At 43.8% G+C, this 72,089-nt stretch overlaps 2 protein-coding genes across 2 annotated transcripts in view; one reads left to right on the top strand and one right to left on the bottom strand.

Annotated features, from left to right (window-relative positions):
* The window catches only part of LOC142391182 (NLR family CARD domain-containing protein 3-like), a 24,932-nt gene extending 13,321 nt beyond the window's left edge, over nt 1-11,611 (bottom strand). The window contains exons 1-5 of the mRNA XM_075476959.1: nt 11,533-11,611; nt 11,156-11,244; nt 7,903-8,034; nt 7,726-7,818; nt 7,462-7,644 (exon numbers count right to left, since the gene is read on the bottom strand). Coding sequence (XP_075333074.1) covers nt 7,462-7,644; nt 7,726-7,818; nt 7,903-7,970 — 344 coding nt within the window. The 5' untranslated portion in view covers nt 7,971-8,034; nt 11,156-11,244; nt 11,533-11,611. The remainder of the gene's footprint in view (nt 1-7,461; nt 7,645-7,725; nt 7,819-7,902; nt 8,035-11,155; nt 11,245-11,532) is intronic.
* Nucleotides 11,612-27,899: 16,288 nt separating this feature from the next.
* Nucleotides 27,900-71,585, top strand: LOC142391181 (NLR family CARD domain-containing protein 3-like). The gene is made up of 11 exons (XM_075476958.1): nt 27,900-27,967; nt 28,488-28,619; nt 36,391-36,469; nt 36,632-36,839; nt 36,987-38,775; nt 65,253-65,285; nt 65,862-66,035; nt 68,151-68,312; nt 70,537-70,583; nt 70,710-70,955; nt 71,572-71,585. The coding sequence occupies exons 1-11, from the start codon at nt 27,900-27,902 to the stop codon at nt 71,583-71,585; spliced, it is 2,952 nt and encodes a 983-aa protein (XP_075333073.1).
* Nucleotides 71,586-72,089: the final 504 nt, after the last annotated feature.

The raw sequence follows: 72,089 nt of genomic DNA, 5'->3' as shown, positions 1-72,089 counted from the left end.
GAGGATATCGGCACATAGCTACAAAGTGCCGCCTCCGTTTGACGAAAACAAGTCGGATTATGAAAGTTGGAAGAATGAAATCAAGATCTGGAAGCTAGTTACCGAGTTGGACCAGAAGAAACAGGCGCTAGCGGTAGCCCTATCGCTAACTGGACGAGCGAGGAGTATAGCACTGGAAATATCCGCGGATGACTTGAACAAAGATCAGGGATTAACAACGCTTTTGGAGAAATTGGACACGGTGTATTTGAAAGAGGAAAAAGACCGTCAGTACGATGCCTACACGGAGTTCGACAAAATCAAAAGAGAGAGCAATGTTACCATGTTGGATTACATCGTTGCATTCGAACGAGTATACAACAAAATGAGTAAGTTGAACATGAAACTACCTGATGCTGTTCTCGCATTTAAATTACTCGATACCGCTGGACTTTCAGTTAAAGACAAACAATTGGCTCTTACCGCTTGCTCCAATGTAACATTCAGTGCCATGAAATCAGCTTTGAAAAGGATATTTGGCGATAATTCACCGCTAGATGGTGCTAGTGCATCAAGTGATCCTGACTGTGCGTACTTCACCAGATTTACTGGAAAAAAGTCAAGTTCTCAAAGTCAAATTCCTGTGCCACCTGGGTCAAACCCATTAGACAAATATGGAAGAAGATCTCGTTGTGCTATCTGTCAGAGCACTTACCACTGGGCAAAGGACTGTCCTCACAAAAACAAACAGGCAAAATTAACAGAAAATGTTGAGAGCCACACAGAAAATACTGATGAGTGTCACATCACTTTGTTGTCAAAGGAAACGTTGTCTGAAACAGAGATATTTATGGTGGAGGCTTTAGGATCAGCTGTCATTGACACTGCCTGCACCAGAACGGTTTGTGGAGAAAAATGGCTTGACAACTATGTTGATGGACTGAAGCAGAGTGAGCTTGAGACCCGCACCAGTACCAAAGCATTCCGATTTGGAGATGGTACAGTTGTTCATTCCACAAAGCGTGTGACAATTCCCGCTGTGATCGGTCAGACTAAATGCCATATAGAAACAGAAGTTGTGCCAGTCGACATTCCCTTGCTTTTGAGCAAAACATCACTGAAAAGAGCAGGTGCAGTCCTGGACATTGAGAATGATAAAGCCACTATGTTCAAGCAGCCAGTGAAACTTGAGCTGACCTCCTCAGGTCACTATTGTGTTAACATAAAAGCAAACGATAATTCAGTAGACAATGACATCCAGAATGATGAAGAAGTTCTGACTGTAACTGAAAATATGACAAAACAGGAAAAACAGAAGGTTCTGTTAAAACTACATAAACAATTTGGACATGCCTCTGTAGAAAAGCTGAAAAAATTGCTGGACTGCGCAGGCAACCATGATGACGACTGCCTTGCAATTCTCAATGACATTGTAAGCAAATGTGACACATGCATACGATACAGAAAGCCAAAGCCAAAGCCAAAGCCTGCAGTGGGCCTACCCATGGCCTCAACCTACAATGAGACAGTGGCTGTGGACTTAAATGAGTTGGAACCAGGGGTATGGTATCTCCATGTCATTGATCACTTCACACGTTTCAGTGCAGGGAGTATTGTGACAACCAAGAAACCCAAAGACATCGTGAAGCATCTCATCCACTGCTGGATAAGTGTGCATGGACCCCCACATAAGCTGTTTAGTGACAACGGTGGTGAATTTAACAATGAAAAAAATGAGAGATATGGCTGAAAAATTCAACATTGAACTAAAAACCACTGCAGCCTATAGCCCATGGAGCAATGGCCTTTTGGAAAGGCATAACCACACCCTCACCGACATCCTGTTGAAGGTGAAAAAGGAAAATGAATGCAGCTGGTCAATGGCTCTAGACTGGGCCCTGATGGCAAAGAACTCATTGCACAATGTGCATGGCTACAGCCCACACCAACTGGTGTTTGGACAAAATCCCAACATGCCGTCAGTTCTAACTGATAAACCACCAGCACTTGAAAGTCCTACAATGAATACCTGGATGGCTCAGCATATTACAACTCTGCATGCAGCACGCCAAGCATTCACAGAAGCGGAGTGCTCTGAAAGGATCAAACGAGCCCTTCGCAAACAACTGAGAGCCAATGATAATCGATACGAAACTGGGGACAAAGTATACTACAAACGAGCTGACTTCCCACAGTGGAAAGGTCCAGGGGTGGTCATCGGCCAAGATGGTGTGGTAGTCTTTGTCAGGCACGGGGGCACCTATGTTCGTGTGCATCACACCAGACTGAGAAAGATTGATGCCCAACAAACAGTGCTAGAAGATATGGACATTCAGCAAAAGGTGACTGACAAACAAACATTGCCGGATTCTGGACTTAACCACGAGGATGACAATACTGACAGCGGAGAAGAGACCAATACTCATGATCCACCAGAATCAGAAAATCATGCTGAAGCAGTTCCACTTGCTCCTGAAAACAGACCGAATGCTGACACAGTACAGACTGACACACTCACAAAACATGGAGATGTGCGACTAAAAGCTGGACAAACAGTGACATATACAGATAGAGAAAGTGGACAAACATTAACAGGAACGATTCTAAGTCGTGCAGGAAAGGCCACTGGAAAACACAGAAACTGGTACAATGTACAGTTCAGTGGATCTGGGGACCTTGCTGGTTCCACAGGCTCAGTAAATCTGGGTGAAATGGACAATGTTCAAACAGTACCAGCAGAGCACACTGTCTTATGTGAGGAAAGCAGTATAGAGGACACTCTGATGGTCGATGACGGGATCTTTGATGCTGCAAAACAAGCAGAGTTATGCAACTGGAAGAAGAATGATATCTTTGAGGAAGTGAATGACGAAGGACAGAAATGCATCTCCACAAGGTGGGTGTGTACACTGAAGGAAACCGCTGATGGTGTCACACCATGAAGGACACCGTGAAGGACACAATGCAGCAGTTGGGAGCAGTCGTGTCACAAGTTGATCCAGCAGTCTTCTACTGGCTAGATGACTCATCCAATGTCATGGGAGTACTCGGCTGTCATGTGGATGATTTTATCTGGGGAGGTTCTGAAAGGTTCGCCACAAAAGTCATACCACAGTTAAAAACAGCTTTCCAAGTTGGACGGGAAGAGCACAACACCTTCAGCTATATTGGAATGGAGTTCTCTTCTCTGAATGACACAGTACAGGTACAGCAGAGCATGTACATCAAGAATCTCCAGCCCATTCCTGTGAACCCGGCTAGAGCTGCTGAGCGAGATGCTCCCCTAACAAATCAAGAAATTGACATGCTTAGATCAAAAATTGGCCCAATATTGTGGGTGGCAAGACAAACAAGGCCAGATGCAATGTGTGATGTGTCCATCTTAGCATCCAGTATGAAAGCTGCTACTGTTCAAACTCTGCACTCTATAAACAAACTGATCCAGAAACTCAAATCTGATGAAGTGACCTTGAAATTCCAGCACCTTGGCAAAGACAGTTCCCTAAAGCTTGTCGTGTTCAGTGATTCGTCAATGGGAAACCTTCCTGATGGTGGCACCCAGGGTGGTCATCTGATCATGCTCATGGGAGAGAATGGAAGATTCTCACCTATATGCTGGCAGTCAAAAAGAATAAGAAGAGTGGTGAGAAGTACTCTTGCAGGGGAGACACTGGCCCTTGCAGATGGCATTGATAATGCTATATTTCTGGCCACACTCTACTCAGAACTTACTGTAGGTGACTGCAAGCACAGAGGCTTACCCATAATATGTATAACTGACAATCACTCACTCCTGGATGCTGTAAAGTCTACCAAATCAGTCACAGAGAAGAGACTGCGGCTTGAAATTAGCAATGTCAAGGAGCTCATCCAGTCCGGAATCATTCGACACATCATGTGGTCAGCGACCAAAGACCAGCTTGCTGACTACTTGACAAAGAAAGGAGCGTCAGCTCTCCTCCTCCTAAAGGCCTTTAGCGAAGGTGTATGGCACCTCAAGGAATAAAAGAACAAGAAAAAATTTAATGGACTCAAAATATGAAGGCAGTATTTTTTTCTTTTTGTGCTTTGAACAGTACTATACTTGAGTTTATTTTCTGTAAAGAAAAAGGGGGAGTTTGTTAACTGTTAATGCGCATGTGCGCCCGGGGGGGGTAGTCGTTCCTACCGAGAGTTTGTAATGGTGGTTTTGTGAATATGGCTCAGTAAAGTTTGAAGTTCATTAAAAACGAGTGTCGTCTTTGTACACTAACACACACAGCTGGGCCCAGGTCCAGGTCCAGGTCCAGGTCCAGGTCCAGGTCCAGGTCCAGGTCTGAGTCTCTGATGGATCCTGACAGAAAAACACTTGTTTTCTTCAAAGGATCAAACGCGTCCGCACCGGAGTGTTCCTCCAGAACATATTTATTTCAACGAGTCAGTGCACTCCACACTGCCCGACAATTTAAAGTAAGCAGGCGTGTCATTTCCGCCGGAGACGGTGGGGACGCGTCCCCGGCACTTTGTCTGATGATTAAAATATTCATAAAAAAATGTATTTAAATTGTTTTCTGCAAAATCCACCAGATTCCTGTTCTACATGTCCCCAGCTACCTCTGTGGTGATCTTCAAGTTATTTCACTGCATCATTTTGTGATTATTTGATGCTGAAATCATCGGTGACATCCCCCCATCTCTTTATATCACTCTTCTTCTTTCCTTTTTCATAATGTGGTTTCATTTCACCATTTTTGCCTTTTACTTGCTTGATGTCCTTGTATGTGTATGAGTGTGTGACCATATTCCTTATTGGACATCCAGCCCTACCTGCACCAGCCCAAATCAACTGGTCATCTCTACCTGCACTATCTGCACCTCTCATCAGTGCACTACAGCCAAACAGGGAAGAGACAGAACCAAACTTAAATTATCACCACAACACCTCACAGTGAGCAGTTTAAAAAAATAAGCAAGCTAACTCAAAACTGTGTATGAAGGAGGCCCAGGCATGACCTGATTCTTGACTTAAAATGATGTGACGTTGTGGAGCTTTAGCACCATGGACTGGCAATTCCAGAGCTCAGAGCAACAGTGGATGTGACAAATATATATGCAGCATGTAATCTACAACACATCTCCAGATACTCCTATCCTGGCTTTCATGTTGCTTTACTGCTGCATATTCCTAAATATTGAGATTTCAAACACAAGGTTCACGGCTATATCTGACATAGCTTTTAATTTGGCTTTACTGCAGGAATTTCCTGTAAAGACATTTTGGAATTAAAAAATACACTGTTAAATAAACTAAACAAACAATTTGTCCTTTTTTTTCAGCTGTTGCCCAGATGTTCCTGTGTAATACCATGTATTTTATCGAGATGTGGTTTTATGGAGTTAAATATACCATATCTCTCCATTATTTATCTGCACTCCTCCATTTGTTTACTTATTTCCCTTTTTTAAGTTTCACATCTCCATGTTAAACTTAATTTTCCAGCTTTTTAGAAAAAGTTTGCATTCATATGACACAGCAAACAAACTATTTCTTGATAACAATTTTGTTTTACACAGCTAGATAGATCACCTATACCCATAAACCTATAGCCACACTATATCGACAGTTCAGTGTAGGCATTAGGATGGAAAATAAATTATAGTTTGAGTTGTGTAACGGCTTAACTGTAATGTCCTCATTATGTAATCTTCACTCATATATACTTCTGTTAAATCATTTTTTAATATGTTGATTTTTAAATATGTTAAATTTGATTGCTACATCAGATTTATCAATTTTAAGTTTCTTTGGGAATCTGAGAAGACACTTTATTAAAATTCTCAACAAAATCTTCCATGCAAGTGGCCACTATGATAGGTGTATTTTTTAAACTGCTCACTGTGAGGTGTTGTGGTGATAATTTAAGTTTGGTTCTGTCTCTTCCCTGTTTGGCTGTAGTGCACTGATGAGAGGTGCAGATGGTGCAGGTAGAGATGACCAGTTGATTTGGGATGGTGCAGGTAGGGCTGGATGTCCAATAAGAAATATGGTCACACACACATACACATACAAGGACATCAAGCAAGTAAAAGGCAAAAATGGTGAAATGAAACCACATTATGAAAAAGGAAAGAAGAAGAGTGATATAAAGAGATGGGGGGATGTCACCGATGATTTCAGCATCAAATAATCACAAAATGATGCAGTGAAATGACTTTAAAATCACCACAGAGGTAGCTGGGGACATGTAGAACAAGAATTTGGAGGAGTTTGCAGAAAAAAATTTAAATTAATTTTTTTAAGAATATTTTAATCTAGCCATATACATCATGTATTGGGTATGATTTCAGCATCAGATTATTAAACAATGATGCAGTGAAATAACTTGAAAATCACAACAAAGGTAGCTGGGGACATGTAGAACAAGAATCTGGTGGAGTTTGCAGAAAACAATTTGAATTTTTGTTTTTATGAATATTTCAATCTGGCCATATACATCGTGCATTGGGCTCAAACGCTTTACCGTACGACGCGATGTAGACGCGCACTCGATTTTCAAGTGTAGATCGCGCGACCGTGCCTCTCTGAAGCGCAGATGGCGTGACCGCAATGATGTTTCCGACGGCCTAAACAAGACCGCGCAGATGGCTTTTAACTTTTAATATGGGGACAATATCGCGTCAATACGCATCATCTAATGCAATGCCTATTATTTATCATGAAACCTCAATTCGGAAGTAATGGGCCTAGCTTGTACCCAGCACTTTTCAAACCTTACTCAGGTTTATGGTAATTGTCCCCAGCACTTCTGAAATCAAACTGACGCCCATGAAAGTAAGATGTCAATGGCATGCTTACTGCCGCTGCAACCCACCGAAAGCAGAGAGTCAAGCAACGTAGCTGTAATATAACATGCGGCGAAAACACCGCCGTTCAAAACAAATGAAGCCCGGTGAGCCGCCGGCTCTTATCATCTGCTCATAAATAAGCAACTTAACTCTCTGCAGTAATTCAGTACGAATCGTAACGACGAGATCTCCGCCGTTTGCCCGAAAGAACAGACACACTTAAAAGAATAAGCGGCTTGCCGCAGTCTCTGGTGGATGAATAGCCGAAGCACCAACCCTCAGGTTACGAGACGACCAGCAGTGAGCCAAATTTGACCTGCTATCCAATTGAGTTTTAGAGAAGATAGAAGGAACAGATTGCGTGACGACGTGGGGGTCTTATACTGGGGCGTGCACCCTACGTCATCACATGGTCACAAGTGACTTTGTTGGTATAACTCGACCTGCACATATATGAGATGGAGATATCCAGTGCTGAAAGCACCGCCCTCTGACGGTCAGTAAGAATGAAATAGAACATCCAACACACCGCTTCACATATGAACATAGAAATGGATGAAGCAGAGCTGAGCTCACATTAAACACATGTTGGAGTAAAAACTGATCAAACGGACTCTGCTGCATTTTACTCTGTTACAGCATTTACACTCAGCTCACCTCTGAGGGGATGGATGTTGGTCTGATTTGAAGTTAATATCATCAAGCATTGAATGGTCACTCTTCATGGACACACAGCTGGGTTCAGGCTCAGGTTCAGGTCTGAGTCTCTGATGGATCCTGACAGATTCAGGTTCTGGTTCTGGTTCAGGTTCAGGTTCTGGTTCAGGTCTCTGGTGGATCCTGATGGGGAAAAAATGCTTTTCAGCCTGCATGCATGATATACTTAATAACCTCTAAATCAATGACCTGATGTTAACTTACTCTGCTTTCGAGGCCTGTAAGCTGAAAAGTGGGAGATCCTTCTGCAGTTCGCTCTGTGAGGACCCACTCCTGGATCCAGGTCTCTGTCCCTTCCTGTGAATAAAGGTGGTTTGGTGATGTGAGCGCTGAGCTGGGACATGGAGAAGAGTCATGGACAGTTAGAGATGGTCACCTCACCTCTGAGCTTTGCTCTGGCTCTCATGTTCCCCACACAGAGAGGTTTCAGTGTCCTCACTCTGATCCATGCTGCTGAACTCACATCAGCTCACACACACTTTCTACCTTCTTCTGCAGAGGAGACACGGATACCTGCAGATTCTCAGAAGATGTGACGACAATGAATCATTATTCCTCTAAACACAGTTGTAGAGTCCAACCTGAGCTCCGTCACAGCGACCAGGACGTCTTTATGTTCCCGTTAGTGAAGGCCTAATCTGTTCAATAATCTAATAAATTACTCTTCTTATCAAGTATTTACTCTGCTCTTGTTTCCTGTTCAAATTTAACTTGAGAATCTGAATTATTTATCCTTAAATCTGTGGATGGATGACTCACAGAGCCAGGCTTCACACAGGAAAGGGCCTTTCTCATCAGCGACACACTGCTGCGAAGTATACACGAGCCTAAAGCCCCGTGTATACTCTCGCAGCAGTGTGTCGCAGTGAGCTTGTCGCAGACACGACGCAGTTATTTTTGATTTATGCCTACTTTTGAAACGCTGTCTGCGCTATGTTAATCCCACGCCACAACGCAAGAGGGACAATCACGCAGACATCCCAAGTCTCCCGGAACTTTCGGGAGTCTCCCTGATATTGATAGTTAATCACGGATGCCCGCGAGTCGGATAAAATATCCCGGATTTTAGACTATGCGAGGGAGTGTTTTTCTTTTTTTTCAATGCGAGTGAGAGCGTGCACCATGCGCGTTTCGACTGCGCAGGCAAGAGAGAGAGAGAGAGGGGTGTGGGCCGTGGGGAGAGGTTGCTTGTGAAACCTGTGCGTATCTGTCCAAAGCATGCTCTGCTCAGGGCGACTGCTTGTCAGAGGGCGCGCTGATTGGTTTAGTCAGCAAAATAAGCCAATAATGTTCAGTGTGGGAGGGCTTCAATTTACTCTCTGACAGTCACCTAAGTTACCACTCAAAACTGTGCATCCTGCCAAGTGGCAGAGGGTGAATCCTTGAGTAAAAAACGAAAATATATGACTCATTTTACAGCAGAATATACTAAAGTATATCCATGCCTAGTGAAGGTGAAGAATGATCACACCGTGCGAGGTGCACTGTGTGCAATAGTGACTTCAGTGTTGCCCACGGCGGACTTAATGACGGTAAAAACATGTGGAGGTAGGCTAAGTTGAACGCACCATCATCTGCATTTTATTTCTGTTGGTTAAATGCTGTTATAAAATAAAGCAAAACGTATCAAAGACTTATTTAAAGTATCAAACACATTTAGTTACTAAATTGTGTCTGATCACGAACAAGCTAGGATTGTGGGTGTTACGGTTACGGAGGTCATTCAACAACAATGGCGACTGGACGAATGCGCACTTTGATTGAGATGCAGCTGATCGATCTAGAAATAGAAGAAATATTGCTACTACTGGAGCTGGCAGAGAGGGAAAGAATCGTCACGGTTAGCACGGTTAGCGTCAGCCGGTTAGCAAACCGGAAATACGCATGGTGTAGAGCGGATGTAGAGTTGACCAATCAGAGGCCTCCTTTCTCTCCTCCCTGCGGCGATATCTGCGGCACTGTCTGCGGTGAGTTACAATTTTGGGGAGGTGCACCAGAGTGTCTGCGTAGTGTCTGCGTAAGGGGGGGGGGGCATGTCTGCGTTAACTGCGACACACACGCAGACGCCCTGGTTTCCGAGTATAAATCAGGCTTCACTCTTTTCGATATCAGTGTTGCCACCCCCCGTCTGTGTCCTGTTTTGTATGACGCTGAGTAAATCTGGTTATAGCCCTGTCTTTGAAGTTTGTCATGTTCAGTATCAGTTAAATGGGTTTCTTGCAGAAATATTATATCTACCTTGTCTTTTTTCATTTTGCCCAGAATTTTACTTCTTTTTACTGGGTTTAGTACACCCTTCACATTGTAAGAAGCCAACCTCAGTGGAACTTTTTGGCTTTCCATCTTAAATCAAGTGTCACCTTTAATCCCACTACCCCCTCTCCACTCGAACTCTATAACAACATAAATAGAAAAAAGAACATGAACAGAACAGTCCCAGAAAAACGTGGACTTAATCACAGGTTGAACTTCCTGTTTTGAGGTCTTGTTTGTGACCCTGAAAGAGCCGAGGTGTTTTGCCGGCTCGGAGGGAAAGCCTCCATGCGTCTCCAGCTGTGGAGGGCCCTCCTTTAAGTTTTCAAAGTGATCCATACTTTTAGCTTAGTCAGATCTTCCCCGATCTTATATTATATTATTAATGTCATTAACCTAACCCAAACGGGGGGGGGGGGGGGGGGCATGTCTGCGTTAACTGCGACACACACGCAGACGACCTGGTTTCCGACCATAAATCAGCCTTTAGTTCGCATGCTTTTCATAATAGATTGGGTGCTGTGTGAAAACCGCAATAGTCAAATCTGGATTCAATTATTCCAAAGAGGGTATAGATTCGGCCCTGTGAGTCAGTGCCATGTAACTGTCTCCGCAGGAGTCCTGCAGTGAAGATAAAGAGTCCCAGCTGCTCTCCAGCGGCTGTCCGGCTGCGCTCAGGCCGCATCCAGCGGCTCATTTCCGCCTCCTTCACAGACCGATTCAGCCATCATAAAATAGAGCTACACCTTAAAAACGACTGTGTGTTTAAGTGCTGATCACCAACTTAGTGTTAGCCCGATTCTTTCATTGGAAGCCCCAGAACAAGCCGGAGAAATGTTCAGTTGTTCAGACGAAGTGTTGGTTTGGGTCCCAGGTGAGGTAAAGTGGCAGCGCTGAGCTCAGAGTGCCGGAGCCCCGCAGGGCCTCCACCAGAACGGGCCCCGAGCTCTGGAAACACTTCAGATTTATCTTCTTCTCCTTCATCTCAGAGGTTGGACTGACACGCGACCGAGTATAACTGTTATTCCTTGGGTGTGATAAACAGCGTGCGCGTGCGTGTTGCTTTTCTGCGTGAATCTAAAGTAACAGACCTCTCTGACAAGATAGAGAAGCTTCATCTGACTCCGTTGTGCAGTCCAGTTAGACAGATAATTTAGAAACATCCAGAATATGAACACATAACGTCTAAGAACAGAACTCCAACATTAATCTGCCGCCTGTTCCACAGCTTCTGACACAAAATGGAGGATTTGGTGACCGCGAGCCTGTGCACGTTCGCTTTAAACTTGGAGTCTGTTAACAACTATAAAGCCGCAGACTTCTGCTGCTCTTGTAAGTGAGCTGCTGTCAACAGTGAGACATTAAAAACACTTTATGTTACCTGCACAGGGAGGTTCACGCGGAGAGAAACAGCCGCGCGACACAGAAAACCAACTGCGTCACAACCAGGAAAGTGAAAGTTAAACGGGTCTGTTGGGGGAAATGAGAAAAAAAGGGGGTTGGACTCAAGTTCAGGCTTCTTCTAACTCAAGCTGTTAAAATGTCAACAACGTGATCTTTTTTTTTTTTAATAGACTTTATTTAACTTCACAAAATCACAGTAACAGTAGTTATGAAAGAAATAGTGTACAGTAATGAACAAAGGACATAAAATGAAAGAAGAACATAGTTAAAAATACAACGATAGAAAACTGTTAGAACAGAAGAGAGAAAAAAAAAGAAAAAAGGAAAGAAAATAATTTAAAAATATATTTACACCTCAGACTGGATTCAGTGGACATAAAGGTGTCTTTAACAGAGGGAACGAGGCTGCTCTGCTCTCTGGATTCATCTCTGTGCTTCAGCCCGGCAGGAGCAGCCAATCAGGGGGCGGGGCTGTTCCAAACGCTCAGCTGCTCTCCCATTGGTAATTGCTTATGACGTCAGAGACGGACAGAGCTCCTACTGGCTCCTCAAGCCGGAGCAGCGGAAGTGTTTCTGGAGGAATGGCAGCAGAGCCGCTTGTAATGTTCACAGCTTCTGTTTGACACCTCAGAGTTTATAAAACTCATACAACACCATCAGAACACATGGTCACCACATGGACCTTTAGAAGTTCAGGCTTTCTAAACACACGCATCAGTTCAATCCAGATGTTGTTCACATCTTTTCACGGTTTCCTGCTTTGGCTTCATAACTCAGATGGAATCAGTCAGTGAGAAACACAGCAGGCTGTGAGAGAAAGTAAAGGTGTTCACCGAGGCTGAACCTGAGGGACGCATCACTGAAATGACTGAGTGTTACTCCCTTCAGTTGGAATCACCAACACAAGTCCTTCCTCTCATGCACGGGCATTTATTTGCACATGGCTGTGGTCAGTCATGCTGTGAGAACTAGAGAAATGAAAACAAACAAATCATAAACTGAACTTCACAGGATACAAAGCCTTTCCAAAGAGAATAAACATTAAAGAAACATCTCCAGCACAAACAGCTTCCATAATGCGCTCCATTTGCTTGCAATGTGCCGTGTTTGCATGAAGTGAAACAGGTGATGTGAAAGCGTCGGTGCAGCATCTTAAACACGTGGGAACATCATGTGAACACCACTCTGCAGACCTCATTGGCTGCGTTAACTCAAGGGCAGCAAGAAAGGAAACTTCAAGCGTTGGGTCTCATCCAAACCTCGGAAGCCTTATTCAGCAGCTTCATGACGTCATCTTCTGAGTAACACGCCAGCTGAGGAGCTCTGCTGCTCGTGGGCTGAGTGCGTCTGAATAACGCCCCGCCCCTCTACAACACAACAACACTCCTTCCACTATTGGAACATCTCTCCGGGACGTGGTTTACAACTCAAAAATATAAACTCAACCAGCAAATAACACAGATGTAACTTTTCTTTGTCCTCTGCTGCTTCTCCTGCTCTGGTAAAAAACCACAGGCCCCAGCCCAACCCATCCTGGTCCTATACCAGTCCCTGTGCTTATAGGAGATGGACCCACAGTTCTTCCTGTCTAACAAAGAAACAAAGAAACACAAAACAAACAATTATTAACTTACAAATAAACTCTGTCAATAACTCCCCAAAAATATAAAGTAAACTAAGAAAACATTTGAACAAAATTCAAAGTAATGAAGATCAGGAATAAATAGCTCCAACAGTATTTATATTTCCATGATTTATTTTACCCGACTCACAGCTCACAGCTCTCTCTCCCTCTCGGCTTTATTTTGAAGGAAGTGGGAGTTCCTTCATTCTGTGCATAATTATTTTATTCTAATGGTGCAGTGTTGAATGTTAGAATATTATTACTTTGCACTATAGTTCAGGTTATTTAAATGTTCTATTTGTGCACAGTTTAATACATTTTATTATAATTTTGCACTGTTTCGCACTGAATGTTTATTTATTGGCTGTTTGGGTTATTAGAATTTATTTAGAGAGAAAGAAAGAAAAATAAATGTTTGGCCTTGGAGACTTCTGGACTTTTAGCCTTTTTCACAATGATTTGGGACGTGGTTTGGAACTTGTTTGGACATTCCTGCGCACACTCTGGGTGACTGATTCAAGTGACTCGAGAACCCGATTCACTTTAGTGAGTGACTCGAGTCAGTAAAAGGAATCGAGTATCCCATCACTACATTGAAATGTGGGAAATCTTTATAAAATTAAGTTTTATGATGGAAGAGAGCAGTCATATTAATACTTTCACAACACTGTCATAGATAGATAGATCAGTTTCAAACAAAACTTCTCCTAAAGATTGTTGTACTTTGTCAGTTTGAATGTTTTACTGACAGCATTGTTGTCCCGTTGTGTCTGAAATGGAGGGAAATCTGTTCCAAAGTCATTTTGTTCATATGATGAAGGCAGCCAGCTGCAGTCTGCAGATTCAGTCTTTATGCTGTGAGCAGGGCGTTTCTGCCCTCTAGTGGCCACAGATGGTATCTACAGAAAAGGTCAAGCTGGAGATGTTACAACTGACTGACACTTCCGGTGGTACCTTTCACAATAAAATGCTATTAATGCTGTGCTGCACTTAACAGACGTAATATAAAGCTGTTTGATCTGTTAACAGCTGAAACTTGTTTTACTCAGGAGTGGCTGAATGTAAATAAGTTGGTGGCCTCTTTGTGCGAAAGGCGCAGGTTTCTTCTTCAAGTGTAAACTAAGCTACAGTTAACGCTAGCTAGTTAGCAGCCGTTAGCTAGCATCTTTGTTAGCTCAGGTTATATTTAGTTTATAAGTTAAGTAGAGAATGAGTGAATGTGGTGCTAAAACGTGGCTACTTCATGTGACAGTAAATTTAAACAGAGCAGACTTTATAGTTCTCGCTGTACCATGGTACTGCTGATCTGACTTCCGGTTAAATCATGAAGCATTGATTGATGTAGCTGTGCGGTTTAGCCGCTAGAGGGCAGTAATAACGGCCGTTTCATTTCCCAGCGCTTCTTCATGGCAGATATGAATGAATAAACACACACAATAAGGTCTGTGGAACACAAACATGATGCATGATGAACTTCTCGACTGTAACATGTGTTTAGGTAGAATTAAGACTCTTCTGAGGCTCCAACAACTTTCTGCTTTCAGCCTTTCTGCTGCACAGGATGCAGAAGCTGCAAACTCTCCTGAAAAACCTTGTTTTTAAAATGGAATTATGATTTTTCAGTGGTTTTGACAGTTCGGACTCTTTGATTATAAGGTCACTCAGACATATTGCATCATAATCAGACCTCTACGTGATGAAGGACACTGCTTGGCCACAGAGTTGGAAACATGGCTGCTGATGGAAACTGAAGTCTCAGCTTTTAACTCAACATGACACTTTTCTTTGGACACATTTCCCCTCCTGTGGGCTCCTTCACTCCTTCAGGCATTAAGCTGCTGCGCTGCCAACATCTGGACACAATACAGATGCAGATGACTCTGAGAGCGTGTCCGATGGCTCAAATGAAAAGTTGATCTGTATGGATGGGGAATATTTTGCTCAGTTTAACTGAACGCTCACATGTAAGGTAGAAACACACAGTCTCATGTGAGGGAAAGTAAATAAGTGTCCCAGTTAGAATTCATTTGGAAAAATAAAAATCATGGTATGAATGAATAACCACTAAAGGCGTTGATCTGATACGTGATTGATAACAGTCGAGACTGATGGACAATCCCTGCACTTACACACATCTCAAGTAGTTTGTAAAAGGGGAATAAAAGAACTTTAATACTTTTCAATTCTCATATTGTCATGTTTCCATGTTGTTGTAGTGGCTCAGGTTTCTAGCATCTAATAATTAAGCTTTTATTTAACTTTATTTCTCCCTGTCTCCAGCCTGTGATCTTGTATTTGGGCTCTTCCTTCATTTCTTACAAGACTCTTGGGCTTCCAACAGAAGAATGGGTCTAACGCTGCCGTGGCCGCCTGTGGTCAACAGGATGCTGAGCTGGATCAGTAACACCAGGAACTTTAACCACTCTGAAGCTGTGAAGGAGCCTTTCTTCTTTTCAGACACTGAGTTAGCGACTCCACCAGCTAAAGCTGACATTTTCAGCAGGTTGTTCAGTAAACAGAGGACCAAAGCAGAAGCCACTTTTTTATTAGAACAATCAGTGGTTACAGGTTATTAAAGATGGATGCCATCACAAAAGTCTGTAACAACAGTTAAAAACAGCCCCTTCCAGTGGTTATTGATGTATAAGTTCCCCCACTGGAGTTGGTCTGTACTCATAAACACTCTGTGGTCAAACTTTCTCTGCAGTTAGGTGAAAACAGAGATTAAATACACACACCAATAAATACAGAGTAAAAGAACTGAAGCAAAACAACCAGCTGACTGTCCCAGGAAGACACGATGAGGGGAGAAGAAGAAAAGCACGAGTTAGCAGCTGTTAGCTGCTGTTTATTTCTATAATGAATATTTTTCATTGAAAAAAACAAAACAACCAAAATCATGACTCAGCATATGTGAACAGGGAATATTTTCAAATACAGAAAATATCAAATTTCTGAAGAAAGATACATTATTATACACATAAATATAGGATGAAATGTACCTTCATTAATAGAAATGTAGAGTATTATGGTAATATATTCTGTTCCAGCACTTAGACTGATCCACTGGAGACGTTTACTCATATTAAAATAAAACTAAATCATTAAAAATGTATCTGATACTTTGGGAGTCTTTGCTTGTTTGTCTTGACAATTATTTCTTTGTGAAGCTTTTATTTTATGTCCTCACCGGAAGTGACATCTAACTGCGTCTCTGCTAACTTAACAACTTTCCATCCGTCTCTATCTCTCTCTTTTTTAATTTTATTTTGTATTTATTTAGTCATTTATTATTATGAGTTAGTAGTAGTATTTTTTATTTGAATTAGTATTATTATTGTTGTTGTTAATAAACAATAATTGTAAATATTAATAATTTTTTTAGCTACTTGACTAATTTGAATTTCCCCCCATTGGGGTAAAGTATTTTTCTATTCTATTTCTATTTCTTCTATGCATCCCTCTATAAGCTGTAACTACACCCTCAGTCAGGATGAACATTGAAATGTGGGAAATCTTTCTAAAATGAGGTTTTATGATGGGAGAGAGCAGTCATATTAATACTTTAACAACACTGTCATATTTAGCTAATGCTGGAGTTTTACCACAGCTCACATTTCTCATCATTACTCAGTGAAGATGGAAAGTAGGAGCAGTTTCAAACCTGCACAGTCACTGGTAAAAAGCTTTAAGGATGAAACTTCTCGTAAAGATTGTTGTACTTTGTCAGTTTGAATGTTTTACTGACAGCATTGTTGTCCCGTTGTGTCTGAAATGGAGGGAAATCTGTTCCAAAGTCATTTTGTTCATATTATGAGAATCAAGAATCAAGAATCTTTATTGTCACTATGCAGGCATAGTGAAATTTATTTCAGGAGCTCTTGGCTTTGGATACACAAAAGATATAAGGCACACAGTATAAAGATATCTAAATAATATACAAAAGAATACAAATAGTAAGCCAAGGCAAGGCAATTTTATTTGTAGAGCACAATTCATACACAAGGCAATTCAAAGTGCTTTACAGCTACATAAAATCACAAGAAGGCAATGAAATCATTAAAAAAACATAAAAAATAATCATTAATTAATTAATTTAAAAGTGAAGAGTGCAGATAAAATAATTTTCAGGTGTCGTAAAAGTTAAAGTAAAAAGTTACAGTGAAGGCAGCCAGCTGCAGTCTGCAGATTCAGTCTTTATGCTGTAAGCAGGGCGTTTCTGCCCTCTAGTGGCCACAGATGGTATCTACAGAAAAGGTCAAGCTGGAGATTTACAAATGACTGACACTTCCGGTGGTACCTTTCACAATAAAAAAACTATTAACAGACGTAATGTAAATCTGCTAACAGCGGAAACTTGTTTTACTTAGGAGTGGCTGAATGTAAATAAGTTGGTGGTGTATTTGGTGATCTAACTTCCGGTTAAATCACGAAGCATTGATTGATGTAGCTGTGCGGTTTAACCGCTAGAGGGCAGTAATAACGGCCATCTAATTTTCCAGCGCTTCTTCATGACGGATATGAATTAATAAACACACTGTAGCGAACCCAGCCTGACAATGGTGAAGCTTACTGATGTTTCCAGAAGAATTTATTGATGTTCAGCTGTTCGTTTCTTATTTTGCACAAATGCTTTCCTAACTGGAACACCGTAAGAGCTAAGGACAGACACATTAAACAAAATGAGCTCCTACAAACAAATAAACCATCTTAAATGACATGACTCCAAGGCTCATTTTAGCTTAACATCCCCATCCCCAGTCATTTGTAACTCCAGCTTTACCTTTTCTGTAGATACCACCTGTGGCCACTAGAGGGCAGAAACGCCCTGCTCACAGCATAAAGACTGAATCTGCAGACTGCAGCTGGCTGCCTTTATCATATGAACAAAATGACTTTGGAACAGATTTCCCTCCATTTCAGACACAACGGGACAACAATGCTGTTAGTAAAACATTCAAACTGACAAAGTACAACAATCTTTAGGAGAAGTTTTGTTTGAAACTGATCTATCTATCTATGACAGTGTTGTGAAAGTATTAATATGACTGCTCTCTTCCATCATAAAACTTAATTTTATAAAGATTTCCCACATTTCAATGTAGTGATGGGATACTCGATTCCTTTTACTGACTCGAGTCACTCACTAAAGTGAATCGGGTTCTCGAGTCACTGGAATCAGTCAGCCAGAGTGTGCACAGGAATGTACAAACAAGTTCCAAACCACGTCCCAAATCATTGTGAAAAAGGCTAAAAGTCCAGAAGTCTCCAAGGCCAAACATTTATTTTTCTTTCTTTCTCTCTAAATAAATTCTAATAACCCAAACAGCCAATAAATAAACATTCAGTGCGAAACAGTGCAAAATTATAATAAAATGTATGAAACTGTGCACAAATAGAACATTTAAATAAGCTGAACTATAGTGCAAAGTAATAATATTCTAACATTCAACACTGCACCATTAGAATAAAATAATTATGTACAGAATGAAGGAACTCCCGCTTCCTTCAAAATAAAGCCGAGAGGGAGAGAGAGCTGTGAGCTGTGAGTCGGGTAAAATAAATCATGGAAATATAAATACTGTTGGAGCTATTTATTCCTGATCTTCATTACTTTGAATTTTGTTCAAATGTATTCTTAGTTTACTTTATATTTTTGGGGAGTTATTGACAGAGTTTATTTGTAGGTTAATAATTGTTTGTTTTGTGTTTCTTTGTTTCTTTGTTAGACAGGAAGAACTGTGGGTCCATCTCCTATAAGCACAGGGACTGGTATAGGACCAGGATGGGTTGGGCTGGGGCCTGTGGTTTTTACCAGAGCAGGAGAAGCAGCAGAGGACAAAGAAAAGTTACATCTGTGTTATTTGCTTGTTGAGTTTATATTTTTGAGTTGTAAACCACGTCCCGGAGAGATGTTCCAATAGTGGAAGGAGTGTTGTTGTGTTGTAGAGGGGCGGGGCGTTATTCAGACGCACTCAGCCCACGAGCAGCAGAGCTCCTCAGCTGGCGTGTTACTCAGAAGATGACGTCATGAAGCTGCTGAATAAGGCTTCGGAGATTTGGATGAGACCCAACGCTGGAAGTTTCCTTTCTTGCTGCCCTTGAGTTAACGCGGCCAATGAGGTGTGCAGAGTGGTGTTCACATGATGTTCCCACGTGTTTAAGATGCTGCACCGACGCTTTCACATCACCTGTTTCACTGCATGCAAACACGGCACATTGCAAGCAAATGGAGCGCATTATGGAAGCTGTTTGTGCTCGAAATGTTTCTTTAATGTTTATTCTCTTTGGAAAGGCTTTGTATCCTGTGAAGTTCAGTTTATGATTTGTTTGTTTTCATTTCTCTAGTTCTCACAGCATGACTGACCACAGCCATGTGCAAATAAATGCCTGTGCACGAGAGGAAGGACTTGTGTTGGTGATTCCAACTGAAGGGAGTAACACTCAGTCATTTCAGTGATGCGTCCCTCAGGTTCAGCCTCGGTGAACACCTTTACTTTCTCTCACAGCCTGCTGTGTTTCTCACTGACTGATTCCATCTGAGTTATGAAGCCAAAGCAGGAAACCCTGAAAAGATGTGAAAAACATCTGGATTGCACTGATGTGTGTGTTTAGAAAGCCTGAACTTCTAAAGGTCCATGTGGTGACCATGTGTTCTGATGGTGTTGTATGAGTTTTATAAACTCTGAGGTGTCAAACAGAAGCTGTGAACATTACAAGCGGCTCTGCTGCCATTCCTCCAGAAACACTTCCGCTGCTCCGGCTTCAGGAGCCAGTAGGAGCTCTGTCCGTCTCTGACGTCATAAGCAATAACCAATGGGAGAGCAGCTGAGCGTTTGGAACAAGCCCCGCCCCCTGATTGGCTGCTCCTGCCGGGCTGAAGCACAGAGATGAACCCAGAGAGCAGAGCAGCCTCGTTCCCTCTGTTAAAGACACCTTTATGTCCACTGAATCCAGTCTGAGGAGAACTCTGAAATGTTCCAGCTAACAGGAAAGTTGTCCACAAGAACCAACACAAGAGGCTCCATGTTTTTAAGGGTTAACTGCCTACAGCAGAAAGTTTCAGAGCTTTGGAGGAGCAGACAGGAGTCCAGCAGCTGAGGAGTGAACCCCAAAAAACCCATTCAACAGGCCTAAAAGGCAACCTGCAGAAACTCAAGTGTCCGCTCCAACATCGTTGTGTCTCCTCTCTTTATGATGATCCACAGACATGTACGGGAGGCTGCGCAGCCAAGAGAAACGGTACAAAGAAGAGAGAATAGACTATTTGAAGTAGATTCATAAAATCCCCCCCTCCTCTCTCGTGCAGCGCCCCTATGCGCCGCATATAGTGCATCAAACAAAATAAACTACTCAGGTAAGGAAAACGTTTGTGTTATTAATATTGCGGATGTAGCTTGAGTTTTAGTTGTAACTTTTCTTTCTTGGTGCCGTCTTGTTGTGTGTGAGCACAAATTAACGCCGCTGCCGAGCTAAATTAACAAAGAGAAACACCTGCGGTTAAAGAGGACTTATTTTATAACAACATGTCAGAACTTGTATGTGAACAGGACTGCTATATGCCTACTGCTTTGTTCGAAAAACTGAGTTAATCATATTATGAAAGCTGCATTAGTAAAGGTGTTTGTGTTATATTTGCCAACATGATACTGAGTTGTATCTGGACGCTCAGATCTGCGCATGCTCCAGAAACAAAACAGCGACACGTCACAAAACTATTTTATTTAATGGCTGAACAGTTTGACTTTGTAAAACATACCTTCAAATTTTACTTTTCTGATAAAGCTTTGGGGAAAAAAGCCACTCTGGTCCAGTGAGATTGGGGACTGTTTTCTGGTTGTTTCTACTGTTTTCTCTCTTTGTTCTGTGATGTGTTATCATCCTGAAAAATTAGCTCAGCATCATCAAACCTCCTTTTGATCGATGGAATGAAAAAAGTGTCCAAAAAAGTGTTCCCTCGAGGGCCAGAGTTTGACATCCCTGGTTTAGGCGTCAGTGACGGTCCATGTTTGGCTTTTTCCAGCTGGTTTCTTACAGTTTGGTCACAAACATTGACTCCTGTTTCAGTGAATTTGTTTATTTCTTTTCTTTTGTTGTTAATTTTCTCCTTTCAGTCATGTTTCTTTTCGTTTTACTGTTGGCTGACTGAGAACAACCAACATCTTTTGTCAGACTCTGACTCTTGATACTTAATGTATCGATGTTACCACTAAATGCAAATAAACACAGAGAGACAGCTGTTAGATGACTTTCTTCTGCAGGTTTCCTTCTGATTTCTTTTTTTAAAAGCGGCAGGATGTTCATTCATCAATTAGCCCACTAATAATTTTGCATATTAAGAGCGACTCATTTATATTTATAAATGAATGTTTACATGTGTAACAAGGGTTAATTTGGCTTGTGTATAATTCCATAAAAGTATTGTTTTTAATTGTTTTTATGACATTTATAAGACTAGTCAGGTGGAACTTTTGTTTTCTTTTTCGGTTTCTGTACATTCTTTCATGGGGGGGGCAACATCTGTGACAAAAGACACGGTCCCGCCTAAAATAAGGAAAATAAACACCTTCGAAAGAGCAGCGGTGTGGTCTCCATTCGTTCTAACCTTAACACAACGCAGAGGTTTCATACCGGTTACACTTGTGCAGATGTGTGTGTGTGTCAATTATATGCCGAGCCCAGGATCAAGAGCCCCACGTACCCAAGGGTGTGCAACATGCTGTGTAATTTGACTGTGATAGCTAAAGTGCAGCTGAAATGGGGAGGAGGGGAGATGCAGCAGAGCTATCCCCACTGCTCGTACACCGCGGACGAGTGTTACTCTCCACAAACACAGTCATCATGAAATAAATAAGGCATGCTATGTGTGAAAGCAGTGTGGACTCAGAGAAACACAAGTATCAGAGGTGTCAGAACACTTTTAAAGCTTGAAACTTAAGAAGGAATTGTTATGGGAATGCTCAGCCAGGTCACCTGTTTCAGTCCTGCTCAGATGGAAAGAAAATGCTCTCTTTCTTTCCTACATCAGCGATATTAATGAGCATGTTCCCCCCTCCCTCTGATTGTTGCTTCAGAGTCAACATGACCAGTCTACCTGATACCAAAGCAGGATGCCTCCCAGTCCCAGACTGGCTGTTAGATGCTCAGTTACCATTTTGACCTCCATCGGGATCCCTCCCTAATATGAGATAACTCCTCAGTGAGGACATGATGGAGGAAATAAGCAGATGATGGCTGATAGGAGTCAGGAGTGAGAGTAAGACTGATGAAGTTTATTCATTTTAAAACAAATCCCAACCAGGTTACAAGCTGCTGTTAAACTCAGATGAAAATTAAATCTGATCCTGTCCTGCCCCCCCTCCTACCTGTCCTGCCCCTCCCTCCTACCTGTCCTGCCCCCCCTCCTACCTGTCCTGCCTCCCTCCTACATGTCCTGCCCCTCCCTACATGTCCTGCCCCCCCCTCCTACATGTCCTGCCCCTCCCTCCTACCTGTCCTGCCCCCCCTCCTACATGTCCTGCCCGTCCCTCCTACCTGTCCTGCCCCCCCCCCCTCCTACCTGTCCTGCCCCTCCCTCCTACCTATCCTGCCCCTCCCTCCTACCTGTCCTGCCCCTCCTCCTACCTGTCCTGCCCCCCCCCCCTCCTACCTGTCCTGCCCCTCCCTCCTACCTATCCTGCCCCTCCCTCCTACCTGTCCTGCCTCCCTCCTACATGTCCTGCCCCTCCCTACATGTCCTGCCCCCCCCTCCTACATGTCCTGCCCCTCCCTCCTACCTGTCCTGCCCCCCCTCCTACATGTCCTGCCCCCCCCTCCTACCTGTCCTGCCCCTCCCTCCTACCTATCCTGCCCCTCCCTCCTACCTGTCCTGCCCCTCCTCCTACCTGTCCTGCCCCCCCTCCCTCCTACCTGTCCTGCCCCTCCCTCCTACCTATCCTGCCCCTCCCTCCTACCTGTCCTGCCTCCCTCCTACATGTCCTGCCCCTCCCTACATGTCCTGCCCCCCCCTCCTACATGTCCTGCCCCTCCCTCCTACCTGTCCTGCCCCCCCTCCTACATGTCCTGCCCGTCCCTCCTACCTGTCCTGCCCCCCCCTCCTACCTGTCCTGCCCCTCCCTCCTACCTATCCTGCCCCTCCCTCCTACCTGTCCTGCCCCTCCTCCTACCTGTCCTGCCCCCCCCCTCCTACCTGTCCTGCCCCTCCCTCCTACCTGTCCTGCCCCTCCCTCCTACCTGTCCTGCCCCTCCCTCCTACCTATCCTGCCCGTCCTTCCTACCTGTCCTGCCTCCCTACCTGTCCTGCCCCCCCCTCCTACCTGTCCTGCCCCCCCTCCTACCTGTTCTGCCCCCCCCTCCTACCTGTCCTGCCCCCCCTCCTACCTGTCCTGCCCCCCCTCCTACCTGTCCTGCCTCCCTCCTACATGTCCTGCCCCTCCCTACATGTCCTGCCCCCCCCTCCTACATGTCCTGCCCCTCCCTCCTACCTGTCCTGCCCCCCCTCCTACCTGTCCTGCCCCCCCTCCTACCTGTGCTGCCCCCCCTCCTACATGTCCTGCCCCTCCCTACATGTCCTGCCCCCCCCTCCTACATGTCCTGCCCCTCCCTCCTACCTGTCCTGCCCCCCCTCCTACATGTCCTGCCCGTCCCTCCTACCTGTCCTGCCCGTCCCTCCTACCTGTCCTGCCCCTCCCTCCTACCTATCTTGCCCCTCCCTCCTACCTGTCCTGCCCCTCCCTCCTACCTGTCCTGCCCCTCCTCCTACCTGTCCTGCCCCCCCCTCCTACCTGTCCTGCCCCTCCCTCCTACCTATCCTGCCCCTCCCTCCTACCTGTCCTGCCCCTCCCTCCTACCTGTCCTGCCCCTCCCTCCTACCTATCCTGCCCCTCCCTCCTACCTGTCCTGCCCCTCCCTCCTACCTATCCTGCCCCTCCCTCCTACCTGTCCTGCCCCTCCCTCCTACCTATCCTGCCCCTCCCTCCTACCTATCCTGCCCCTCCCTCCTACCTGTCCTGCCTCCCTACCTGTCCTGCCTCCCCTCCTATCTGTCCTGCCTCCCTCCTACCTGTCCTACCTGTCCTCCTACCTGTCCTGCCCCCCCTCCCTCCTACCTGTCCTGCCCCCCCTCCTACCTGTCCTGCCCCTCCCTCCTACCTGTCCTGCCCCCCCTCCTACCTGTCCTGCCTCCCTCCTACATGTCCTGCCCCTCCCTACATGTCCTGCCCCCCCCTCCTACATGTCCTGCCCCTCCCTCCTACCTGTCCTGCCCCCCCTCCTACCTGTCCTGCCCCCCCTCCTACCTGTGCTGCCCCCCCTCCTACCTGTCCTGCCTCCCTCCTACATGTCCTGCCCCTCCCTACATGTCCTGCCCCCCCCTCCTACATGTCCTGCCCCTCCCTCCTACCTGTCCTGCCCCCCCTCCTACATGTCCTGCCCGTCCCTCCTACCTGTCCTGCCCGTCCCTCCTACCTGTCCTGCCCCTCCCTCCTACCTATCTTGCCCCTCCCTCCTACCTGTCCTGCCCCTCCCTCCTACCTGTCCTGCCCCTCCTCCTACCTGTCCTGCCCCCCCCTCCTACCTGTCCTGCCCCTCCCTCCTACCTATCCTGCCCCTCCCTCCTACCTGTCCTGCCCCTCCCTCCTACCTGTCCTGCCCCTCCCTCCTACCTGTCCTGCCCCTCCCTCCTACCTATCCTGCCCCTCCCTCCTACCTGTCCTGCCCCTCCCTCCTACCTATCCTGCCCCTCCCTCCTACCTATCCTGCCCCTCCCTCCTACCTGTCCTGCCTCCCTACCTGTCCTGCCTCCCCTCCTATCTGTCCTGCCTCCCTCCTACCTGTCCTACCTGTCCTCCTACCTGTCCTGCCCCCCCTCCCTCCTACCTGTCCTGCCCCCCCCTCCTACCTGTCCTGCCCCTCCCTCCTACCTGTCCTGCCCCTCCCTCCTACCTATCCTGCCCCTCCCTCCTACCTGTCCTGCCCCTCCCTCCTACCTATCCTGCCCCTCCCTCCTACCTGTCCTGCCCCCCCCTCCTACTTGTCCTGCCCCCCCCTCCTACCTGTCCTGCCCCTCCCTCCTACCTGTCCTGCCCCTCCCTCCTACCTGTCCTGCCCTCCCTCCTACCTGTCCTGCCGCCATCAGGGTTAGAGCTCTGACTGATTCCAGGAAGCAGCTCACCTGTGTCTGTGGAGCGGAGCGTCATCTTCCAACACTTGGTTTGAACAAACTGTGAGTTTGAACTTTGTCTTCAGTAACCTTCCTGTTTGTTTCTGCTCTGTAATGTTTGGGGAACATGTTCACTTCTTATTTCAGGTCCAGTTTGTCACTCGAAGAACTTTGAAGAAAAATCTGCATGATTATCATTTACATTGTTGTTGATTAGAAACATATTATTTATGGTTTTATTCACAAAATAAATCACATTGTGTTTTAATTTGTGGGGATAACTGCGGTTTCTTCCACTGAAGTCAGACACAGAAACTCTCTGCTGTTTATCTCTTAAAGACTAAAGGTAACACCCTGGATGGAGGTGTGGCTTTCTCGTTGTGTAACTTAGTGAGTCAGACAGGTTTTTCAAGGTTTTTAAATTCCATCACCTTGATCATAACCCACCTCCATGTTCCAGGATAGTCGGTACACGTCAGGCCAGTTTTTCCTTGTTTCTCTGTGTTCAGTTTCCTGTCTTCACTAAATAAAAATGTCTCTTTATCCCACAAACAAACTTAAATTCCAGCATGTTTTAAATCTGCTTTATTGTGTCGCTGAATTGGAGCTGCAACAACACGTCATTTATCTAGAGATTAGCTGAAAATTATTGTTTCTCTTGTTACCTTTTCAAGTATCTTAGAGAGTTTTCTTTATACTTTTGTTAGATCGATTCTTTCAATGGCAGCTCAACAACAAGCCGGAGGACTCTCAAGTTAAAAAAAGTGTTTATTGGTAGTCACATGTCAAAGCATATCAGCGCTGGGCTTTTGAAAATCTGTTGAAAACATCACCTGAAAAACAGGTTTTAGTGGCGTCTCTGATATAAGTTTCTCTATATGAAGAGTCAAATTACTGGAACTGGAGTTTTGAAAAGTTTTCTGGTTAATTTTGACGTTTTATTGCATGTATTCATTTAAAATATCTCTTTTATTCTATAGCATCACTTTGCTGAGAAACACATTTAATGACAATAATGATTCAACTGAAACTGGTGTGGGACAGAGAATCTGAGCCAATCAGAGGAGCAGCTGATCTTTTTACATAAATGATGGAGAGGAGGATGTGAGTTGATGTGCAGATGAATGATCTGTGTTTCCTCTGCAGAAGAAGGTAGAAAGTGTGTGTGAGCTGATGTGAGTTCAGCAGCATGGATCAGAGTGAGGACACTGAAACCTCTCTGTGTGGGGAACATGAGAGCCAGAGCAAAGCTCAGAGGTGAGGTGACCATCTCTAACTGTCCATGACTCTTCTCCATGTCCCAGCTCAGCGCTCACATCACCAAACCACCTTTATTCACAGGAAGGGACAGAGACCTGGATCCAGGAGGGGGTCCTCACAGAGCGAACTGCAGAAGGATCTCCCACTTTTCAGCTTACAGGCCTCGAAAGCAGAGTAAGTTAACATCAGGTCATTGATTTAGAGGTTATTAAGTATATCATGCATGCAGGCTGAAAAAGCATTTTTTTCCCATCAGGATCCACCAGAGACCTGAACCTGAACCTGAACCTGAACCTGAACCTGAACCAGAACCAGAACCAAAACCTGAACCAGAACCTGAACCTGAACCTGAACCTGAACCAGAACCAGAACCAAAACCTGAACCAGAACCTGAACCTGAACCTGGACCAGAACCCAGCTGTGTGTCCTTTAAGAGCGACCGGTCAAAGGAAGATTTGATTAATTTCAAAAGAATCTTTTCATCTGACAAAAAGTAAAATACATGATGAAGATATTTAACTTACAATTCATTCAGCTTTGACATCATTGAGCTGAAATGTTTTTCTATCAGGATCCATCAGACACTGAAACCAGAACCAGAACCCAGCTGTGTGTCCTTTAAGAGCGACCGGTCGAAGGATTTCTTCATTGATTTCCATCATGATGTTCCATCAGCCCAGCAGTGAGTAGCTGTCAGTATTCAGTGGAGGCTGCATCATGTTTCAGATGATAACCAGTTTCCAGCTGAATTACTTGAGACTTGTTGATGTCTCTGATGAACTAATGAGCTGCATCATGTGTGTGATGTGATGTTTTAGTTCAGTCCTGCAGCTCTTTATTAAAACAAAGGGAGAATATTACTGAATATCTGTCCACTGATGTGGCTTTTTTACAACATGCTGATTATGCAGTGAACAGGGCGGCTGATGCAGAAATATTATGTTCTCACACGTTGTGTTTAATGACGTCATTTTTTAATCTGACTCTTTATATTCCAGAGAAATGAAATCTTCCAGAGTCAGTGTTTTCCCGTGTGGTGCAGCTGTAGTTTGTCTCTGAAAGAGCAGAATGAATCTGATCACACAAACAGTAAAGACTGAGTTAGAGAAGCAGACTGAAAGCTCAGAGCTGAAGTCTTCCTGTTTTCTCTCAGGTGAAATTACATCCAGCTTCCAGTTTCACACACCTGCTGACGTCTGCCTGCAGAGTGGCAGAGCTGCCACAAGGGGAGCTCTAACATTCCTGTTCATGCTGTGTGTTACAGAGCAGTCAGTCTCCTCTGAAGTCCACAGGTACAGAGTCTTTCAGCTGGGCTTTAGTTGCTCTGGCTGGTACCAGTGTGAAGAATCTGTTTTCCAACAGGACGTCACATGTGCAGCCACTTCTATACAGCAGGAAGCTGTGCAGGAAGCAGCTGAGGGTCGCTGGTGATTGGTCTGAATCTGAGGGTTAAAAGCTTCAGAGTGTGTGTGTTAATCAGCATTGAGCTCAGTAAGATCACAGAGCTGCCACCAGGGGGAGCTGTAACATTGTTCCACAGCAGCCACACTGACTCTCTGACAGGCCGTCTCACTGCAGACTCAAACACTATCACTGATACTTTAGTTTGAAGAAAACAAGTGTTTTTCTGTCAGGATCCTCAGACCTGGACCTGGACCTGGACCCAGCTGTGTGTCCATGAAGAGTGACCAGTCGATGTATCTTCCTATTACCTTCAAATCAGACCAACATCCGTCCCCTCAGAGGTGAGCTGAGTGTAAATGTTGTAACAGAGTAAAATGCAGCAGAGTCAGTTTGAACAGTTTTTACTCCAACATGTGTTTAATGTGAGCTCAGCTCTGCTTCATCCATTTCTATGTTCATATGTGAAGCGGTGTGTGTTGGATGTTCTATTTCATTCTTCCTGACAGCCAGAGGGCGGTGCTTTCAGCACTGGATATCTCCATCTCATATATGTGCAGGTCGAGTTATTATACCAACAAAGTCACTTGTGACCATGTGATGACGTAGGGTGCACGCCCCAGTATAAGACCCCCACGTTATCACGCAATCTGTTCGTTCTATCTTCTCTAAAACTCAACTGGATAGCAGGTCAAATTTGGCTCGCCGCTGGTAGTCTCGTAACCTGAGGGTTGGTGCTTCGGCTATTCGTCCACCAGAGACTGCGGCAAGCCGCTTATTCTTTTAAGTGTGTCTCTGTTCACTGCAGACTCAAACACTATCACTGATACTTTAGTTTGAATGAAACAAGTGTTTCTCTGTCAGGATCCATCAGAGACGCAGACCTGGACCTGGAGCTGGACCTGGACCAGAACCCAGCTGTGTGTCCTTTAAGAGTGACCGGTCGATGGGTCGTCCTGTTAACTTCAAATCAGACCAACATCCATCCCCTCAGAGGTGAGCTGAGTGTAAATGCTGTAACAGAGTAAAATGCAGCAGAGTCAGTTTGAACAGTTTTTACTCCAACATGTGTTTAATGTGAGCTCAGCTCTGCTTCACATCCATTTCTATGTTCATATGTGAAGCGGTGTGTGTTGGATGTTTTCCACCAACACAGCAGTCAGAGAGGAAAGAATGATGTTGGAGGTGTTTCTGAGTGTCTGCAGAACAGCAGCTGGTCCAGCAGGGGGCGCCTTTGTGCTTTGGCTCTAACACAGTGGAGGCAGGAGCTTCCACTCAGGGGGCCGGTGCTGCTGGATGGAGGAGGACAGACAGATTTATTTAGAATTAAAAAGCTGAACGTCTGAACCACATGGAGCTGATGGAGGTGTGATGTGTTCCAGGTTCAGCAGAGGAACAGTCAGCAGGGTGCTGGTTAGCTGCTTAAAGCTTTGACAAGTTCAGATTAGTGAGCAACAGAACTAAAGTTTGTCCTGAGAGGCTGAAATGAAACTGGGTAAACAGACAGGAACTCTGCTTCTTCCAGTTAACTGAACACAGCTTTGGAAGCTGCAATGAAAGTTTGCCTCCCGTCTTTGGGAAACCATCATCAGATGATGTTGAACAGTCATGGTCTGAGTACTTCACACTGGGAGCTGCCCAGTACAACCAGTCTGATCCCAGCACACACTGGCTCTGACTAGGGGTGGGCGATATTGGCAAAAAAAAATATCTCGATATTTTTTAGGATTTTCACGATAACAATATTTTGACGATATATTTAAACAAATAATTAAAAATTAAAACTTGCATTAAGATCACAATAAAATTACTAAAAGAATAATTGCAGTGACACAAGTATTTAAGGAAAGGACATTTATTCTCTTAAAGTGATAGTTCGGAGTAGATTCACCCTGGGGTCATTTGAACCGTGACATCCAGCCAAGTAGCCCACCCGAAGTTTTTTCGATATTGGCTGAACATCAGCTGAGTTACTGAGTTATCCCGAATAGCTTCGTACAAGCGCTAACGGACCTTGGCAGTATCTCCAAAATTACCACACTAAAATCACATGCCATGAGACCAAACTTCTACAGTAGTACAAATATGGTCTGTACTCACAAAACGATGCATTTGGAAGTTTGTACATAGTCCAGGAGTTTATTATTATCAACACAAGCCTGATAGCTTCTCTGCTGCTAAAGCTGCGTCGACGTCACTTCTTGATCTGGGAGCTTCAAAGTAAGATGAGGGTTGATCTACTACTGTAGACAACAAAGTATATGCTATATTCTACATTCATTTTTATGAATTTTTATGTTGTAGAGTTGTGAATTTATTTTATCAATGGAGAAATTGAGCAGCCTTGCTTTGTTGTCTACAGTAGTAGATCAACCCTCATCTTACTTTGAAGCTCCCAGATCAAGGAAGTGACGTCGACGCAGCTTTAGCAGCAGACAAGCTATCAGGCTTGTGTTGATAATAATAAACTCCTGGACTATGTACAAACTTCCAAATGCATCGTTTTGTGAGTACATACCATATTTGTACTGCTGTAGAAGTTTGGTGTCATGGCATGGGATTTTAGTGTGGTAATTTAAGTTACTGCCAGGTTCCATTAGCGCTTGTACTAAGCTATTCGGGATAACTCAGTAACTCAGCTGATGTTCAGCCAAGATCGGAAAAACTTGGCTGGATGTCACGGTTCAAATGACCCTAGGGTGAATCTACTCCGAACTATCACTTTAAACAACTTCAACAAAAATAAATAAAATTATTGTAAACATGAATCCACACATCTAAAAGAAACATATTAAGTGATGCCGGCTGGGCACAGTGTAGCGTGGCTCTAGGACGTCCACTAGCTCTTTGAAGCTATCGGACTCCACCAACTGTATCGGAAGCATCTCTCGTGCAATGAATTTGGTCACCGCATCGATTATGTCCTGCCATAGCTTACTCTTCCTCTCATACGGTACCCTTTTGCCGAATGATTCTGCCAGCGTTTGTTGGGAACCTTGTGGTTTAGGCCTACTGGTAATTGTTTTTTGTTGAGAGTCTCTGAGTTTTTCAAATTCTTCATATTCCTTACTGTGGTTGTAGCGCAGGTGGTGGAAGAGATTCGTTGTTGAGCTTTGTTTGACTGTAACGGATTTTCGGCATATTTTGCAGATTACATTGTCCTGAACAACGTCTTTTTTTTTTTTTTTAGAACCCAAACCATCTCCAGACTAGAGAGGTAGACCCCCGTCTTAGCACTAAATCATCTGACCCTGAAGTGGGGGACGACCCAGCAGCTTCAGGGTCGGATGCTGTTGCTTCCTCTGCTTGCATTTTCTCCTACTGCGTGCGTTGCAGGCCGGCGTGGCGGGTGTGGCCCAAGACTATTCGCGCGAAAACAGTCTCTCTCTCTCTCTTTCGGATTTTATATTGGCGGTTGGCAAACAACTTTTAGTAGCATTACCGCCACCTACTGATATGGAGTGTGGATCACATGACATTTATCTATATCCCTATATTAATATATACCCGTTCAATATATATTTATATATATATATATATATATATATATATATATATATATACATATATATTCACACACCTATATATATACCTATTCGTCAACACTCATCTATACACCCATATATCTATTTATGCCTACACTTTTACATACTCCCTACTCATATACCCTCATTTATATACTTTATCTATACTATATTCTATTATATAACCTACACCGTTTTAAATAATAAAAAATTTCCTGATAACATCTGTTTCCTGATTCTTTTTGCAATAAATCTACTATATCTAATTTCATTTTCATCCTACTAAGCTTTCTAATTAAATTATTTCTCTGAACCTGATAATTCCTACAATATATCATAACATGTTCTATTGTCTCATCTTCCCCACACTCACATTTCCCTGATTGATGTTTTCCTATCATATATAAGTTTTTATTTAATCCATTATGTCCAATTCTAAGTCTTGTTATAATGATCTCCTCTCTCCTACTTCTTTCTGTTCTTCTCATTTTCCCTATTTTCCTTTGTATTTTAAACAACCAACGTCCTTTTCTTTCTTCCTCCCATAACTTTTGCCATCTCTCTTCCATTTTTTGTTTTATAATACCCTTTACCTCTTTTACACTCATTCTTACATTAATATCAATCATTACTCTTTTTACACTCTGTTTTGCCATTCTATCTGCCATTTCATTTCCCTCAACTCCATAATGCGCTGGTACCCATATAAAATGAACTATAAGCCCCATCATATTAATTCTATATAGTGTTTGTTCTATTTCTATTAATACATCTGGTCTACTTTCTGACTTACTATTTTGAATACTAACTAATGAAGAACTTGAATCTGAACATATAATTGACTTTAATGGTTTAACCTCTTCTATCCATTGAACTGCTAAAAGTACCGCAATCATTTCTCCAGTATATACTGACACTCCATCACTTACCCTTTTCCCCACTTTAATTTTAAATTGCGGTACAATCATACCTATCCCTATCCTATCATCTAAAGTTTTGGATGCATCAGTATATATATTTACATAATTATAATATTGATTTATATGTTCCTGTACAACATATTTATTCAAACTAAAATTATTTCTATTCTTCTTTTCTAATAATGATAAATCTACTTTTGCTTCAGGTATTATCCATGGTGGAACTGTATGTAATGGAATCGTTTGACTTATATCTATTTTATCTAAATATTTTTCCCTACTTTTAGCATTTACTATTGTTCCATAACTTTTAATTTTTCCTTTTTCCCACCCTGTTTCTAACACTTTTACTGTTGGATTATCTTTTTTCTGACCTTGTAATTTTGACCAGTAGTTTAAGGATAATTGTTCCCTTCTCATTTTTAGAGGCATTTCACCCATTTCCACCTGTATTGCTGCTATAGGAGATGTTTTAAAGGCCCCTGTACATATTCTTAAAGCCTGATATTGTATAGTATTTAACTTTTTTAGATTTGTATCTGCAGCTGAATTATACACTATACTCCCATAATCCAATACTGACCTAATTAAACCTGTATAAATAGCTTTCAATGACCTTCTATCAGCCCCCCACTCAGTACCAACTAAACATCTCATTATATTCAAAACCTTCCTACATTTATCTATTATTTTCTTAATGTGTACACCCCAAGTCATTCTTTCATCCAACCATAACCCAAGAAATTTAAATTGCTTAACTCTTTCCAATTCCTGCCCATATATTTTCAACTTAATTTCTCCATCCACTCTTTTCCTTGTAAAAAACATTATTTTAGTTTTTTCCACAGAAAACCTAAATCCCCATTTATATGACCACTTTTCCACCATTGAAATTGCTTCCTGTAGCTTCTTTACAATAAATTTTAAATTCCTTCCTCTTTTCCACATTGCTCCATCATCAGCAAACAGTGAACAACCCATTCCTCCTTCTGATTCCTTAAACATATCATTTACTATCACAGAAAATAATACTGGACTTACTATGCTTCCTTGTGGTGTCCCATTTTCTATATTAAAATTTTCAGAATATTCCTTCCCTATTCTCACTTGTATTTTTCTTTCTTCTAAAAATGTTTTAATCCATTTAAACATGTTACCACTTATACCCATTCTTCTAATTTTAACTAATAACCCTTCCCTCCACATCATATCATACGCTCTTTCAATATCAAAAAATACTGCTACTACACTCTCTTTATTTACTTGAGCCTTCCTAATTTCATGCTCTAAACCTATTATTGGATCCATTGTACTCCTCCCTTTTCTAAATCCACTTTGAACCTCTGTTATAAGTCCTTTACTTTCTATATAATATATCAATCTTTCATTTATCATTCTCTCCATTATTTTACATATATTGGATGTTAACGCTATTGGTCTATAATTTTCTGGTTTTGATTCATCTTTCCCTGGCTTTCTAATTGGTATAACCACAGCTTCTTTCCAACTTTTTGGTATTTCTCCCTCCTCCCAAATTCGATTATACAATTCCAATAATATGTTTTTAGAAAATTCACTTAAATTACTTACCATTAAATAACAAATCTGATCTTTCCCTGGTGCTGTTAATTTACATTTTTTAAGTGCCCTATTTAATTCCATTATTGTAAATGCCATATTCAATACATCATCCGATTCTACCATTTTTTCCAATAGCTCCTTATTTTCCAGAATTGTTTTTTCTCTCCCTTTTTTCCCGTCTACACTGATATTTTCAGAACTATGAATTTTAACAAACACTTTTGCTAACATCTCTGCCTTATCTTTATCTGTCACTGCTGCTATTTCTCCATTATTTAATACTGGATATCCAGTCACTCTTTTAATTCCTTTCATTCTTTTAATCATTGTCCATACCTTAGATATTTCTGTCTCCCTCCCTATTGAGTTACAAAAACTCTTCCAATAATCTCTTTTTACATTTTTAACAATTCTTCTTACCATCGCCTGTAATTTTTTGTATTCATTCAAATTCTGAGGGTTATGATTTTTCTTTAATACTTTAAAGGCTTTATTTCGTTTCTTAATAGCTGCAGTACATTCCATTGTCCACCATGGTACCAACTTCCTTTCCTTTTTCCCTCCTTTTATCCTTATAGTTTGATGAGCCGCTTCTACTATAGCATTACATATATTAAAATTCAAATCCTCAATACTACTATTTACATCCACTTTTCGTATTTTTAATTCACTATTATTCCTAAAAATTTTCCAATTTGCAGATCTAAAACACCATTTTTTCATCTCATTTATACAATATTTCTCTATATGCATTTTAACTTCTATCATAATAGGGTAATGATCACTTCCTATAGTTGTTTCATTAAGTACTTTCCATAAACTTTTACCTGCTAAAGAATTTGACACTATTGTCAAATCAATGGCTGACTCTGTATTATTTCTAAAATTAATTCTTGTTCCACTCCCATCATTTAATACTACCAAATTTTTAACATCCATTATTTCTTCAATTACTTCCCCATTATGATCATTATAACTACCCCATAATGAGTTATGCCCATTAAAGTCCCCACACCAAATCACTTTACCCTCTAAATACTTCCCAAATTCCTCCATTACCTCTAAAGATAGTTTTTTACATGGATTATAAAAATTTATTATTTTAATGTTCCCATTTATTGTCCAAATTTCAATAATAATATATTCTAATTCTTTTCCTTTAGCTACTACTCTAAATTGAACTCCATTTTTTATAAATATTATACATCCTCCTCCAGACCCTCCCTCTCTATCTCTTCTCACACTTTCATATCCTTTAATAACAAAATCTAAACTTGGTTTAAGCCAAGTTTCCTGAATACATATAATATCCAACTCTTTTTTAAATTCTTTAATAAATCCCTTAAACTCCTGTCCATTAGCAATTAAACTCCTGGCATTCCACTGCAGGATGAACATTATATTCTATCTTCCTGTCCTCCTGTCTTCCCTTCTCCCCCCAACTTTTTATTTATGTGCTCCCAAGATATGTCCTTTATCCCAAAGAATTTCTCTGCTCCTTTCACTATTATTTTGATTTTTTCTGTTTTATATTTTACTTGCTCTGTACAGTTAATTACATATGCAATGAACAACATAATCTTCTCAGCTGTCAATCCTGTATCTGTTCTTATCTGTCTTTGTTCTGCTGTTGTATTCATCTCAGCTGTCATCACTGTATCTGTTCTCATCTGTCTTTGTTCTGATGTTGTATTTATAATTGTTTCCCCTGACACCTGTCTTGGCTTCTTCATTCTCTTTGCAGCTTCTGCATAGCTTATATTTTGAGTGACTTTAACTTGTTCTATTTCCACTGCTTTTCTTCTAACTTCGCATCCTCCATAAGTCACCCTGTGTTGCCCTCCACAGTTACAGCAAATATCCTTTTCACTTTTACACTCCTCATATCCATGCTCCCCTCCACACTTTGGACATCTTTGTTTCCCCTTGCATGCTGCTGCTACATGTCCATATCTCTGACATTTATAACATCTTAGCGGAGGAGAATTGTATGTCCTAACAGGAAAGACCATACATCCAACTCTTATCTTTTCTGGAAGAACTTCTCCTTGAAATTCTAACATCACTGACAGGCTTTCCACTCTCTTTCCTTCCACTGTTCTCATCAATCTTTTAATGTTGCTTATCTCATTTCCACTAATACTACGTTTTAACTTTTCAAGATCTTCATCCACCGGTATTCCATAAATTACTCCTCTAGCTATTTTAGCTTCTCCCAATATCTTTATCTCATTCACCATTTTTTTGCAAATGTTCTGAGCGAAAACAGTCACAGTAGGGCTACTTTTTTAAGGCTTGCGGCGTGGCGCGGCGCCGTGGTAAGGGCAGAGGCCCACTGGCGCCGCACTTTATTGATTTATAGCGATTGAAAAAAAAATATATATATATCTATATATTACTCATCGTCAAAACAGCATTCACAATAATTTCGCAAACGATACATATCGCCCACCCCTAGCTCTGACTGCCTTGCTCCAGGGCACTTCAGCAGGGAGGGAAAGCTTTCTGAAGGGGTTGGTGAGAGCTGCTGGGACCCAACCAAAGTGAGCTGAAAGCTCCAAGCAGCTGCAGACTGAGCTGTTGGTTCTCAGTGGGATCAGCAGGACCAGTAAAGCTTTCCCACTACAGGGAGTCCTCTGACCCACTGCTCACATCCACACATCCCTTCATGCACCTTCACCTTGTGTTGCTCCCTGTGTGGACAGACACAATGTGAGCTCATTCTTCATGATTCCTCCACAGAGTGGACCAGCAGAGCTCAGAGGGTCCCAGTGGTCCGTCTGCCCAGCAGCATCAAACACAGCTGGACTCCATATTTATGGTCTGTACATGTACAACAACTACTTTCCCATCTGTTCTGCTCACAGCCATCTCCATGCTGCACTCTGTAGACCAGTGGGTTGTCAGTGTGTCCAACATGGATCTGATGTTTGGCTCCATGGTTTCAGTCTGATCGGCTCATTCATATAGTTTTCTGTTCCAGCTGCTGGAGGACAACATGCTCACTTTTGTGAAGGAGGAGCTGAAGAAGATGCAGAAGGCTCTGAGTCCAGATTACCCAGAATGCTTAGAGAGTCAGAGGGAGGGTGAGGATGAAGAGCAGAGGAGCAGCAGAGAGGCATTAGTGAAGATCACAGTTCACTTCCTGAGGAGAATGAAGCAGGAGGAGCTGGCTGACCGTCTGCAGAGCAGTAAGAGGATTTCTCTAAAGGTTTAACCTGCTGGATAAATGACACATTTACTGATGCCTCAGCACACAGAACAGCAGATGTTCTGATACTCATTCTTTACAGGGTTGAAATGTCTGTTTACTGATTTTATTTCATGTCTTCATTCAGAACTTGTTGCTGTAGTTTGTGGACGTAAAGTTAAATGTGCTCTGAAGAAGAAGTTCCAGTGTGTGTTTGAGGGGATTGCTAAAGCAGGAAAGCCAACCCTTCTGAATCAGATCTACACAGAGCTCTACATCACAGAGGGAGGGAGCGGAGAGGTCAATGATGAACATGAGGTCAGACAGATTGAAGCAGCATCCAGGAAAGCAGGCGGAGCAGAAACATCCATCAGACAAGAAGACATCTTTAAAGGCCCACCTGGAAGAAAAGAACCAATCAGAACAGTGATGACAAAGGGAGTGGCTGGCATTGGGAAAACAGTCTTAACACAGAAGTTCACTCTGGACTGGGCTGAAGGCAAAGCCAACCAGGACATCCAGTTCATGTTTCCATTCACTTTCAGAGAGCTGAATGTGCTGAAAGAGAGAAAGTTCAGCTTGGTGGAACTTGTTCATCACTTCTTTACTGAGACCAAAGCAGCAGGAATCTGCAGCTTTGAACAGTTCCAGGTTGTGTTCATCTTTGATGGTCTGGATGAGTGTCGACTTCCTCTGGACTTCCACAGCAAGGAGCCCCTGACTGATGCTACAGAGCCCACCTCAGTGGATGTGCTGCTGACAAACCTCATCAGGGGGAAGCTGCTTCCCTCTGCTCGCCTCTGGATAACCACACGACCCGCAGCAGCCAATCAGATCCCTGCTGGCTGTGTTGACATGGTGACAGAGGTCAGAGGGTTCACTGACCCACAGAAGGAGGAGTACTTCAGGAAGAGATTCAGAGATAAGAAGCAGGCCAGCAGGATCATCTCCCACATCCAGACATCCCGAAGCCTACACATCATGTGCCACATCCCGGTTTTCTGCTGGATCACTGCTACAGTTCTGGAGGATGTGTTGGGAACCAGAGAGGGAGCAGAGCTGCCCAGCACCCTGACTGACATGTACATCCACTTCCTGGTGGTTCAGGCCAAAGTGAAGAAGCTCAAGTATGATGGAGGAGCTGAGACAGATCCACACTGGAGTCCAGAGAGCAGGAAGATGATTGAGTCTCTGGGAAAACTGGCTTTTGAGCAGCTGCAGAAAGGAAACCTGATCTTCTATGAATCAGACCTGACAGAGTGTGGCATCGATATCTCAGCAGCCTCGGTGTACTCAGGAGTGTTCACACAGATCTTTAGAGAGGAGAGAGGGCTGTACCAGGAGAAGGTGTTCTGCTTCATCCATCTGAGTGTTCAGGAGTTTCTGGCTGCTCTTCATGTGCATCTGACCTTCATCAACTCTGGACTCAACCTGATGGAGGAACAATCAAAGTCTAAAAAGTCTGAAACACTGACAGAGACTCTCTTCTACCAGAGTGCTGTGAACAAGGCCTTAGAGAGTCCAAATGGACAGCTGGACCTGTTCCTCCGCTTCCTCCTGGGTCTTTCCCTGCAGACCAATCAGAGGCTCCTACGAGGCCTGCTGACACAGACAGGAAGTAGCTCACAGACCAATCAGGAAACAGTCGATTACATCAAGTATAAGATCAGTGAGAATATGTCTGCAGAGAGAAGCATCAATCTGTTCCACTGTCTGAATGAACTGAATGATCGTTCTCTGGTGGAGGAGATCCAACAGGCCCTGAGTTCAGGAAGTCTCTCCAGAGATAAACTGTCTCCTGCTCAGTGGTCAGCTCTGGTCTTCATCTTACTGTCATCAGGAAAACATCTGGATGTGTTTGACCTGAGGAAATACTCTGCTTCAGAGGAGGCTCTTCTGAGGCTGCTGCCAGTGGTCAAAGCCTCCAACAAAGCTGTGTGAGTACAAACACAGATATATTTCCTTATAAATACATTGTTTACTTATTAACTGGAGAAAAACAGCAGAATCAGCGTTAAACTCAGTTTAACCAGCTGAGCTGGGCCAGATAACACTTTGGTGCTGGAGAAACAGCTGACTGTTAGTGTGAGAAGATGCTTTGCTCACATGGTGTTCTTTGCTGTGTTGATCTGATCACAGGATGAGCCAATAAGAGCAGCAGATACATCTTTTAGTTTCTCCATCTACTGAGCTAAGACGGCACATGTAGACATCTTCCATCACACTTTAATGTCTTTAACAAATAAACAGAAACAAACAGGGAAACAGAATTCTTCCACTTATCAAATATGAATGTAGTTTGATTGATTTAATGGATCAAGTTATTTCCTTCCATCTCATTCCCTCCTCAGCCTGAGTGGCTGTAACCTCTCAGAGAGAAGCTGTGCAGCTCTGTCCTCAGCTCTCAGCTCCCAGTCCTCCAGCCTGACAGAACTGGGCCTGAGTAACAACAACCTGCAGGATTCAGGAGTGAAGCAGCTTTCTGATGGACTGAAGAGTCCAAACTGCAGACTGGAAACTCTCAGGTAAGGATTCATGAACTTTCCAGGTGAGAGCTGATATAATTCTGGGTTATTGGATTAAAAAGCAGCTTCCAGGTACTTTGATCAATGAAACAGGTTGTGTTGGAGCCATTTTGCCTATTTTGTGTTTGATAAACTTTTTGACTTATTATTTGTATATTTTGGTTATGGAATGATGGTATTTATGTTTATAAAGTTTGATCTGGTAATTATGGATTATTTATTTTGTTGTTGGACTGTCTTGCTTGGTCTGCTCTGTTTGGCCTACTGTGTGACGTGTCTAATTGGATTTGGAATGACGTTTCATAAAAAACGCCTCGCTCAGGTGGCCAGCTGGGAGCGGAAGAGGCAAACAGTCTTTTAACCGTGTTTGTGGAAACCTCCGAAATAGAGCCCTTTTTGTTTGTATACTTTGAGTTAATGAAACCTTTTGTTGGGTTTGAATGTGAACAAATAAATAGACTTTATTTTTCTACAACGCGCGTTGGACGAAGTTTTATCCGCTCAGAAGAGGCAGCTGCAAAGCTGCCCCTAGATAAGTTAAAAGACTGCTTCAAACTTCGGATGTGGATGGACAAAGATTCACTTCTTATTTGGATTACTGGAAGACTTTCTGTGGATTATCCTACATCGTCTCAGGGTCGTGAGTAACCTGGAATAGGCCTATTATTTGATCGACAGACCAGGTGAGCTCAGTCACTTTTTTACGAGAGACTTTGTTTGGAGCTGTTTGGAAGGACAATAGGCGAGGCCTGCATTAGTGCCACGGATCGCACTTCTGTTCAAGATTTGAAACCTGGATTACTGAGACCGTGATTTGTTTTCTTTGCCTTGAACACTTTTTTTCGTTTGGTAAAATTATGGACAGTATAATGAACTGCTTTTTGTGACAGTCTGACGCTTTGTGGAAATATTAAAATCGAAATATCCCAGCTCGGGTTACTGTTTTGACGCATGCTGAGGAGCTTTGAATGCGCGTGTAATACTTGAACCTTTAAATTTCGACGTGCTTGGACTGTGTAAGAAGACGCACTTGATTTTATAGAGGCCTACGCTGTTGATATGTCTGAGATGGAGGCCCACACGGAGCCCACTAACTCCGACATGACCATTTCTGATGAAGGCCAGGTGCCGGTTACTGAATGGGAGACGCAACCGGAGCCAGAGCCTTCGTTTAAAGCGCTGAGTGCAACGCGGCAAACTTGGCCATTGCACTCGCAAAATGAATGACATGAAAAAAATGATGAATGAACATGCTGCTGTTGCTGTTGTGAAAACTGAGTTGCTTGGTTTTAAGATTATACTTAATGATTTTAATGTGTGTCATGAGTCTGTGCAAGCACTGTTGTCTGATGACATGAGAGAGAATGAGAACCTTGATTGGTACGAACCCAGGGTATCTAAATTCTATACATTCATTACTGACACAGACGCTTGGGTGGCACAATATGAAGTAGCCCCACAGTTAACACAACATGAAGTCGCCCCACAGTTAACACAACATGAAGTCGCCCCACAGTTGCCACAGCATGACGTAGATTTACGATTAACACAACACGACGTAGATCCACAATCACTAGTTGGCCCGAATGACAGTGCCTCAAGGGTATCAAGACGTAGTTCACGATCATCACGTACATCCAAGACCTCCAGGTCCTATTTGTCTGTCTAGCTGAATTACCAGCAGATAGAGCAGAATTGCTAGAAAGGGCAAAGACTCTAAAGGAGAAACACACCTTGCAAAAAGAGAAACAAGACTTGCAAGCTAAGATGGAAGCCCTGCAATTAAAAGAAGACCTGGCTGTTAAAGATGCAAAATTAAAGGTCCTAAATGCATTTGAACTTGGCGAGGAAATAGAACCTACATTTAAACAGGAAGATGGTATGAATGCTTACCTGGATGAATACCTGGAAACTCAACAACCCCAACCTACTGAAACCATGGCAACTGAAGACAGCAGAGTCGACTCAGTGCTTTTACCACCTCACTTTGCTGAATTAGGAGCTGTACCAAAAACACCTCTACAGACAACCATGCGAGCACTTCAGATTTCAGCAGCACCAACACCCAAACCACCACCAACAATAACAACTAAAACGACAACTACAACAATACCAATGACAACAGCAAACCCACTAAGCAAACATGTTACCTCCAGACCTATTATCAGTAAGAAAGTCAGCCAACGGATGGGAGGACAGATCACTCCTGCAGGGGGTGCATCCAGCCCCATGAACATATCAGCACAATCAGACATGACAAACCTGCTTGTGTCTGTAGTGTCGCAGACTTCTCTTCCTAAAAAAGAGGTTCCTGTCTTCAGTGGGGACCCGTTAGAATACCAGTTGTTCACGCAAGCTTTCAGACACAATATTGAAGACAAGACTGACAGTTTTGAAGACAGACTGTACTTCCTGGATCAGTTTACGGCAGGGCAGCCTAAGCAACTCGTGAGAAGCTGTCTACATATGAATGCTGCAGCTGGTTATAGGGAAGCAAAGCGCCTGCTCAAACATCACTTCGGTGACGAATTTAAAATTACAACGGCATACATGCAGAAAGCCTTGGATTGGGCCGCAACTCGTCCAGATGACGCAGAGGAGCTGAACAGCTATGCACTCTATCTGAGAAGCTGTAACAACACCGCACAAACATTCCAGTACAAGTCAGAGCTTGATTTACCATCCAACATGAAACTGTAACAAAACTTCCATACAAACTCCGAGAGAGATGGCGATCTGCTGTGTGCAACCACATGGAGCAGACTAAGCAGAGACCCAAGTTCCACGACCTAGTCAAATTCATTGAAAGGGAAGTCCGGATCATGCAAGACCCAGTGTTTGGCAATATTCAAGATGTGACTAAAAATCCAAAACCCAGACAGGTGGCAACAGACACACGCCATACGAAGTCTGGAAGCAAGAAAACTTTTGCTATCACAGTGTCCCCAGTCACAACTTCTACAGATGGCAACACACAGAATTCTGACACCAACACAAACAAGAAAGACGCATTTGCAAAACCTTGCATGTACTGCCAGGGAAACCACACCATGGAATCTTGCAGACGGATAGCTAAAATTCCCCACAACCAAAAGGTGGAGTTTCTGAAGAGAAATGGGCTTTGTTTTGGGTGCTTGATTAAAGGGCATCTCAGCAAGACATGCAAAAACCGCCTGACATGTGACTCATGCGCAAAGAAACACCCCACGATCTTGCATTTTACAAACAACCTACCTGATGGTGCTACGCAGAATGCAACAGTCACTTCTGTGACCAAGAAAGATGGCAGCAATGGTACAGGGTCAGTCCTAGTGAGCCTGACATCTACAGGCCAAACAGGGGCCGGCACTATAGACCACAAACTGCCGATCGTACCTGTGAAAGTAAAAACATCCAAGGGCAGTAACATCATACAAACCTACGCCTTCCTCGATTCCGGAAGTTCTGCAACATTCTGCACCGAGGCACTCATGGAACAGCTGTCGGTGAGAGGAAGAAAAACAGAAATTTTATTACGAACCATGAACCAGGAAAAGGCTGTGCAAACATACAGTGTGACAGGACTGGAAGTCTGCAGCCTCGATGGTGACCAGTTCCTCGCGCTTCCCGAGGTCTTCACACAATGCACCATTCCTGTAAAAAGAGAGAACATCCCATGTGAGGATGATGTGAAGCAGTGGCCCTATCTACACGACATCCATTTCAAGTCCCTCATAGCAGACGTCAGTCTGTTGATTGGGGTGAATGTTCCCAAGGCCCTGGAACCCCTGAGGGTGATCAGCAGTCAAGTCGAGGGGCCATATGCTGTCTTAACACGCCTAGGATGGATCATAAATGGACCACTGGGCATTAGCTCATCTGTAGACCACCATGGCCGACCACTGGTCACATCCAACCGAATATCAGTGGCTCGCCTGGAAGAACTCTGGGTCCAGCAGTACAATCAGGATTTCCCAGAATTGGCCTACGAAGAGAAATCAGAACACTCCTTCGAGGACAAAAGATTTCTTGAGATCATGAACGAGTCTGTGACGAAACGAGATGGTCACTACGAGTTGCGACTGCCATTCCGCAGAGATGATGTCTGTCTACCAAACAATAAGAAGATGGCCGAACAAAGAGCTCTGGGTCTTAAGAAGAAATTGGAAAGAGATTCAATGTTTAAGAAGGACTATGTCAGCTTCATGAACGATGTTCTCAAGAAAGGACATGCTGAGATGGTACCTGAAGAACAGCTCCACCGGAACGATGGAAGACTCTGGTACATCCCTCATCACGGGGTCTATCACAAGCAGAAAAGGTCTATCCGTGTGGTTTTCGACTGTACTTCCTCCTTCCAAGGCACATCCTTGAACTCTGAGCTATTGCAAGGCCCCGATCTTACAAACACCATGCTGGGTGTACTACTTCGATTCAGACAGGAATCAGTGGCCATGATGGGGGACATTGAAGGAATGTTCCACCAAGTAAAAATTCCGGAAGATGATGTGGACTTTCTGAGATTCTTATGGTGGCCAGATGGCGACACTGAACAACCACTTAGAGATTACCGAATGATAGTGCATCTGTTCGGTGCAGTTTCATCCCCAAGCTGTGCAAACTTTGCCCTTCGACAGACAGCTGAGGATAACAAAGACAAGGCTGACACTCCAGTCCTCAACACCATCCTGCATAATTTTTATGTAGATGATTGTTTAAAATCAGTGGCCAATGAAAAGCAAGCCATCACTCTGGTCCAGAACCTGAAGGCAGTTTGCGCAACTGGTGGATTCAAGCTCACCAAATGGGCCAGCAACAGCCGTTCAGTCCTCGCATCACTACCTCACGAGGAATGGGCCAAAGAGCTCAAGAACATCGACTTGGAAAAGGACAAACTTCCAGCTGAACGTGCTCTCGGCATGAGATGGGACATCGAGTCAGATATGTTCTTCTTTAACATCACTTTGAAAGAAAAACCGCATAGCAGAAGGGGAATCCTGTCAGTGCTGAACTCCATCTATGATCCCCTGGGATTCTTATCGCCCGTCATGCTGTCTGGAAAGATGATTCTCCAAGAGCTCTGCAAGTTGAATTATGGATGGGACGAGGATATCCCAACAGCACTTGCATCAAAGTGGAAGGAATGGCTGAAGGACCTTGAGGTACTCTCCAGCTTCAAAATTGAACGATGCTACAAGCCAGCAGGATTTGAAGTCAAAGATGCCCAATTACACCACTTCTGCGACGCCAGTGAGAGCGGCTACGGGACAGTGAGTTACCTGCGACTGACCAGTAGAGGTAGGCCTCCGGAGATTGCCTTTCTGATGGGGAAAGCAAGAGTGGCTCCATTGAAGGTGATCACAATACCCCGATTGGAACTTGCATCAGCAGTGTTGGCTGCTCGGATGGACAGAATGCTGAGGAATGAGCTAGAGCTCAGGATGTCAGACTCTGTATTCTGGACTGATAGCACTTCGGTTCTGAAATACATCATGAGTGACACACAGAGATTTAAAACATACGTGGCAAACAGAGTGACACTCATTCGCAATCTGACAGAGAAATCTCAATGGCGTCACATACGAACTGCCTTGAACCCAGCAGACAAGGCATCCAGAGGGATGCGAGCTGAGACCTTACTGGCAGCTACAAATTGGATCAAAGGCCCTGACTTCCTGACCCAATCTGAAAGTGCTTGGCCAAAACTCCCGACTGAACCTCTGGAACTCTCTGAGAATGACACTGAGGTAAAGAAAACTGCCGTGACTCTTGCCACAACAGTCCAGCAGCAGAGCCCCCTTACCTGGTTCATAGAGCACTTTTCATCATGGCCAAAACTGATCAGAGCTACAGCTTGGCTTCTAAAGTTCAAGAAACATCTGAGGATGAAGAGCCAGACCAGCGTCTCATTGAAAATGTCAGTAAGACCAGATCCTGCAGACCAACAGCTCTCAGTCCAAGAGCTCAAAGATGCTGAAATGTCACTTTTAGCCCATGTTCAACATCAATCCTTCAGAGATGAAGTGTGTGCGCTACAGAAGGGCCAAACTGTGAAGAGAGACAGTAAGCTCTATAAGCTAGACCCTGTTCTCCAAGAAGGAATTTTAAGAGTGGGTGGCAGACTGAGTAGGCTGGCCATGCCGGAAGAAGTCAAACATCCAGCCATTCTGCCTCATGACCACCACTTATCAAGAATACTTCTGAGTTATGTCCACAACTCAGCCAGACACTGTGGAAAAAATCAAATGCTCTCAGAACTACGAACCAAATACTGGATCCCTAAAGCAAATGCTGCTGCAAGGAGAATAACGGACGACTGCATACTTTGCAGAAGGTGGCATAGCAGAGCCATCAACCAGAAAATGGCAGACCTGCCCTCTGTAAGAATAACCCCAGACTTACCCCCATTCACTCACACAGGCCTGGACTACTTCGGACCTATTGAAGTCAAGTCGTGGCAAAGTGAAGAGATACGGAGCATTATTTACCTGTCTTGTCAGCAGAGCCATACACTTGGAGATGTCCTACACCCTAGACACAGATTCCTGCATTTCAGTCATCCGCAGATTCGTTTGTAGACGTGGCCAGGTCAAGGAGATCCTCAGTGATAACGGAACCAACTTTGTGGGAGCCGAAAGGGAGCTCAGGGAAGCCCTTACTCACATGAACCTCAGTAAGATACAGAACGCAATGCACGAGAAGGGAATCAAATGGACCTTCAACCCACCATACGGCTCACATCACGGAGGTGCGTGGGAGCGTCTCATACGTATTGTTATAGGAGCTCACCTTGAGCTATTGTGTGACCCAGGAATGACCTGGCTGACGCGTTAATAACGAAGTCCACAGCGGCATTTTCTATGCGAAAGTGTGGTTTTGTTTTATTTCATAAAAACGCTAGCCATTATAATCAGGCTGCTATACCACAGACAGGTAACGGTCAAAAGCCATTTGCCCTTCCGGGTCAACACCTAACATCAACAGCAATGCTCCTACCTTTATACCTGACCTTCAGTGACACCCAGTGTACAGGTTCAAACATTACACCTTGGCAGTAGCAAATTGGCTGCTACACGCCGGCCCCTAATTGTTATGGTAAGCAAACATAACAATTCACAAAACAAAGCAAAACGAAACAAAAAACAAATATTACTGCACTTCATGTACCAAACACAGTTTTGTAATAGGCCTCTCAATTATGTTAGATTTGGTTTGCAATTTCACAGAGCGCACATGACCCCATTTGTCTGGAAAAACCCCCAGAACTCTGCCCAAAGGCCATGAACCTCGAGGCGCTGCTGCATCCATCACCACCACAATATCTCCGATGGTCAGATTCCTTTTCTTCTGATTCCACTTTTGTCTCTCTTGAAGCAGGGGTAAGTACTCTCGTACCCATCGTTTCCAGAAGATGTCGGCAACGTACTGAACCTGCCTCCATCGTCTTTTCACGTACTGATCGTGAGGTCCAAACACTCCAGGTGGTAGCGCTGGTTTCCCCTTTAACAACAGAAGATGATTAGGAGTGAGTGGCTCCAGGTCACAGGGATCATCTGAGAGCTGAGTGACTGGACGGTCATTTAAAATGGCCTCCACTTCACAAAGCACTGTATGTAATCCATCCTCGTCCAGAGTCTGCTGGCGCAGAACAGAACTCAGAACCTTTCGAATCAGTCTGATCATTCGTTCCCATACACCTCCATGGTGCGAGGCTGATGGTGGATTGAAGCTCCAATTAATTCCAACTTGAGAAAGGTTCCTTTGAACTTGGGCATGGTTTAAGGCAGCAACGGCCAGCTTCAATTCTCTTTCTGCTCCACAAAAGTTGGTGCCATTGTCAGATATCAGAGTTACAACTTGTCCTCTCCTACTAATAAAGCGGCGTAAGGCATTGATACAAGCATCAGTTTCCAGTGACACTGCCACCTCTAAATGCACAGCTCTGCTAGTTAGACAAGTAAATATCACTCCGTAACGTTTGCAGGTTGCTCTTCCTCTTTTTATTTCGATGGGACCAAAGTAATCCACTCCTGAATTAGTGAATGGTGGCAGGTCAGGAATGATTCTTACTCTAGGAAGATCTGCCATCTTCTGATCAATAGCTCTGCCATTATAGCGACGACAGAAGCTACATTCAGAAATGATCTTTCGTACAGCCGAGTTGGCATTTGTGATCCAAAACCTCCTTCTAACAGCAGACAGTGTATGACTGCGTCCACTATGACCCAAAGCCCTATGCACATGCTTGAGGATAAGCCCAGAAATATGCTGGTCTTTAGAAATAATGAATGGATGTTTAGCCTCTTCAGGCATAGCTCCTTTACTCAATCTTCCTCCAACTCTCAAGAGCCCATCTTCCAGGACTGGATCCAACTTATAGATAGAACTATGACGGCTCACTCTGGATCTGGTAGAAGATAAAGCAGTAATCTCCTCTTGGAACCTCAACTGCTGGCAGTAGCGAATGATGGCTACTTCTGCTTGCAACAGCTCATCCACAGTCAGGGCACAAGGGGGTGTTATGACTGCTTGGGCCCTGACCTGTGGTGAACACTGATCAGCTCCCTTCTCATTGCTTGCCACAGGTTCAGTTAGCCGTCCTTTCCGCCTGATTCGTTGCAGTAGCACAGCCTTTAATCTCAGAATCCAGGCAACAGATGTCTTTAAACGTCTCCAATCAGAAAAATAGACAATGAACTGGTATGTTGGATTGTGCACATTTAGATTAATGGCATTTGTTGTCACTTCTCGTTTAACTTCTGGATCATTGGAGCCTACTGCCGTGTCAAACGCAATCTTAGGCCATTCCTCGTCAGTTTTCCGAAGAAATGCTGGGCCCTTTAGCCACCGGTCATTTTTTAAGAAATTTTCCATTTTCAGCCCTCTCGATGCATCATCTGCTGGATTGTCTGTGGTTCGGACATGCCGCCACTGTGAGGGCCTTGTTGCTTCTGTAATGGTAGAAATTCGATTTGCAACAAATGTTTGGAATCGTCTGTCCTCATTATTGATGTATTTTAACACCGCAGTGCTGTCAGTCCAAAAGATTGAGTCATCCAGTTGGAATTTGAGCTCTGCCTTCAGCATCAGATCCACTCTGACAGCAAGAACGGCTGCAGTCAACTCCAATCGAGGGATAGTAACTGCTTTCAATGGAGTCACTCTGGCCTTACCCAACAAAAGGGACACTTGAATGTCATTAGACTGGTTTAGGATGCGAATGTATGTTGCCGTTCCGTAACCATCTTCACTAGCATCTGCAAAGTGGTGTAATTGGGCATGCATAATTGTACCAAAGTTCACAGGCTTAATGGACCTCGTCACATTGAAAGTGGCCAACAGATCCAATTCTTCCAGCCAACTTTTCCATTGACGCAAGAGGTCAGGTGGCAATTCTTCGTCCCAACTGCATTTCCTCCTACACAGTTCTTGTTGCATCATCTTGGCCACTAGGGTGACTGGTGCCAAAAGGCCCAAAGGATCGTACACAGAACTGGTAACTGATAGCATGCCACGTCTAGTGAGAGGCTGCTGCTTCATTTCAATCCTAAACTTGAAGGAATCTGTCTCAACACACCATTGCAGACCTAAAGCCCTCTCCACTGGAAGCTGATCACGATCCAAGTCCAGTTCCTTAAGGTCCTGAGCCCTTTTTTCTTTGACAATGTTCTGTAGAACAACACGGCTGTTGCTGATCCATTTTTCCATCCAGAAACCACCCTTCAGGCATAATGTGGTCAGTTCTTCAATCATGCGGATAGCCTCCTGTGGTGTGGCTGAACTCTTTAAATAATCATCGACATAAAAATTCTGCGTAATGGATTGCAGCACTTCAGATGAATATTCTGACTTGTTATCATCAGCCGTCTTCCTCAGGGCATAAGCAGCACAACTAGGCGAAGAGGTGGCACCAAATAGGTGTACGGTCATCCTATATCCCACCAGGTCTTTAGCCATGTCTCCTTCGGGCCACCAGAGAAAGCGAAGGAAATCACGATCTTCTTCATGAACCTTCACCTGGTGGAACATGGCTTGAATATCACCCATGAATGCCACAGTCTCCTCTCTGAAACGAGTGAGAACTCCGAGCAGTGAGCTAGTAAGGTTGGGGCCTTGTAGAAGTTCTGTGTTTAGACAAGCTCCTTGAAAGGATGCTCCACAATCGAACACCACACGGAGTGAGCCCTTTCTTGGATGGCGGACCGCATGATGTGGGATATACCACAGCTTGCCCTTTGTTCCAGACAGCTGCTGAGGAGTCAACTGCTCGGCGTAACCTTTACTGATAATCTTATTCATGTATTCTGTGTACTCTTGATGAAGGTCTGAATTGTTCAAGAACTTTCTCTTTAAACCTTGCATCCTTTGCCTTGCAATTGCAAAGTTGTTAGGCAAAAGGAGGTCCTCCTTCTTAAAGGGCAATTTCAAGGAGTATCTCCCCTCCTGCCATGTGGCTGACTGTTCTGCTATTTCCAGGAACCTGTGGTCTTCTCTTGACAGTTCCCTTTCCTCACTGGCTTTGTCATTGAATTCGTGGTTATACTGCTCCGTCAACATTCTTTCCATCTTGCATAAGGAGATCCTGTTTACTGTGACAGAAGATCGCTTCGGCTCGAATTCTTCATCACCATTGGCTCTGGCCATTGGACCATTGATGACCCATCCCAAAACAGTCTTGATGGCATAAGGTCCATTTCCGCAACTATTAATGACCTCCCAGGGTTCCATTATCTTAGGAGCATTAGTGCCAATTAACAGGTCGACATTTGCATCTATACTTGGAATGTGTACTTCAGACAGATATGGCCATTTAGTCAAGTCTCCAGGTGTTACCATGTCTTCTACTGTCACTGGCATCTCTTTCTGTGTAAACACCTCTGGAAGCATATGGAAGTCGTTATTGTCCAGGCCAGTTATCTCCAAGTCAGTTAATGAATGTGCAGATACGGTTTTCTCTTGGCCCATAGTTCGTAACAAGAGTTTAGTTTTCCTGCCTGTAACATTCAATTTCTGCATTAGATCTTCTGAGCAGAATGTAGCAGAGCTACCTGAATCCAGAAAGGCATAGGTGTAAATGACTCTATTCCCCTTTGCTGATTTCACCTTAACAGGCAGGATAGATAGAGCGCATCTTTCCTTGCCGGCCCCTGTTAGGCTACATGCTTTCAACGAGGTCAACTCTTCACTTGGTTGGCCCTTTGCCTGCTCTGTGGTTGTAGGATACCTTTGAATATGAAGCACTGTAGGGTGATGCTGACCACACACTGTACACTGCAGACGCTGGTGGCAATGGCGGCTCAGATGTCCAAAACTCAGGCATGCAAAGCAAACTCCCCTTTCCTTCAAAAGAGTCATTTTTTCTTTATGGCCCTTTCTCTGAAATTGCTTGCATTTCTCCAAAGCATGGGTGAGCCCACAGCAAATGCATTGTTGTTCTTTGATGGTAGCTAAATCTGCTGTTTCTTCAAGATCACCCTCAGGTGGATCCATAGAGGCGACTGTGGTGGCTACTACATTTCCCTTGGCTCGTTCTCGGGGTTGTAACTTGAATTTGATGTTGTCCTTTCCCCCTACGCCTGATGAAATTTGAATATCACCAAACAAGGGATCAGAAAGTATCTTCACTCGTCTGTCAATAAATGCAACCAAACTGCCGAAATGAGCTCTGTCACCAGTCGTTTCCATTATGTCATGTGCTTTAGTCCGCCATTGCTCTCTCATCTTAAAGGGTAACTTTGAAATTATGGTTCTCATATTCACTGGCATATTCAGTTCTTGTACATATGGCAACTCCTCCATGACATTGCAGCATCCACGGAGAAATAAGGAGTATTCTTGGAGTGAATCCACATCCTCAGATTTTATATTTTGCCATGCCAAGGCTCTTTCCATATAGGCAGTTGCTACTTTGTATGGATTTCCAAAGTGTTCCTTCAAGAGTTCTCTTGCTACCATGTAGCCTCGATCAGGAGCCATGTGCTGACAGCTGCGCACTAACTCTTGTGGTCGTCCTCTTGTAAACTGCTCTAAATAATACAAGCAGTCCGCCTTTTCAGCCTTTCGTTCTATTCCTTGTTCAAAGGCCTTTATAAATGCCCTATACTGTAATGGGTCTCCTCCAAATGCAGGAATTTCTCGAGGTGGCAAGGTCAACATACTCTGTTGCTGCACTAAAGTTGCTGTGATTTCGGTTTGCCGATGTATTACGTTGAGGAGATCAGTAGGTGTGTGTCTGCCTCCTTGTGGAGGGTAAGATGGTGGATGCACCTTATCCACGGTTGACAGACAAGTTGGTTGTAATGATCTCAGAACATTGGTAGTTTGCTGTGGTCTCTGTAAATTATGCCATTGTTTGGATGCTGCCTCGAAGCCCTGTTCCATTTCTGGTTTCCATCCCTTTTGTGACAATTGTGGTTTCTCCCATGGCAGTGGCGTTTGGCTGGCTGGCTGCATGGTAGTGGTCCATCCACTTTTCCTTAGGTCCATGGGTTTATTCCACTGCTTAGAGGCAACTTCACACCACTGTTCGGTTGCCTTTCTCCGTTCATCTGCCACAGGTGGATAATTGAGTAGCAAACTGGTCTGTTGCATTATCTTAGTTGATTCTGGATTGAATTCCCTTGCTGTTGGATCTAGCACAATGGACTGTTTTGGTCTCGCCTTTGCCAAGTATGAGTTCATACCATCCGATGGTGCCCGAGAACAGCTTCTCGCTTCTGGGGCATGTAGTATGTTTAACTTAGCAGCTGATGCAGCCAATTCAGTTTCAAGGTCAAGTTCTTCTCTTCTTCTTCTCAACTGTTGCTCCCTTTCCTCCAGTGCATGCCTTTCCTTTAATGATGATGCACGAGTTAATAGCGCAGCTCTCTCTGCCTCCGCTTGTTTCCTGAGAGAGGAAGTGGTACTCAATTTGCTCATACCACTCCTGTGACTCCTATGACCTGAGCACTGGCTACCAACATTTGAGATGCTATCATCTGGATTGATTTCATCATCAGCACTCTGTTGTATAACATTAGGTGCAACAGTGGGCAAACTTAATTTCTCAAAAGTATCAGATGGTCGTACATGATGAGAAACAATGTCAGTTTGTTCAATACCTTCATCATTATTACATGAAACCCACAACCTTGCATCACGTATTGACTCATTATTAAACAACATTTTTGCTTTGAACCACGTTTCATGTTTTTCTTTGACATCACATGGCAATAAATTCAACAATGACTCATGCACAGCGTTTACATCAGCACACACGTCTGTCAAATTTTTAAGAGCATTTTCAACTTGCATTTTGTTGTTATTGACCATTGAGATATGCATTGCCTTTCTTACTGAAGCAGCTTTATTTAATTTAGCCTTTCTATCAGCTTGTAATGTTTCCAATTTCGCCGCATATCCTCGAGGGGTAAGTTTGACAACACGCTTTTGAGTCTGTTTTTTAGAAACGCCACCACTAGCGACGCCACTAACAATGTCAGTACGTGCAGCTTCGGCAGTTTGTAAAGTTCCCGCCACATCAGTTCCATTCTTTACCGTATCAACAGATTGCATGATCAGTCAATCGAACAAATAGTTCATCAAATGTAATCAACCAAACGAATAGTCCATCAACCGTAATCCGAATACGAAACGCAAAGTTCATCCAAGTGAAAACGAGGCAAAAAAAAAGGTCCCCCCAAATACCAATGCATTGGTTTTAGATTAGCTTAAGTGTGCACACAATAAATGGCCATTTTAGCAATGTAGCGCTACTTTTACCTCGTTGGGCGCCATGTCCAGGAATACTTCATGCCAGCTTCGGTAGAAGATTCAAATCCATAATCCAAGCGACTCCCGTTAACATCCACTCGTAGCCTCCAACGCGCTGGAAATCCAGTACCCACCAAGGCGAAAGATTCCAATCGGCAGCTAGGCTTTTGACTATGTTATAGGAGCTCACCTTGAGCTATTGTGTGACCCAGGAATGACCTGGCTGACGCGTTAATAACGAAGTCCACAGCGGCATTTTCTATGCGAAAGTGTGGTTTTGTTTTATTTCATAAAAACGCTAGCCATTATAATCAGGCTGCTATACCACAGACAGGTAACGGTCAAAAGCCATTTGCCCTTCCGGGTCAACACCTAACATCAACAGCAATGCTCCTACCTTTATACCTGACCTTCAGTGACACCCAGTGTACAGGTTCAAACATTACACCTTGGCAGTAGCAAATTGGCTGCTACACGTATCATCAAGAAAACCCTGTACTCTGTCACGAAAGAACAAACCATGACTGACGAATGTCTTCACACTGCTCTCTGCGAAGTGGAAGCCATTCTCAATGCACGTCCAATCACTGCATCATCTGGAGATCCGAAAGATCCTGAACCTCTTACACCCAACCACATACTGCTCCTTAAGGGAAAGCCTATCCTTCCACCAGGACTCTTTAACAAGCAGGACTGTTACTCCAGGAGAAGATGGAAGCAGGTCCAGTACCTATCAGATCTCTTCTGGAAAAGATGGACGCGAGAATACCTTTCCCTTATGCAAGATAGACAGAAGTGGAATGAAGTGAAGAGAAACATTAAACCTGGTGACCTGGTACTGATCATTGATGAAACTGCGCCACGCAACTCCTGGCCTATGGGCTTGATCACAGAGACATTCCCTGACACCAACGGACATGTACGTCGTGTCAAGGTCAAGACCCAAACTGGCACCCTTGAAAGGCCTATCACGAGACTTTGCCTCCTTAAAGATATGACCTGACTGACTTAACCTGACAGAACACATAGAACACGCATCATAGTACATATAAGACACATAACACTTTACTAACCACACAATAGTGCACTGAATGAAAGTGCGTGTTTTTGTGTGTGTTGATATGAATGTGGAAAGCATTGCTGAATTCTTTGAAACTTTGGGAAATATGAAGGGAAATTGAATTTTGAATGTGGAATTGATATGAAAATTGACTTTGAGTTTGAATTTTGAATTTGATGCTTGAATAATGGACGATGAAATGAGCATACAAGGACTATTTGTTCGAATTACTCTTTTGAATCTCAATGATTTATTTATTTTTTTATTTTTTTTTTTTATGGACCATTTTTCTCCAAAGGATACATTTTTGAAGACTTTTGAAGGACTTTTCTGTTGAATCATGAGAGACTTTAGCGCTATGTGCTCATGCAGAACTTGAATGCTTTTGGACTTCTGAATTTGAAATGAATGGCTCCTTATGAATATGGATTGAATTGCCACATTGTGCTCAATTAGGGGCCGGAATGTTGGAGCCATTTTGCCTATTTTGTGTTTGATAAACTTTTTGACTTATTATTTGTATATTTTGGTTATGGAATGATGGTATTTATGTTTATAAAGTTTGATCTGGTAATTATGGATTATTAGGGACCGAGCAGTGAAACTGCAAGGACCCTATTGTATCTGTAAGGTTTATTATTAGGGACCGAGCAGTGAAACTGCAAGGACCCTATTGTATCTGTAAGGTTTATTATTATTATTCTTTCTTTCTTTCTTTCTTTCTTTCTTATTCTTTGCAAAAGGTATGCGAAAACTCAGGAAATTTTGCGAGCGCCACGTGCCGGTCGACGACATGAAAGAATCTAAACTTTATATTTTTGGTAGTCGCTCATTGGCTCTGTAGCGCCCCCTACGATGGTTAAAAATTGTCCCCGCAATAGGATTAGTTTTGCGTGGGACGACGAAATTCGGTACACTCATTCATCATGCCAAGACGCACAAAAAAGTCTCATGCCGCCATGGTCCCACGTCCACAGGAAGTCGGCCATTTTGGATGGAAAGTGCGTTTTCGTGCCATTTTTGACCGATTCCACGCCTTGCTTAAGATCGAACTTGTCCTACAGATTTAATGCTACAGACTTCAAACTTGGCCAGGTTACTCTTAAGACATGGAGGGAAAAATTCATTGGCCAACTTTTTCAAAACTTAAAGGGCGTGGCCGTGGCGACGCCTCAAAGTTTGATGACTCGCCATCACTCGCCACGAAAAATTAAGTCGCTTATAACTTCCACATACATAATCCAATCTTTCCCAAAGTTCAACCGGTGATTGCTGGACCCAGCCTGAACGCGCACCTATAAAATAGTGACATCCACCTATAGCGCCACCTGCTGGTGGTTGGAAATGTCTTTTTTTTTCCACACCTCGCATTTGATCGAACTCCTCCTACATATTTAATGCTAAACGCTTCAAACTTGGCCAGGCTACTCTTAGGACATGCGCCGAAAAAATCATTGGCCAACTTTTTCAAAACTTAAAGGGCGTGGCCGTGGCGACGCCTCAAATTTATGACGCGCCATAAAAAATTAAGTCGCTTATAATTCCCACATACATTATCCAATCTGTCCCAAACTTCATACGGTGAATGCTGGACCCAGCATGAACGTGCACATATAAAAAAGTGATATCCACCTACAGCGCCACCTAATGGTGGTCGGAAACTTCATTGTTTTCCACACCTCGCATTTGATCAAACTCCTCCTACATATTTCATGCTAAACGCTTCAAACTTGGCCAGGCTACTCTTAGGACATGGGCCGAAAAAATCATTGGCCAACTTTTTCAAAACTTAAAGGGCGTGGCCGTGGCGACGCCTCAAATTTATGACGCGCCATAAAAAATTAAGTCGCTTATAACTCCCACATACATTATCCAATCTGTCCCAAACTTCATACGGTGAATGCTGGACCCAGCCTGAACGTGCACATATAAAAAAGTGATATCCACCTACAGCGCCACCTAATGGTGGTCGGAAACTTCATTGTTTTCCACACCTCTTATTTGATCAAACTCCTACTACATATTTCATGCTAAAATCTTCAAACTTGGCCAGGTTACTCTTAAGACATGAGGGCAAAACTTCCTGGAGAAACTTTTACAAACTCTGAACGGTGTGGGCGTGGCCAGAGGTGAAAATCGTGTGATGGCGTTTGTAATATGAAAGCCTTATCATCATCGCAAAGTCATGAAAGTTGGTACACACGTCCACCCTGACGACCTCGTACGTATGTAAAGGGTATTGTGTGTGGGCGGAGCAAAATGGCTCAGTGGCGCCCCCTAGAAATTTTAAAAAACCCCTCTGCAATGGGGTTATTGTGTGCTCGTACGTACGCAATGGGAATCGTGCGTGTGGGCAGAGCTGCGCGACTACGGCGTCCAGAGCATAACCAACGTGCGCACATCCCAACGTACGCACACTCGGTCCCGCTCACAGCTGCTTGCAGCTTTCTAGTTATTATTATTCTTTCTTTCTTTCTTATTCTTTGCAAAAGGTATGCGAAAACTCAGGAAATTTTGCGAGCGCCACGTGCTAGTCGACGACATGAAAGAATCTAAACATTATATCTTTGGGAGTTGCTCATTGGCTCTGTAGCGCCCCCTACGGTGCTTAAAAATGGTGCCCGCAATGGGGTTAGTTTCGCGTAGGACAATGAAATTCGGTACACTGATTCACCATGCCCAGACGCACAAAAAACTCTCTTGCCGCCATGGTCCCACGTAGACAGGAAGGCGGCCATTTTGGATGGAAAGTGCGTCTTCGTGCCATTTTTGACCGATTCCACGCCTTTTATAAGATCGAACTTGTCCTACAGATTTCATGCTACAGACTTGAAACTTGGCCAGGTTACTCTTAAGACATGGAGGGAAAAATTCATTGGCCAACTTTTTCAAAACTTAAAGGGCGTGGCCGTGGCGACGCCTCAAAGTTTGATGACTCGCCATCACTCGCCACGAAAAATTAAGTTGCTTATAACTTCCACATACATAATCCAATCTTTCCCAAAGTTCAACCGGTGATTGCTGGACCCAGCCTGAACGTGCACATATAAAATAGTGACATCCACCTATAGCGCCACCTGCTGGTGGTTGGAAATGTCTTTTTTTTTCCACACCTCGCATTTTATCAAACTCCTCCTACAGATTTCATGCTACAAGCTTCAAACTTGGCCAGGTTACTCTTAAGACATGGGGGGAAAAAATCATTGGCCAACTTTTTCAAACCTCAAAGGGCGTGGCCATGGCGACGCCTCAAATTTATGACTCGCCATAAAAAATAAAGTCGCTTATAACTCCCACAAACATTATCCAATCTGTCCCAAACTTCATACGGTGAATGCTGGACCCAGCCTAAACGCGCACGTATAAAATAGTGACAACCACCTATAGCGCCACCTGCTGGTCGTTGGAAACGTCTCTTTTTTTCCAAAACTCGTATTTTATCAAACTCCTCCTACATATTGAATGCTACAAGCTTCAAACTTGGCCAGGTTACTCTTAAGACATGGAGGAAATGAATCATGGAGAAACTTTTTAAAATTCTGAACGGTGTTGGCGTGGCCAGGCGGTGAAAATCGTGTGATGCCGTTTCTGATTTGAAAGCCTTATCATCATTGCAAGATCATGAAACTTGGCACACACGTCCAACCTTACGACCTCGTACGTATGTAAAGGGTATCGTGTGTGGGCGGAGCAAAATGGCTCAGTGGCGCCCCCTAGAACCTTCCAAAAACCCCTCCGCGTTGGGGTTATTATGTGCTCGTACGTACGCAATGGGAATCGTGCGTGTGGGCAGAGCTGCGCGACTACGGCGTCCAGCGCATGCCCAACGTGCGCACATCCCAACGTACGCACACTCGGTCCCGCTCACAGCTGCTTGCAGCTTTCTAGTTATTAGGGACCGAGCAGTGAAACTGCAAGGACCCTATTGTATCTGTAAGGTTTATTATTATTAGGGACCGAGCAGTGAAACTGCAAGGACCCTATTGTATCTGTAAGGTTTATTATTATTATTCTTATTCTTTGCAAAAGGTATGCGAAAACTCAGGAAATTTTGCAAGCGCCACGTGCCAGTCGACGACATGAAAGAATCTAAACATTATATCTTTGGGAGTTGCTCATTGGCTCTGTAGCGCCCCCTACGGTGCATAAAAATGGTCCCCTTAATAGGATTAGTTTCGCGTGGGACGACGAAATTCGGTACACTCATTCATCATGCCCAGACGCACCAAAAAGTCTCTTGCCATCACGGTGCCACGTACACAGGAAGGCGGCCATTTTGGATGGAAAGTGCGTTTTCGTGCCATTTTTGGCCGATTCCACGCCTTGCATAAGATCGAACTTGTCCTACAGATTTCATGCTACAGACTTCAAACTTGGCCAGGTTACTCTCAAGACATGGGGGGAGAAATTCATGGAGAAACTTTTTCAAAACTTAAAGGGCGTGGGCGTGGCAACTCCTCAAAGTTCGATGACTCGCCATCACTCGCCACAACAAATGAAGTCGCTTATAACTCCCACATACATTATCCAATCTGTCCCAAACTTCATACGGTGAATGCTGGACCCAGCCTGAACGCGTACATATTATCATAACGACATCCACCTATAGCGCCACCTGCTGGTGGTCGGAAACATCTCTTTTTTTCCACATCTCGCATTTGATCGAACTCGTCCTACAGATTTAATGCTACAAGCTTCAAACTTGGCCAGGTTACTCTTAAGACATGGGGGGAAAGAGTCATGGAGAAACTTTTTCAAACCTCAAAGGGCGTGGCCGTGGCGACGCCTCAAAGTTATGACTCATCATGAAAAATTAAGTCGCTTATAACTTCCACATACATTATCCAATCTGTCCCAAACTTCATACGGTGATAGCTGGACCCAGCCTGAATGCGCATAGATAAAATAGTGACATCCACCAACAGCGCCACCTGCTGGTGGTCAGAAACGTCTTTTTTTTCCATACCTCACATTTTATCAAACTCCTCCCACAGATTTAATGCTACAAGCTTCAAACTTAGCCAAGTTACTCTTAAGACATGGAGGCAACAATTCATGGAGAAACTTTTCCAAACTCTGAACGGTGTGGGCGTGGCCATGCGGTGAAAATCGTGTGATGGCGTTTGTGATTTGAAAGCCTTATCATCATCTCAAGGTAATGAAACTTGGTACACACGTCCACCCTGACGACCTCGTACGTATGTAAAGGGTATCGTGTGTGGGCGGAGAAAAATGGCTCAGTGGCGCCCCCTAGAAATTTTCAAAAACCCCTCCGCATTGGGGTTATGCTGTGCTCGTAAGTACACAGCGGGTATCGTGCGTGTGGGCAGAGCTGCAGCTCCAGCGTCCAGCGCATGCCCAACGTACGCACATCCCAACGTACGCACACCTCGGTCCCGCTCACAGCTGCTTGCAGCTTTCTAGTTCTTCTTATTCTTTGCAAAAGGTATGCGAAAACTCAGGAAATTTTGCAAGCGCCACGTGCCAGTCGACGACATGAAAGAATCTAAACATTAAATCTTTGGGAGTTGCTCATTGGCTCTGTAGCGCCCCCTACGGTGCATAAAAATGGTCCCCTTAATAGGATTAGTTTCGCGTGGGACGACGAAATTCGGTACACTCATTCATCATGCCCAGACGCACCAAAAAGTCTCTTGCCATCACGGTGCCACGTACACAGGAAGGCGGCCATTTTGGATGGAAAGTGCGTTTTCGTGCCATTTTTGGCCGATTCCACGCCTTGCATAAGATCGAACTTGTCCTACAGATTTCATGCTACAGACTTCAAACTTGGCCAGGTTACTCTCAAGACATGGGGGGAGAAATTCATGGAGAAACTTTTTCAAAACTTAAAGGGCGTGGGCGTGGCAACTCCTCAAAGTTCGATGACTCGCCATCACTCGCCACAACAAATGAAGTCGCTTATAACTCCCACATACATTATCCAATCTGTCCCAAACTTCATACGGTGAATGCTGGACCCAGCCTGAACGCGTACATATTATCATAACGACATCCACCTATAGCGCCACCTGCTGGTGGTCGGAAACATCTCTTTTTTTCCACATCTCGCATATGATCGAACTCGTCCTACAGATTTAATGCTACAAGCTTCAAACTTGGCCAGGTTACTCTTAAGACATGGGGGGAAAGAGTCATGGAGAAACTTTTTCAAACCTCAAAGGGCGTGGCCGTGGCGACGCCTCAAAGTTATGACTCACCATGAAAAATTAAGTCGCTTATAACTTCCACATACATTATCCAATCTGTCCCAAACTTCATACGGTGATAGCTGGACCCAGCCTGAATGCGCATAGATAAAATAGTGACATCCACCAACAGCGCCACCTGCTGGTGGTCAGAAACGTCTTTTTTTTCCATACCTCACATTTTATCAAACTCCTCCCACAGATTTAATGCTACAAGCTTCAAACTTAGCCAAGTTACTCTTAAGACATGGAGGCAACAATTCATGGAGAAACTTTTCCAAACTCTGAACGGTGTGGGCGTGGCCATGCGGTGAAAATCGTGTGATGGCGTTTGTGATTTGAAAGCCTTATCATCATCTCAAGGTAATGAAACTTGGTACACACGTCCACCCTGACGACCTCGTACGTATGTAAAGGGTATCGTGTGTGGGCGGAGAAAAATGGCTCAGTGGCGCCCCCTAGAAATTTTCAAAAACCCCTCCGCATTGGGGTTATGCTGTGCTCGTAAGTACACAGCGGGTATCGTGCGTGTGGGCAGAGCTGCAGCTCCAGCGTCCAGCGCATGCCCAACGTACGCACATCCCAACGTACGCACACCTCGGTCCCGCTCACAGCTGCTTGCAGCTTTCTAGTTATTATTCTTTCTTTCTTTCTTTCTTATTCTTTGCAAAAGGTATGCGAAAACTCAGGAAATTTTGCGAGCGCCACGTGCTAGTCGACGACATGAAAGAATCTAAACATTATATCTTTGGGAGTTGCTCATTGGCTCTGTAGCGCCCCCTACGATGCTTAAAAATGGTGCCCGCAATGGGGTTAGTTTCGCGTAGGACAATGAAATTCGGTACACTCATTCACCATGCCCAGACGCACAAAAAAGTCTCTTGCCGCCATGGTCCCACGTACACAGGAAGGCGGCCATTTTGGATGGAAAGTGCGTTTTCGTGCCATTTTTGGCCGATTCCACGCCTTGCTTAAGATCGAACTTGTCCTACAGATTTAATGCTACAGACTTCAAACTTGGCCAGGTTACTCTTAAGACATGGGGGGGGGAATTCATGGAGAAACTTTTTCAAAACTTAAAGGGCGTGGGCGTGGCAACTCCTCAAAGTTCGATGACTCGCCATCACTCGCCACAAAAAATGAAGTCGCTTATAACTCCCACATACATTATCCAATCTGTCCCAAACTTCATACGGTGAATGCTGGACCCAGCCTGAACGCGTACATATTATCATAACGACATCCACCTATAGCGCCACCTGCTGGGGGTTGGAAACATCTCTTTTTTTCCACATCTCGCATTTGATTGAACTCGTCCTACAGATTTAATGCTACAAGCTTCAAACTTGGCCAGATTACTCTTAAGACAAGGGGGAAAAGAGTCATGGAGAAACTTTTTCAAACCTCAAAGGGCGTGGCCGTGGCGACGCCTCAAAGTTATGACTCGCCATGAAGAATTAAGTCGCTTATAACTTCCACACTCATTATCCAATCTGTCCCAAACTTCATACGGTGAATGCTGGACCAAGCCTGAACGCGTACATATTATCATAGTGACATCCTCCTATAGCGCCACCTGCTGGTGGTCGGAAATGTCATTTTTTGCCACACCTCACATTTTATAAAACTCCTCCTACAGATTTAATGCTACAAGCTTCAAACTTAGCCAGGTTACTCTTAAGACATGGGGGCAAAAATTCATGGAGAAACTTTTCCAAACTCTGAACAATTCGGGCGTGGTCAGGCGGTGAAAATCGTGTGATGGTGTTTGTGATTTGAAAGCCTTATCATCATCACAACGTCATGAAACTTGGCACACACGTCCATCCTGAACACCTCGTACGTATGTGAAGGGTATCGTGTGTGGGCGGAGCAAAGTGGCTCAGTGGCGCCCCCTAGGGTACTTAAAAATGGTCCACACATTGGGGTTAGTTTTGCGTGGAACGACGAAATTCGGTACATTCATTCATCATGCCCAGACGCACAAAAAAGTCTCATGCCGCCATGGTCCCACGTCCACAGGAAGTCGGCCATTTTGGATGGAAAGTGCGTTTTCGTGCCATTTTTGACCGATTCTACACCTTGTATAAGATCGAACTTGTCCTACAGATTTAATGCTACAGACTTCAAACTTGGCCAGGTTACTCTTAAGACATGGGGGGAAAAATTCATGGAGAAACTTTTTCAAACCTCAAAGGGCGTGGGCGTGGCGACGCCTCAAAGTTTGATGACTCGCCATCACTCGCCACAACAAATTAAGTTGCTTATAACTCCCACATACATTATCCAATCTGTCCCAAACTTCATACGGTGAATGCTGGACCCAGCCTGAACGCGTACATATTATCATAGTGACATCCACCCATAGCGCCACCTGCTGGTGGTTGGAAACATCTTTTTTTTTCACACCTCGCATTTGATCAAACTCCTCCTACATATTTAATGCTAAAATCTTCAAACTTGGCCAGGTTACTCTTAAGCTAGGGGGGAAGAAAACTCTTGAGAAGCTTTTCCAAACTCTGAACGGTGTGGGCGTGGCCAGGCGGTGACAATCGTGTGATGGCGTTTGTGATTTGAAAGCCTTATCATCATCGCAACTTAATGAAACTTGGCACACACGTCCACCCTGATGACCTCGTTCGTATGTGAAGGGTATCGTGTGTGGGCTGAGCAAAATGGCTCAGTGGCGCCCCCTAGAAATTTTCAAAAACCCCTCCTCATTGGAGTTATTATGTGCTCGTACGTACGCAGAGGGTATCGTGTGTGTGGGCAGAGCTGCGGCTCCAGCGTCCAGCGCATGCCCCAACGTGCGCACATCCCAACGTACGCACACCTCGGTCCCGCTCACAGCTGCTTGCAGCTTTCTAGTTTATTTTGTTGTTGGACTGTCTTGCTTGGTCCGCTCTGTTTGGCCTACTGTGTGACGTGTCTAATTGGATTTGGAATGACGTTTCATAAAAAACGCCTCGCTCAGGTGGCCAGCTGGGAGCGGAAGAGGCAAACAGTCTTTTAACCGTGTTTGTGGAAACCTCCGAAATGGAGCCCTTTTTGTTTGTATACTTTGAGTTAATGAAACCTTTTGTTGGGTTTGAATGTGAACAAATAAATAGACTTTATTTTTCTACAACGCGCGTTGGACGAAGTTTTATCTGCTCAGAAGAGGCAGCTGCGAAGCTGCCCCTACAGGTTGATCTGTTCTGCCCTTTGATTATCTGGCTTAAATAACTCTGATAATGAAATATAACACACACAGTTTAACGAAAAATACTAAAGTGCCCTTTTACTTTAACTCCTTTCCATTCCTGTAGATTTGTCCTAAAACACAGATCCATCAAATACCCAAAGTAAACTACTTTACAGAAATATGAGCAGTTTTTTCCTTTAAAATAGTGCATAAAACCTTTAAATGTGGACACACTGCACTGGGGCAAAGGGATGATATTTGGTTGGTTATTTGGTTTGAGGTGAACCTCCTTTGTGAAGGCGGCTGTGAATTAGACAGATGTGTGGAGACAAAGCCACATCATCCTTTAGTGAATCAGAAGCTGAATTTATTTCCCAAACAGACAGAATCCTTCTAAGTGTTACTGGAAGTAAATAAGACATGTTTGAACTCATTGGAAAGTGTGATTTTTATAAATAGATGCCTTTAGGTGACTACAATCTGGATCTCCAAGTCCCAGCTCCTCACCAAGTCTGACTCTAACTTTTAATATGGCACAAAAAATAATATTTTACAGCTAGAAGCTCTTGAAAAACAGCTCCACACAGACAGCTGCATGTCTTCACTCTGAACTGAAGTGTGGATTTATTTTAATGTCTGTTTTGTCATGTCTGAGGATGAGAAACTCTAAAAAACTGTTTAACTTCTTTTATTCTGTCATTTTTTACTTTATTTCCATGGACAAATAAACAAAACCAAATGGGAAAGAATTCTATAAAGGTTATTTGATTGATTAATGAATGTATTTTCTCCCTCCTCAGCCTGAGTGGCTGTAACCTCTCAGAGAGAAGCTGTGCAGCTCTGTCCTCAGCTCTCAGCTCCCAGTCCTCCAGCCTGACAGAACTGGGCCTGAGTAACAACAACCTGCAGGATTCAGGAGTGAAGCAGCTTTCTGATGGACTGAAGAGTCCAAACTGCAGACTGGAAACTCTCAGGTAAGGATTCATGAACTTTCCAGGTGAGAGCTGATATAATTCTGGGTTATTAGATGAAAAAGCAGCTTCCAGGTACTTTGATCAATGAAACGGGTTGATCTGTTCTGCCCTTTGATTATCTGGCTTAAATACCTGATAAAGAAATATAACACACAATTTAAAGAAAAATATTTAAGTGCTCTTTTACTTTAACTCCTTTCCATTCCTGTAGATTTGTCCTAAAACACAGATCCATCACATACCCAAAGTAAACTGAGAGCTGTTCTACAACCATATGTAGCAGTAGTGTTGTGTCTGGCATTATGATGCTTTCATCCTGCAACACTCACTGCTACCATGATAAATGGGAAGTCTGACCGTGCAGAAACATAGATTTTAAATGTCCTGCAACTACCACCAACTCTGAGGAGATGTTAGACATTTAATTTAAACTGTGTGTGGCAAACAGAGCTGATCTGTGAGAACTGGATGCCACAGCACTGACTTACATCAATTCTAGCTGTTTTTTTCCTTACATCTTGTACATAAAACCTTCTTTAAATGTAGACATACTGCACAGGAACAGTGATATTTGGTTGGTTGATTGGTTTGAGCTAAATTTGACCCTTTGTAAATTAGACAGATGTGCGGTTGAAAAACCCACGTTATCTTTTTTTGAGTTAAGGCCAAAATGTATTTCTCCACACAGTCCACTGGAATGTTGTTGTTTTTATCTGATGTTTCCTCCCCAGACTCGTCAGACTCACACTGACTGCATGTGTTCAGTACGTCCTGAAGTGTAGACTTAGTTTAGATCTCTTTTTTGTCCATTTTGAACATGAGAAACTTTAACAAAGTAACCAAAATTCAGTTTGTGCTTTTTAACTTACTCTTCTGTGGAAACTTTTTAAGTCTTGAGTCTAAGAAAGAGAAGAACATGTTGTCATTCATGTATTAATTTCTTGGTAGAAAGGTCCGTCAGTCCTACAGAAAGCATGTCAGTCTGCAGAGTGACAGACAAAGGCTGCAGCTACAGAGCCACAGCTGAGCTGGGCCAGATAACACTTTGGTGCTGGAGAAACAGCTGACTGTTAGTGTGAGAAGATGCTTTGCTCACATGGTGTTCTTTGCTGAGCTGATCTGATCACAGGATGAGCCAATAACAGCAGCAGATACATCTTTTAGTTTCTCCATCTACTGAGCTAAGACGGCACATGTAGACATCTTCCATCACACTTTAATGTCTTTAACAAATAAACAGAAACAAACAGGGAAAGAGAATTCTTCCACTTATCAAATATGAATGTAGTTTGATTGATTAATGGATCAAGTTATTTGCTTCCATCTCATTCCCTCCTCAGCCTGAGTGGCTGTGAGCTCTCAGAGAGAAGCTGTGCAGCTCTGTCCTCAGCTCTCAGCTCCCAGTCCTCCAGCCTGACAGAACTGGGCCTGAGTAACAACAACCTGCAGGATTCAGGAGTGAAGCAGCTTTCTGATGGACTGAAGAGTCCAAACTGCAGACTGGAAACTCTCAGGTAAGGATTCATGAACTTTCCAGGTGAGAGCTGATATAATTCTGGGTTATTGGATTAAAATGCAGCTTCCAGGTACTTTGATCTATGAAACAGGTTGATCTGTTCTGCCCTTTGATTATCTGGCTTAAATAACTCTGATAATGAAATATAACACACACAGTTTAAAGAAAAATACTTAAGTGCTCTTTTACTTTAACTCCTTTCCATTCCTGTAGATTTGTCCTAAAACACAGATCCATCACATACCCAATGTAAACTACTTTACAGAAATATGAGCAGTTTTTTCCTTTAAAATAGTGCATAAAACCTTTAAATGTGGACACACTGCACTGGGGCAAAGGGATGATATTTGGTTGGTTATTTGGTTTGAGGTGAACCTCCTTTGTGAAGGCGACTGTGAATTAGACAGATGTGTGGCGACAAAGCCACATCATCCTTTAGTGAATCAGAAGCTGAATTTATTTCCCAAACAGACAGAATCCTTCTAAGTGTTACTGGAAGTAAATAAGACATGTTTGAACTCATTGGAAAGTGTGATTTTTATAAATAGATGCCTTTAGGTGACTACAATCTGGATCTCCAAGTCCCAGCTCCTCACCAAGTCTGACTCTAACTTTTAATATGGCACAAAAAATAATATTTTACAGCTAGAAGCTCTTGAAAAACAGCTCCACACAGACAGCTGCATGTCTTCACTCTGAACTGAAGTGTGGATTTATTTTAATGTCTGTTTTGTCATGTCTGAGGATGAGAAACTCTAAAAAAAAAACTGTTTAACTTCTTTTATTCTATCATTTTTTTTACTTTATTTCCACAGACAAATAAACAAAACCAAATGGGAAAGAATTCTATAAAGGTTATTTGATTGATTAATGAATGTATTTTCTCCCTCCTCAGCCTGAGTGGCTGTAACCTCTCAGAGAGAAGCTGTGCAGCTCTGTCCTCAGCTCTCAGCTCCCAGTCCTCCAGCCTGACAGAACTGGGCCTGAGTAACAACAACCTGCAGGATTCAGGAGTGAAGCAGCTTTCTGCTGGACTGAAGAGTCCAAACTGCAGACTGGAAACTCTCAGGTAAGGACTGTATGAAAACAAGCTTCTCCAAACTACACTAACACTCCAGATAATGTAGATGAGGATGAAATCACGTGTACGCTCAGCTGGGCTCAGATGGACCGAGGTGCTCTGTGGATGTTCCTTCTTGTTGTTTCTTTTAGTAAAAACAGTAAAGTGTAGGTGTATATTAATCCAGCTGAATTCCCAATAAAGCTGCTCTCATTCAAGGATTTTCTGGGGTTTTTGTCACAGTTTGAAAGTGTGACTGAAAATCAGCCCATTAAGACTACATGTCAGCTGGTGGTCACTTAAAGCATGTAATAAAATCACCATTCAAGTAACTTAAAGACAACAGGTGTACAGTGAGTTCAGCTGTACTTACATGTACCCTGAAGCCAAACTGGCAGCTGGTTCCACAGAGAGGGGCCTGATAACTGAAGGCTCTGCCTCCCATTCTGCTTTTAGAAACTCTGGGAACCACAAGTAAACCTGCAGCCTGAGAGCAAAGAGCTCTGTTGGGAACATATCCAACAATGAGATGTTCTCACTCAGGCCGCAGAGTTGCAGCGTCAGACAGACTTCAGTCAGTAACTGGATTCTGCTCCTCTGCATGTGAACAGTTATAAGGAAGGTGTTCCAGTTAATGCTCCAGTCAGGCTGTGAGCAAAGCTCAACTCAAATGTGGAGGAACTGTGCATGATACAGCCAACAGCTGCAGAGTCATCAGAATATTTGAGGAGATGACAGGACTCTGGGGTGTGCTGGAAGTCTGAGGTGTGCAGAGTTCAGTGAAGAGTGAAATGTTGAAATATTCACAATAATCTAAAGTTTTTATTCTCAGAGGTTTGCTTTTCATCCAGGTTTTTCATTCACTGCTGCCATGTTTCCTCTTTGTTTGTCACAGAAGATTGTTTATATTTTCTTCTCATTTTATCTGAAACTGTTACTGGAGCAAAATGATGAAAAAAATCTTTCTCTAAGAATAATGTTACCATTGGATGACCTTCAGCTTGAGTTTCAGAGCAGTTCTCTCAGAGTTTCTGTTGTTGTGTGTGTCTGCAGCCTGTCAGGCTGTCTGATCACAGAGGAAGGCTGTGCTTCTCTGGCTGAAGCTGTGACCTCCAACCCCTCCCATCTGAGAGAGCTGGACCTGAGCTACAACCATCCAGGAGACTCAGGAGAGAAGCTGCTGAGGGCTGCACTGAAGGATCCACACACACTCAGGTATGGAGAGGCCTGCTGCAGCCACACAATGTCTGAATAGCCGCTTTCGGACAGAGTAGTTATAAGAACTGTCCTACTCAAATTTCGTTCTGATAACTGTCCTTCCCCAGCGGAACTGTTTCAGTCTGCATTCGCACATGAGTCGGGACTGATGCGCCGCGCGCAGCCGTCTGCGTCAGTGACGTGTTACGTTAGCCGTTTAGCGCCACATTCAACAACAAAACAAAACAAAACCCGGTAAAAGTAGGAGAGAAGAAAAACCTCCACAAAGAAGCTAACATGGAGAGCGGGGAGGCCACCGTGTTCACGGTCTGCATGATGGTGATATTAATCATGGACGATCACATCGGGCATCTAACATGGAGGCTGGAAGAGCTCACAGAGAGAGTCAGGAGACGAAGGATTGAGCGCAGGCCATACTTCTTCGTTTCATGAAGGAAAAAAGGAGAGCAAAGCGCTGCAGACAAAGGAGACCACGTGTAAGTTTAACTTATTAAACACACGCCGGTTCTGTCTGTGTGGTATGATGAAACATTTCAGCCGTGATAGCATGACAAGGGGCCTAGCTACCGACCACCACACACCTCCGTCAGATGCGTTCTATAGAACCATGAAAAGACCCGACCTCGGAGAAGGAGCCGAAATGGTTATAGGAACTGAGGGAGATAGCCCCGAGTTCCTGTATGTCTGAACACGGGAGAAAACGGCCCCGCGGATTAAAAGGTTATTAGAACTGCTAAAGGTTCCTACAGTCCGAAAGCGGCTATAGAGGAGGAAGAGCTGAGAACATGTTCTCTGTCCTGCACTCAGCCCTGTGCTTCCTGCTGAGTGTTGCATGAACAATCCCACATGTAGGAGCCTTTTTACCTTTAACCCTAACCCATTTGTAGAGGAGGTCTGCAAGGAGAACATCTGCAGGAACAACAACGAGAAGTGTCTGTTGGTCAGAGTTGATTTAGTTTGGACAGATCTCTGCATGTTAAAGGAACAGTCTTTCATTTTTAGAAACGTCTTTTTGGTCCTCTGACCCTGATTCATTTACAAGGTTGGGTCCAGGACATGTTAGCCTAGCTTAGCATAAAGATTTATAAACCCCTGTGGTTCAGGTAAAGTTTCCTTCATTAATCCTGCTGATTGGAGGTTCCTGATGGTGAAACACAGCAACAGACCCAGAAAATTAATTTAAATGAGACAGACATTTAAGCATCATAAATATTTTGGTCCTGAACGCTCATTCCCTCCAAACTCTTTTATCCATGTTGTCTTCTATTGGTGCCAATGCTCCGTGTAACATCACACACAAGTGGCATTGCAGCATTTATCTGTTTAGTTCAATATGAAGGTAACAGACAGAGGGACGTGCTGCCATCTTGGATATCAGCTTTGTGACACTCTGGCTTTGAATAGAGATCTTTGAGCAGATGAAGTTGCTGCTGCTCATCTTGTCCAGGCAGCCGATCTGATAGATGCTGAAAAGCTGCTTGATCATACATCAGATTATCAATCAGCTTCAATAACAGAGTGGATGTTGGACTAAATAGAAGCTTGATGATGTGACTGCACTTCAAAGTGGAAATGAATCCTGGATAAGATTTGGAAGGAGTGTGGTGAGCTGATGCTGCTGATCCCTCTGAAATGTGTTGCTGTCCTCACAACAGCAGCATCTGCAATGATAATGTGAGGGAACAAATCCTCAGTGTGATGATGAAGCAGCTGTGGTCAGTGTGGAAACAAGCTGTCACAGCTAAAAACCTGCCTCAAACTGTTTCTGACAGTCATTTAGCTTCATGTGCACGGAAAAGAAGTCACTTTAACATTTCCCAGCTGAGTCAGAAAAAAGAGCAACAGTGAAAACAATGTGAAGAATCTGAGGCAGGCTGCTGTGCAGAGGATGTTCCTGTCAGAAGCAGATCAGTCAGACTTTAGGGCAGATAGAAGGTTGCAAGTCTGGGTCAGATCAGGAGTTTTTACAGTGTTCTTCATATGTGAAGAGATGAAAAGGAGGAGACGGCTGAAAGAAGAAATTGTGACTTCCACAAAGCAGTTTTGTACGCGTCAGTGTTGATTCTGCTCATTGTAGTTTCCAGATGCTCCACTGCAGTGGATGTGTCCAGATGTTGGACTGTTCCTTTCTCAGTGTAGAACAATGTGTGTGAGAGCCATGTAATGTCCATGTTTGATGCTGAAAGAGACGGTGCTGCTCTGACCCCCCTCCTCCTTTCAGGGTGGAGCCTGCTGGAGAACGATGGCTGACACCAGGGCTGAGGAAGTGTGAGTGTGTTCTTCATCTGATTCATGACATCCAGCCATCGTCACACTGTCCCATCACTCATTGATCAAAGTGAACAGATGATAGATCAATAACTGCAGCTGGACTGTGTTTGTTCTCTCCTTCAGATTCCTGTCAACTCACAATCGACACAAACACAGTGAACAGAGTCCTGAAACTGTCTAACAACAACAGGAAGGTGACAAATGTGAGGGAGGTTCAGTCATATCCTGATCATCCAGACAGGTTTGATGGCTGGTGTCCTCAGCTGCTGTGTAGAAATGTTCTGACTGGTCGCTGTTACTGGGAGGTCGAGTGGAGAGGAGACGTTTATATATCAGTGAGTTACAGAGGAATCAGCAGGAGAGGAGATGGTGTGTTTGGATTTAATGATCAGTCCTGGAGTCTGAGCTCTGATGGAGGTTACTCTGTCTGTCACAATAAGAGAAGAACACCCATCACCTCCTCCTCCTCCTCTTCCTCCTCCTCCTCCTCCTCCTCCTCCTCCTCCTCCTCCTCCTCCTCCTCCTCCTCCTCCACCTCTGTCTCTAACAGAGCAGCAGTGTATGTGGACCGTCCTGCTGGCACTCTGTCCTTCTACAGAGTCTCCTCTGACACACTGATCCACCTCCACACCTTCAGCACCACATTCACTGAAGAACCTCTGCATCCTGGATTTGCAGTCTGGTTCAGGTCATCTGGTTCCTGGTTGTCTCTGTGCTGAGTATACAGAGTGTCCTCCTGTCAGAGAATCCCTGCTGAACAGATAGTTCAGTCTGTTCATGTCTGTCTCTTTCACTCAGAAACACCTTTTCAGATTCATGGACTCAGTCACTTTCTGTTTGAAACTCTTCTGAATGATTCCTTGGAAACTTCTTCCTCTTCCAGTCCTTTAAAGATGGAAGCTGCCATTCTTCCAGGATGTTGTTTTTCTGTGTGTTTCCAGTCAAAGCTTCACACTGAGTATCAGCAGGTTGTGTTTCTCTGCAGCTGACTTCAACTGAGACCATTCAGCTGAAGTCAGCTGCAGTTAGTTTGCTGCACATGTGACAAACTGTGACATCAGAGAGGAATCACTGAGCTGCCATCAGCCCAGATGGATTCCAACCTGCTGACAGATGTTCACTGATTCTGCTCCAATGAGCAGAGGTCTGGTGAGCAGCCGGGGTTCATCCTGATGTTTCACACATTCACTTCCTGTTAGATGATGAAAGGAGACCTGGACTGGAGCTGGTTCCTGATGGCTGAATGTTGCTGAATGTTGCTGTTGAACGCTCACAAAGAGGACTGAAAGGATCCTTTACAAACAGCATGGGGACCTGAACAGTCCACAACATCTGCTTTGGACTGGAAATATTTACTGTTTACTGTGTGAAATATAAAGTTTGCTATGATCACATGATTTAAAGTGAACTGATGTTGAAATCCCAGGGTTTTCATACATTCACATGTTTAATTTGTCCCTTTGTGTACATGTACAGACAGTAATAATACAGAAAGTAAATGTA

The sequence above is a fragment of the Odontesthes bonariensis genome, chromosome 11, assembly GCF_027942865.1.
Source record: "Odontesthes bonariensis isolate fOdoBon6 chromosome 11, fOdoBon6.hap1, whole genome shotgun sequence".
Classification (NCBI taxonomy): Eukaryota; Metazoa; Chordata; class Actinopteri; order Atheriniformes; family Atherinopsidae; genus Odontesthes; species Odontesthes bonariensis.
This window is presented reverse-complemented; position numbering and strand designations above follow the sequence as displayed.

Bases quoted from the DNA above. Each gene is read 5' to 3' on its own strand.
- LOC142391181 (XM_075476958.1), top strand. From the start codon at position 27,900: ATGAAGAGTGACCAGTCGATGTATCTTCCTATTACCTTCAAATCAGAC. The intron at 28,620-36,390 runs GTGAGCTGAGTG...ATTCCTCCACAG, and splicing joins CAACATCCATCCCCTCAGAG to AGTGGACCAGCAGAGCTCAG. The intron at 36,470-36,631 runs GTCTGTACATGT...TTTCTGTTCCAG, and splicing joins AGCTGGACTCCATATTTATG to CTGCTGGAGGACAACATGCT.